The sequence below is a fragment of the Phoca vitulina genome, unplaced genomic scaffold (genome assembly GCF_004348235.1).
Source record: "Phoca vitulina isolate PV1807 unplaced genomic scaffold, GSC_HSeal_1.0 scaffold33, whole genome shotgun sequence".
In the NCBI taxonomy this organism is placed as follows: Eukaryota; Metazoa; Chordata; class Mammalia; order Carnivora; family Phocidae; genus Phoca; species Phoca vitulina.
This window is the reverse complement of record NW_022589736.1, coordinates 14,727,224-14,797,896: the sequence shown is the minus strand read 5'-3', so window position 1 is coordinate 14,797,896 and position 70,673 is coordinate 14,727,224. Positions and strand designations below refer to the sequence as shown.

Below are 70,673 nucleotides of genomic sequence, written 5' to 3'. Positions count from 1 at the left end.
TCCCTACCCTGACAAAAGAGTGAAATCATCTGGGGATGTAAAAATACCGGTGCCTAGACCTGACCCCCAGGAAGCCTGACTGCGGCGGTCTGGGGTGGGCCTGGCCCGCAGGAATGCCAGCAGGGCCTCAGTGGGCTTCTGGGGGTACAGCCAGAGGCGAGGGCCACAGAGCCCTGCCCACCCGCCAGCGCTCTGGGAGGGCCTGCGGTTGTCCGGTAGGCCTCCCATGGCCTCTGTACAGGACCCTTCAATTTCCTGTCCTTAAAACAACAACAACAAACCACAATCCAGTTTCTAGTAAGGAAGTTCCAAGCAGGCACCGGAACTGTTGGTCCTTCATCGGCCTGGAATGGCGCCCACCGGCTGGTGGGCCTGGAGTCAGCAGAGACTACCGTCAAATTCTGTTTCCTTTACTCACAAATGAGAAGTTTTTACTTTTTGTTAAAAGTATAGATACATATTTTTTTCTTGACTGTGTTATTTCCACTTAGGAATACATAAAATTTTCTGTCCTAGCTACCGACATCGTGAGGGAGGCTCTCGTAACATACTTTATGCTTTCTCTGTTTTGAAGATGACAGAGCCAGTGACAGGACCACAGTACTTTGAGGCATACACCTCTTCATGATCTTAACTTTTAAGTTAAAAAAAAAAAATACAGAAAGTCTTTTTTACAAAAGGAGGAATCCACGTAGAAAATCAAGTCAAAAAAAGAAAAGTTCTCTTTTGGTTTGAAATACTTCTCTCAGTGTGGGAAGAAGAAAGTAGCTATGACGTATGTTCCTGCGCCCTCAAAACCTCCCTCCTGCAGTGATTCACACGAGGTCATTTTCACAGTTGAAGCTTCACTGTGTGTGTCCCTTTAATATAGTGGTTCACCAAGAAGCCGCACGTTGCTGTAGCGTGTCCTCTGCGGGAAGTCAGTTGACTGGAAAGGGCAGCTCACTTAGAAACGGGTTGGTGGCCAGAGGGCCGTCTGGGCGAACGTGCCCTGGGAAGCCCGGGGCCGAGAAATTGCCGGCCCGGCATCCTAACGGACGATGATCCTTTCTCTCTCTTTTTCTCTTTGCCAGGAGGCCTCCTAATCTGTTTACCGCGAGAGCAAGCTGCCCGGTTCTGTGCAGAGATCAAGTCTCCCAAATACGGGGAAGGCCACCAAGCATGGATTATTGGGATCGTGGAGAAGGGCAATCGCACGGCCAGAATCATAGACAAGCCCCGGATCATCGAAGTCGCACCGCAGGTGGCCACTCAGAACGTGAACCCCACCCCGGGGGCCACCTCTTAATCTCGACCCAAGTAGCTCTTTGGTTTTGTTTTTAAATAGATCTATTTCCTTTTTCATCATTTCAATTAAAGACTATAAACGACCACAAAAATCTCATTGTGTCTACACATCTGGTGACCTTAGGTCGATTTGTGAGTGGATGCAATTAATAAAATAAAATCCATTGCCTTTTTTTCCTGTTACATTAACTGAAGATGCACCTAATCTTGAGGCAGCTTCTGAGTTGAGAATTATATTGTTATCCAATACTGTTGATTCATTTTGAATCTTTAGACACTTATCTCTTGCCGCATAGGCTCTTTTTAAAGGTGCTTTCCCGTAGCACAGACATACCCGTCGTGGTGTCAGATAGCACTTGGTGTCTGTTCAGTTTGTGCGTATTTATCATTATCGGTCTGGTCTTTTGTAAGTGTCTTGGATGGTATTCTGGAAAGGTGGAATTGGTCAGTGACACAGTGGTATCCCAAGAGCAAGAGGGTTGCATGGTTCCTTCCAGTCCTTGCTTTGTAAAGCCCAGCGTTCTCATTCAAGAGTGTCTCTTTTGACCCAGGACATTTTCCCCGTAGTGTATTCAGTTCAACAAGGCAAGTGCTTAACTCTGCATGGAAAGCACTTTGGGGACAAAAAAAGAAATTAACTTTTTTTGTAGCCTTCCTAATATTTACAGTAATACCATTAACTGTTTTCTTTACGGACAGCAAGCAAGGATCCTTTTTGCAATGTAATTAGATGTTCTCTAGTGCAACAAGGAATTGGCCTTCCGGAAGGGCATTCATGTATAATACTCATTTACAACTCAATCTATAATTAACTACACAAATAATTTTGAAATATAATCAATAATAAAGACTGTTCTCTGGATGGTAGTGGTTACTACATTTTATATTTTGTATAGTGATTTCAGGCTTTTTGTTTTCCTAAACTCAGCAGTTCTTTAGCTGAATTCTTAGCATTATTTTGTCCTTGGCGCCAGTACTTTTTTGTGCACGCTTTTTGTGATTTGTGTTAAAAAATCTGCATTGCCAACGTCGCAGCTCGAACTGAAACTTGTTATTCAAATAAATATTTAATTTTTTTTTATTGCTCTTGTATAATCAGATGCCCCCTTTAGTATCATTTTAGAAGCGTTGGGAGGGTTTTGGCTAAAAGTACAATTTATTGGGGAAAACTAGATTTTAGTTTTATAAACTTTTAAGTCTTTCATGGGGCCTATATTTTCTTGAATTAAATTTTGTAGTGCTAGAACAAATAGGCGATCTAAAAAGGTGTTTATCTGTGTTACTTAAAAACAGAGGCTTCCTTCTATTTTAACCCACTAAACCATAAGGACGGATCGCGGTCACTAAGCACCAGCGCGCTGACTCTTCGAGTGTCCACCTGAGAGAGAAAGCAGCCGGCCCTGCGAGTCTCTGATGCTTAAGGGCACGGCACCAAAGCCCTGGCGACAGATCCTCTTCTTGCCAAAGGAAGCCACCCCCGCGCCCCGGAAAGGACGGCCCTGAAGAGGCTTTCCTTTGGATGTGCCCGCCCTCCACCAGAAGCCAGAGGGCAGCCTTTTCCCAAGTGTAGCTGGAACTCAAGCCATAAGTACGGTGTGCGGGACCTGAAAGGCTGCTTCGGAACTGACATTTGTTGGACGTTTTCTAGGGATTTATACAGATGTTGGTCCTCAAAAGCTACAGACCAGTGGTCTACAAAATAAAATGTGTTGGAAACCTCTGAGTAAGGTGAATGTACTGTTGGGCTTATTTTTTTTTTTTTTGGATTCACTAGTGATGACTAACTCCGAATTCTTTTTAATGTTGATCATGCCTTGAATGCTGGTGATTTCCTCGGTGGCAGGCATGCTGAGAGGAAGCGAGCTAAGCGGATTATGCACCCGAGGAAACCATCTTCGGGAAGATTCGTATTAATAAAATGGTGGGTACCTAGAGGTCTGGGTAATGCATGTGATCCCGAGGGGAAAGGACGGGTCTTTAAAGCATGGTTTCCCAGAGAGCATTCCAGATCACCTGCAGTAGGATCACCTGGGGGGTGCTTGTCACAGGCACATTCTCGGGTCCTGCCACAGACCCACGGAGTCCAAGGTCGGGTGGTCTAGGGAATCTGTCTTTGACGAGCACCCCACGTGGCCAAGTGCACTGAAGTTGGGACCGCAGATGTAAGGACGGAGCAGAGGGTTAGGAGAGGCGAAAGACAGAAGGACAGTGGAGTTTGGCTTCTTAGCAAGATCTGTTTAGGGTATCATAACATTTGGTGGGTAGTTCATTATTTGGCTTCCTGGTATAGTGATTTATTTTCTTCAAGTCCTGTGACGTAGTTGCATCCAAAAATACAGCTTGTTAAAATGCACAGGATTTTTACATACAGCCTTTCTGAAAAGGCTGGGCCCTGGTAAGCTCAATTATCCTTCGGGCCACACAAGTGACTCGCCAAGGAATATCAAGCTTAGCTTATTTGCACAGGCTGTGGAAACATTGACTGTAACTCTGTCCAGGAAGAGAAACAAATAGGATATAAGCAATATGTACTTTTGGGCTAAATACTTTTTAAATAACTTAGTACACTGTAGTAGTCTCCCAAGTTCTGCATGCGTTATGATGAATAAATGCAAGTGTTTAAGTTGTTCTGATTTGAGATGTATGAGCCAGCAGTTTCGGTCTGAATTTAACGTTGCCTTTAAAAGAGTTAAATCTGAATTCTAAGTTTTACAATCTTACTGTGTAAAGAGAGACCAGAATAGCTATACTATACTACTGTTACTATACTTTATTTTCAGAAGGAATAAAGCAAGCCTAGATAATGATGCCTCAGATACTGAACTGTCTTGTGTGTGCATGTGTGTGTGTACAAAGAGATCTAGATTTCTCTCTACCTACCTTCCCATGCTCAGAGCACCCTTTTTCTCTAGATGAGGTATTGGTGGCATAGACAATATAATTTACTTTCGACAGCAATTTGTACTTTTTCTCATTAAAAGTCTGCATATTAACAGTGCCGTTTTTGAACATGCCAGGGTGCACAAGGGAAACCAACAGATTCAAAAACCAGTTCTTAAAGTAGAGCATGGGAATAGCATTTTGCCTCTGGTTGAGTCTCCGTGTCTTGAACCTAAACATGGCTCAACCAGGTGAACCATGGTCTCACCAAAGTCCTGGAACCAAAGCCCAAGTGAACCATGGTCTCACCAAAGAGGCTGGAACGAGACACTGCTGGGCGGAGAGTCCCGCATGCATCCGGCTCCCTGCTCAGCAGGGAGTCTGCTTCTCCCCCCCTCTGCTGCTCCCCCTGCTTGTGGGTGCTCTCTCCCTCTCCCTCTCTCTCTCTCTGAGAAAATGAATAATAAATGAAAATAAAAGTAGCTATTTACACAGCCCTCCAGAGCCCTCTGCCAGTGTTCATTTCTGTTCGAGGAAACAAGTGGTGGCTCAAACAGTGTACGCTGTAAATAAATCTATTCACAAGAATTGCTTCCGGGCCCTGCAGGGGCCAGCAGGGAGGAAGATCTCACAAGCCCCCGCTGCCAAGCCCCGTCCCCCGGGCCTGCGGGCAGACTGTGGCATGATTTGCTTTCCTGTAGTACCGGCAAAGCTAGCAGTTTGGGGCCAGGAGTTCAGAGAAACATCCAATCCCCAAATATTTGAATCGTCAAACAGCAGGGCCGTTCTCGACATGACACGTCCTCTGGGGTATCTTTCCCTCCCCGGGCTTGATAGCACTTCTGTCTGGCCCCCCGGCTTCCAGAGTCACGGTCTTACCCTCCACTGCACTCCTGGTTCTCAGAGGTTGGAGCTTGCCCCAGTCTCTAGAGTTATCAGCGGCCACCATGACGGTCGCTTGGCTCTCACTGGTGTCCTCAAGGGGCATAGGGTTCAGGGGGCAGCATCACAAAGTGATATGGGGACCCCTGAATCGCTGCACTGAGGACAGTTGCTGACTCCCATTAACTGTGACATGACCGAGAAGGAAACGGGATTTTGTTGCGCCAAGATTTCGGGGTTTACTTGTTACTGCAGTAGAGCTTCATCTACCCCAATACAGAAATCTACAGGCGATTCACAACATTACACATACCAATGTATTTATAAAAGCTTGTCAGTCCCCCCCAGGCAGCCAAATTAAGACAACAATATGAAATTATTGTTTTTTTTTAACTTCCATAGTTGGCAGGGATTTTAAAATGGATAAAGTCTAGAGTTTTCTTAACAATGCTCACGAGTACTGCCAAATGGTTGAAACACACACACACACCCCCACCCACACACACAATTTAAAAATTATCTGTAATGACTCCAGAGAGTAGAATGGTGGTTGCCAGGGGCTAGAAGTAAAGGAAGTGGGCAGATGTTGGTGAAAGGGTACGGACCTCTATTTGGAAGATAAATAGGTTCTGGGGATTTAACATACAACATAGTGACTGCATTAATAATAATGTAGACTTGAAGATTTTATTTATGTATTTGAGAGAGAGAGCGAGCAGTGGGAGGGGCAGAGGGAGAAGCAGACTCCCCGCTGAGCAGGGAGACTGAGGACGACGACGCGGGGCTCCATCCCAGGACCCTGGGATCACACCCTGAGCCAAAGGCAGATGCTTAACCGACTGACCCAGCCTGGCGCCCATAAATATATATATATGTATATTTATAATGATAAATGCCAAGCTAGACTATACAGAAAGGGGCCATGGAAGGCTGAAATGTTCCAGCAGGACTCACAGGTCCCTTTCTTCATTCTTGGGCAATTTGGCAGCACGCCCAAAACCCCGCTTTCCCCCCAGCAGTGTCTCGTTCCAGCCTCTCTCCCTCCCCTCTGGAGAAATTCCTCTAGCAGCTTGTCCGCCCTTGCTAGGTAGGTTCTTGCTCTTTCTCCCCAACTAGGTTGTGAACGCTTTGCTCACAGGAAGGGTTGCTGTCCCCCGTTTTCCTCCCTACTTTGCAGACAGCCCTGCACAAGTGAAGTGCTCAAGAAGTGTGGAAAGGTTTATTGGTTGATTTTTCCACATTTCATGCTAGATAATTTACCCCAGTCCTCTTGACATTTCTCAACCCAAACAATTCCGTAAGTGATAATTTTATCCTTTCATCTTCTGCTGGATTTATACATCTGTATCTTTGAGTTTCGAGTTCGTGCTGAAAGATTACAAATCTCAGCACCGCACACCGTGTCAGTTCTTCAAACTAGTTTTAATTATGGCTTCTATCAGAAACAGGCTTGGAGAAAATACGCTTGCATCTCTTTGTGTGGACACGATTTATAGAAAGCTTGTCTTAGAATACAGCACCTAGGGGCGCCTGGGTGGCTCAGTCATTAAGCGTCTGCCTTCGGCTCAGGTCATGATCCCAGGGTCCTGGGATCGAGCCCCACATCGGGTTCCCTGCTCGGCGGGGAGCCTGCTTCTCCCTCTCCCACTCCCCCTGCTTGTGTTCCTGCTCTCGCTGTGTCTCTGTCAAATAAATAAAATCATTTAAAAGAAGAAGAATACAGCACATAGCTTAATTATATTTGTGCTCTTAGAAATATCTTTATCCTGTCTTCCTTAAATTATTTGCATGTGAGAAGACCATGACCTTTATGGGACAGATTCTGAAATTGTAATTCAGGTCTAAAGGAATAGAAATGAGTGGAGTGAGGGGTGTGTGTGTGTGTGTGTGTACACGTGTGTGTGTGTGTGTGTGATTTTTTTGTTTCCTTCCTCCCTATCCCACCTTCGTCACAAAATACCAGAGATCAGTGGTGCTCAACAGGATGGGAGTGGGGTAGTGAGATGTCAGTCACTCAGAGAGATTTTTCCTTGGGTTTTAGGGCTCACCCAAATAATCCAGGATGAACTCAGCTTCAGATCCTTAATCATATCTGCAAAGACCCTTTATCCAAACAAGGTCACTTTCACCCTTTCCGGGGGTTAGGACATAGACATACATTTTTTTGGTGGGGGGCATGATTTTTGAGGGGAGAAGGGGAGGAATTCTGTTTTGAGATGTCTGTTACAAATCCTAGTGATGATGTGGAAGCAGGCATTTGGATACACAGAGTCTGGAATTCGCTGGAGAGTTGAGGCCAGAGATATAAATTTGGGGGTCGTCAGTTTACAGAAGGAACTTAAAGTCATGAGACGGAGATTACTGGGGAAACCCGTGTGTATAGAAAAGAGATGTGAAAGGATCCTGGGGGATGAGGGACACCCCAGAAAAGGAGACGGAGAAGGAGCAGGGACGCAAGTTGCGTCCGTGTTTCCCTGGGTCCTGTGATGTTTGGGGTCTAATAAGCTTCAAAATGAGAATCAACCGTTGGACGCCCCACATGGTGATCGCTGGTCAACTTTGACCACCACTTTTGGTGGAATGGGGAGGGTAAAAGGTTGATCGGCTTCCAAAGAAAATTGGAGAAAAACTGGAGACAGGAAATTTACACAATATTTTCAAGTTTTGCCGCAGAAGGAGCGGAGAAATGCGTGAGTGGGAGCTGGAGGAAGAGGTTATCACTAGTGGGGCGCTGGCGGCAGGCTTCTATGCTGATGACGGGGGAGATTCCACAGGGTGGGGAAGAGGAGGGGACTCGCTTGAACGAGGTTCTGGAATAGTCAAGACCGGAGATAGGGGTTACTGCACAAGGGGACGGCTGGCTTTTGCTGGGAGCGTGGACCTGCCCCACAGTAGCTGAGAAAGCCCAGGATGGGCAGAGCTGCAGGTGGATGGCCAACATGCTGGCTTCTGTTTGGTGCATGAATGAATCTGACCAACTTTAAAACTTGCTACTAGGGACAGCTGGGTGGCTCAGTCGGTTAAGCGTCTGCTTTTGGCTCAGGTCATGATCCCAGGGTCCTGGGATCGAGTCCCACATCGGGCTCCCTGCTCAGCGGGAAGCCTGCTTCCCCCTCTCCCTCTCCCACTGCCCCTGCTTGTGCGCTCTCTTTCTCTCTCTGACAAATAAATAAATAAAAAATCTTAAAAAGAAAAAGAACTCTATTAAGAAAAAATAATAAAACTTGCTACTAAATTACCTGGCTACGATCATCTCTTCTTCTCAGGGAGGAATGGCATTTGTGAATCAGGGATTGATTGCAATTTCTCCTTCATATAATGAAATAGTTTTGGGGCACCTGGCTGGCTCAGTTGGTGGAGCATTCAACACTTGGTCTCAGGGCTGTGAGTTTGAGCCCCAAGCTGGCTGTAGAGATTACTTAAAAATAGAATCTTATAAAAATTGTCTCAAGTGTGCACAACTCTTGAACAATTTAGTTCAAGTTTCTTCGGTCATACTGTTTTGAGGAGAACTATTTCTCAGATGGTTTTGAAAATCGGTATGTTTCAACATTTGTCTTCAAGGTTACTTTCAATATTTGGGGAAACCAAGCACATTACTTGAAAAGGAGGGGAAAAGACAATTATGAAGTAATCTTCCAAAATTCCAACTTTAATAAGAAATGAATAAATACCAAATCCTGAAGGAGAAAGAAACGATCGTTCTAGTGATAACTGTTATGTTCCTTTAGTGTTCCATTTCAGTCGTTCTCAAATATTTTTATTTTAATAACACAGTTATTAAAGATGCGTACTTGGGGAATTTCCAAATAATCCAAATCACTGTTTTTAAAAACTAGTGACATTCATCAAATTACCGACGGAGAAATTATTGTTTTAATTCCCCATGGGATCTTCAGTGAGACATTTTAAACCCAGCATCCTCTAATTTTAAAAAGGCAGACAATAACTGGAAACATTCAAAGATTTCCTTCATCTCTTTCAACAACCCTCCACTTAAACCAGCTCACGGCAGAGCGCGCAGGGATTTTCACACACTTGTAAAACAAGGTATTCGGGGGGAACAGTAAACCTACAGGTGTACGGAGTTTCATCTCACTGTCTTTCCCATTGGTCAGGAAAGCCAATAACTTTCAGGGCCTGTGTGGGTAAAGGTCTTGTCTTTAAATCATCTGGGTTGGCCTGAACTTAATTTACATTGGCCTCTTCCTAGCAGTGCCCGCTTTCCACCAGGAGAAGGCAGTAAGGATTCAGCTATTCACCCGAGCCCGGTCCAGGAGCCGATTTTCTCAGAAGCAGAAACATGCAGATTCTCTTTCCTGTGCCTGCCAAAGGCCAGATGCTTCATTTTTAACTAGGATAAACATAAGTGCCTCTCCTGAAAACCCCTGGCAGTCCAGTCAACGGGACCAGGATCAGGTTGCAGCCATGTGATGATCAATTTGTGGGCAATGAGGTTAAGAGCTCATGAGGGAAGGCCCAGGACATTTCTGTCAACCTAAAAAAACCTGAGAGTCTGGGTAAGGAGGAATCATGGAAAAAGGAGAGAGAACCCAAAGATGAAGGCCAAAGGGCAAGCCTTGCTCTGGATGCTGACAAATCTCCACCCTCCCTCAGAGGAAATAGGCAGCAGCTAATAAACTGAATTCTGAGTCCTGGCCTGCTTTTCTCCGTGAGTATGGCAGTTTCACCACATTACATAAAGACATCCCTTAGAAATGATAACATGTTTAGGGGTGCCCAGGTGGCTCAGTGGGTGAAGCGTCTGACTCTTGATTTCAGCTCAGGTCGTGATCTTAGGGTCTCGAGATGGAGCCCCTCCTTGGGCTCAGCACTCAGCCCAGAGTCTGCTTGTCCTTCTCCCTCTGCCCCTCCCCCTGCTCTCTCTCTCAAATAAATAAATAAAATCTTTAAAAAAAAAAGAAAGAAATGATAACATGTTTATAAGGTGAGACTTTCTGGAAGTAACTCTTTAAGACAAACAATGAGAAAAATGAGGGAGAGAAAAGAAACAGCGAGATGCCAGGTCAATCATCTGCAGAGACTGCATGGGAAAGGTAATCCAGAAAGAATTTCTGGTTCTTATAACCATTATGGAAAACAGTATGGAAGGACTTCAAAAAATTAAAAATAGAACTACCACATGATCTGGCAATCCCACTTCTGGGTATATATCCAAAGGAATTGAAATGAGATCTCAGAGAGATATCGGCACTCCCTCGTTCACTGCAACACTTTTCACAAGAGCCAAGATATGGCAACAACCCAAGTGTCTGTCACCAAGTGAAAGGATAAAGAAGATAGGGTAGACACACAATGGAATATGATTCAACCCTAATAAGGAAGGAGATCCTGCCATTTGTGACAACATGGATGGACCGTGAGGGCATTATGCTAAGTGAAATAAGCCAGTGACAGGACTAATACTACCTGCTACCACTTATAGAAGGAATTTAAGAGTCAAACTCATGGAAGCAGAGAGAATGGGGCTTCCCAGGGGTTAAGGGAGGGGAGACTGGAGAGGGGATGGTTTAAGGCTACAAAGTGTCAGTTATGCTAGGTAAATAGTTTGGAGATCTACACACAGCATAGTGTCTATAGCTAGCAATGCCCATTATCTACTTAAAATTTGCTAAGAGAGTAGATCTTGTGTTCTTACCACATACACACAAAATAATGAGGAAAAGAGTGTAGGAGGGAAGTTTGAGAAGTAATGGATGTTTATGACCTTGACGATGGTGGCCAAATCCTGTATACTTGTCCCCGAAGTAACTGAAATGTGAAAGAAAGAAAAAAGAAAGAAAGAAAGAAAGAAAGAAAGAAAGAAAGAAAGAAAGAAAGAAAGAAAGAAAAAGAAAGAAAGGAGGGAGAGAGGGAGGGAGGGAGAGAGGAAGAAAGGAAGGAAGGAAGGAAAGGGTGCTTGGCTGGCTTGGTTGGTGGAATGTGTGACTCTTGATGTTGGGGTTGTGAATTCCACCCCCACGTTTGGGTGTAGAGATTACTTAAACTAAAAAAAGAAAGAAAAAGAATTTCTAATTCTTTAGGAAATTTAAAATAATACTAGACTGTGTGGATCAGAGTGCTTCAGGGAGTCATTTATTTCATGTACCTTTTTTCTTTTTTAAGGAAGAGCCAATGTGTTTCTAATATTTCAGACTGGATTCCCAAGAAATGAAACTGCATCTTTTGAACAGCACATGTGACTTCTAGGGCTGAACATCTGAATTGTTACTTCAGCAGCTGAGCAAGAGGTACAGTCACGAGGAATAAACTAGACTGAAAATAGGCCCTTGGCAATATGAGTCATGTTTGGGCTCATTTCTCATTGGGCGACCTTAACCTGGTTACTAAGCCCTTTAAAAAGTTTCCCTGCTGTGTGCGGCTGGGAGGATCTCTGTGATCACTGAGGAGCTGGGTGTGTGGGCAGAAGGCCTCACTGCACGGTGTGCCAGCGCGGGGGCCCCGGAGGCTCAGTGCACCTCCGCACTTGGCGGAATCCCAGGCGTTCTGCGCGCTCGGCCGGGGCTCCTTGTGCTCGTCGCCCCGCCCGCCGCCCGGAGACAGGACTGAGGCCTGGTCGACTCGACTCCTCGCGGGAGCCATGAACCAGTCCCGTGCTAGCGCCCGCCTGCGCACCGTGCTGGGACACCTCGGCCAGCGTTCGGCCGGGGCCGGCGTATCCTTTGGGCTGCGCGGGGCTCGGGCTGCAAGTGCGGTGGCCTCCAGGGTTCCTGGCACAGCCGCCCAGCGGGCTCTTCCCCTTCCTCCGCGCCCGCGTCCCCGTGATGGTGTCAGGTGTTCCGGGCGCCCGGGGCGGAGCGGGGCTTGGGGGCCAAGGGAGCGGGGGCCGGGGCTGGGGCCGGGGTGGGGGGGTGGGGGGGCGTCCCGGCGCGGGTGGCCCCAAGCTCCCAGCGGGGGCGTGACAGGGCCGACCTCAGGGGCTGATGTGGCGCCGCCCCAGCCCTCCGGGCCCTCCTAGGGCCTGTTTCCCTGCCTTGCGAGGGGAGAGTGGAAGTCCTTACTGAGGGGCCTGCGCTCAGCTCCGTTGGCATGTTCTGCACTTGGCCGCGCGTGAGCCGACCGCCCAGAGCCTGGCACAGGCGAGCACAGTGGCACCGTAACCAGGAGCGGGAGAGCTGTGTGTGCCAGGGTGTCCTTGAACCCCGCAGCAGTGGATAGGGTCTCTCCTGATTGGGCCTTCAGGAGCAATGCGTGCGCCACCCACCCGTGTGGATCCAGGAAGATACCACTACAGGACACGTACATCAGATTGCTTTATGGAATTGTTTCTCCGGCTCCGATTAGTGTTCTCTTTCAGGGGGTACTTTTGGGAGCGGAAAACACTGCGTGGGATTTTCCCTTAAGCCACGTGATGAGGCTCTGTTCTGCTGTGTGCAGGATCCTAAACTCTTTCCTTAAAATGATTCTACTAGCTGTTTCTTTTTCCTTTTACCTTACTTTCACTTTTCCCAGCCAGGATGTAGGCGAACCACTGTCAACTTAAAATCCTCTCCATACACTGACCAAGGTGATTATGTAACCTCATTTTACCAGTGACAAAACAGAAACCGAGGCAGGGAGAGATTAAAACTCTTGACCAAAGCCTTTTCACTAAAGGCAGTAGTTGTGCAAGTGTGTTCCCAGGACCAGCAACATCAACATCTGCTGGAAACCTGTTAGACATGCAGATTCCCAGGCTCATCTCAGACCCATGAATTCCACATACCTGGGAGTGGGGCCCAGCCGTCTGTTTTCACTTGTTTCTGATACATGCCCAAAGGTGAGAACCACCAACCTACGGGCACTGGGGAAACTGGAACCAGAATGAAGGTTTCCAGGTCCAGTCTGGGACTACTATGAAAATGAGCCTGGGTGGCTCAGTCCGTGAAACACCTGCCTCCTGATTCTAGCTCAGCTCTTGATCTCAGGGTTGTACTTCAAGCCCCGAATTGGGCTCCAAGTTGGGCAGTGAGCCTACTTAATAAAAAAAAAAAAAAAAATTTAGATCCTGCTGGTTCTTGCTCCAATAGTGTTGAGGTTAGAGCTTATTTTTTTCATCTTTGTTTCCTAGAAGAGCACTATCCTATCAACTTTCTGCCATGGTGGAGATGTTCTACACCAGCACTGTCCAGGTCCGTGGCTACCAGCCCCACGTGGCCACTGAGCAGTTGAAATATGGCGAGGGGCAGTTTTCATTTTCGTTCTCCTCAATTTAATAGACAATTTAATAGACAGACGTGGCCAGGGGCTCTGGTATTGGACGGCTCTGCCGAGATGGTCCGTGAATGTGTGTGTGGTTGGGGCTTAAACAGAATCCTGGAAATCGTGTGGCAGTTTCTTCCCAGCCTTAACTGGTTCTAAAGAGATGTGGGTTCTGGCATAAGGTGGGGTTTCTTTTTTTTTTTTTTTTTTTTACAGATTTTATTTATTTATTTGACAGCGAGAGACACAGCGAGAGAGGGAACACAAGCAGGGGGAGTGGGAGAGGGAGAAGCAGGCTTCCCGCAGAGCAAGGAGCCTGATGCGGGGCTCGATCCCAGGACCCTGGGATCATGACCTGAGCCGAAGGCAGATGCTTAACAACTGAGCCACCCAGGCGCCCCAAGGTGGGGTTTCTAAAGCATATAACACAATGCATTTTTTAAATGCAGAGATGCATCGAGAAGAAAACAAATATGACCTATAATTCCACCACTCATGGATCATTATCAGTCAGCTTTTTGGTGTGTTTCTTTTCTAGGCATTTACATGATTATGGCCATCCTGTATGTACAACTTTTTGCAGCCATTTTTTCATGTTTACTAACATTATATAGTAAGCACAGGAAATATTTCCACATCATTAAAAAAATTTTCTGAGGAAAGCAACCACCACCACCAGAACCCACAATGTTAGGGAGAAGAATTTTGGACTGAAATATTGCATTCTGTCCAACACATCTTGCTCGTAGCTGACAAAGGTCATTAACCTCTCTGCCTCAGGGAGAACAGAGGATTATACGGCCCCCAGTTACATAAAGACATGACAAGGGGCGCCTGGGTGGCTCAGTCGTTAAGCGTCTGCCTTCGGCTCAGGTCATGATCCCAGGGTCCTGGGATCGAGCCCCGCATCGGGCTCCCTGCTCCACGGGAAGCCTGCTTCTCCCTCTCCCACTCCCCCTGTTTGTGTTCCCTCTCTCGCTGTGTCTCTCTCTGTCAAATAAATAAATAAAATCTTAAAAAAAAAAAGACATGACAAAAATAACATGTTTATGACTAGTGACATTCAGACCGTCACTCCTTAAGCTAAAGAAACAATGAAAAAAAAATTAAGAAGACAAGAAGAAGGAGAGGCTAAGTAAATGATCTGTGGTTTCCTGGATAGAAAACTAGAAAGAATTTCTGTAATTTCTAGCTCTTTAAGATATTTAAAATTATACTGAACTATGTGGATCATACTTTTCCTAGAGCCACTGTTTATTTAATAGACTTTTTTAAAATTTTATTTTATTATGTTATGTTAATCATCATAGGTTACATCATTAGTTTTTGATGTAGTGTTCCATGATTCATTGTTTGCGTATAACTCCCAGTGCTTTTTTTTTTTTTTAAGAATAACAAGCCAAATGTTCCTTGTATTTTCTACTGGACTCCCACTACATTCAGTACCCATCTTTGGAAGAGCGCATTTCTCCTTACTTCTAGATTTGAACCTTACACTTTGTATTTGTTCATCAGTTTAGTGGAAGAAACAGTCATGTGGAATAAACTAGTGGACGCTATGAAGTAAAGAGTATGGATCAAATCTGGGCTGAGGCATCTTTCTACTGGGTAACCTTGGACCCGGTTACTGAGCCCTACGGGTCTAGGTGTCCTGCACTGGGCTGCAGGCATGGTGATAAAGGTCTTGGGTCTTCCAGTCCCTCGTCTGGACTTCCTGAAATGAAATGATGTAAGCAACCGTGCGTACCTGTCAGCGGCTATGTGTGCAACCCAGTCTTCCCTGATGCCAGTGAATCCAGGGCAGACTGTTGTTTCTAGTAAAGGTCGATTCCTAAATTTCATTTTATTTGCCTTAATTCACATCCTAGGTAGCTCACCCCACTTCAGGGGCTGTTTCTCCTAACAGTGTCCATCCTCCACAATTCCAGTAAGTAGATCGAATTGTCATTTTTAACCATACAATGTATATAAAGCTTTTTCTAGTGGTAACTAAGATATAAAATACATCTCATGTTGTCTGGTGAAAATTCATTACACAGGGGCGCCTGGGTGGCTCATTCGGTTAGCGCCCGACTCTTGATTTTGGCTCGGGTCATGATCTCATGGGTCATGGGAAAGAGTCCCCGGGTCAGGGTCTGTGCATAGCAAGGAGTCTGCTTCTCCTTCTCCCTCTGCTCCTGCCCCTGCCTGTGCTCTCTCTCTTTCCCTACAGTGAATAAATAAATTCTTTAAAAAATTCATTCTACACATTGGCTGTTGCCAGGACTTGTTCTAATTAGAACTAGGGGAAAATTTGAAGACCTTCACTTTAATTTTTATATGTATTTTAAAAATCAGAAAGGGGAAAAATATCAGAAGTGTATAATCTGATTTTTTCAAATTTAGGCATGTTATACCTCATTTAAGTTAGCCTATAGTTTGTGGTCCTATTGCTAGTATCTTTGGCTTATCTTAAATTACCTTTGTAGGGGAAGACATTGATCGCCATGGAATATTCTCACAGAGCCACAGTTCCAATCTAGAAGAATGGACTGGGTGATGTGAGTTTGTGCATTTGCCATGCACTTACTTGGATTTTGTGACTTTGATTTCTTCTGAGAATGTATGATCTAGACAATTTAAAATATAAAGTCTACTGAATTTGTTTCCCCGCCTGAAAAACCATGCATATTCATTACAGAACAAATATGAAAATCAGAGAAATAAAAGGAATTTAAAAATGTCATCCAAAATTCCATGATGTAAAGATAATCACTTAAAAAATGTTTTTTTGTATTTCTTTGCATTTTTTTTCAAGTAGTGTCTTGGTTATACACAAATCTAAATATATTTTATTATAGTAAGCACTGTCCATACTATTATATGCTCTTCATTGTTTTTAAAAGATTTCTTTATTTAAGAGAGAAAGTGCACACATTGCAAGTGGGGGGAGGGGCTGAGGGAGAGAATCTCAAGCAGACTCCCCACTGAGCCCATAGACCATTTTGGGGCTTGATCTCAGGACCCATGAGATCATGACCTGAGCCGTAACAACCAGTCCGCACTTAACTGACTGAGCCACCCAGGGGCCCCATGCTCTTCATTTTTAATGCCTGAGTCCTTTCCCATTGAGTGGATATAATTAATTAATTATTCTTCTGTTTTTTGGTGATAGCAGTAGTTAACGTTTTGGATCTAAACGTTTTAAAAAATGTTCAGATTGGGGGCGCCTTGCTGGCTCAGTCGGAAGAGCATGTGACTCTTGATCTCTGGTTCGTGAGGTCGAGGTCCATGTTGGGGATAGAGATTACTAAAACAAAAATCAATAAACTTAAATCCCAAAGACTTGTTTTAAAAAACTGTTCAGAGTATTTTCTTAGAGTAAATACAAAATAGAAATGCTGGGTGGAAGAGTATGAACATTTGTCAGGCTCTCGATACATATTGTTGGATTGTGATTTTTCAGTTGGACTTACTTGAAATTTTTTTTTCTCCTTTAGGTATACTCGGGATAATAATGTTCTAAGCCTAGAACAGAGACAATTTTATGAAGAAAATGGGTTCCTTGTCATTAAAAATTTGGTATCTGATGCTGATATTAAACGCTTTAGGTACAGTAACCCTTCGTTGTTTTACAGAAATGTTGTATGTTTGCAGTAAGAATGTGAGTAAGATTAGCATGTGTGTGTTCAGATATTTTTCAGTGAGTGGCTCATTGGGAAGTGGTTAGGAACATGAGCTCTGGAGCCAGACCAGCTGGCTTTAATCTTAGCCCCACTACTTCCTGTTGCGTGTCTTGGGGCAACCTACTTTCCATGCCTATGTTTTCCCACCTGTAAAATGGGGATAATAATAGTACTTACGCCCTAGCGTTGTTGTGAGGACTGAATAAGGTGAAGTACGCAAGAGTCCTTCGAACGAGGCCTGGCCCATGGTAAGTATGAGAGAAGTATTTGCCCTTATTACTCAGGTGCAACCAAATCGCAGACATTTCCCCACTGTTCTGTTAGGCTAAGGAAAATGTGAGTTCCCGCAGTGAATTCCAGCCTCACAGTGAGGAGAAGGGGCTTCTGAGCTGGCCATTTTCTCTTCCCCGTCCTCAGAACTCCTGAGCCTGGCCTGGAGGTCAGCCTGGTGCAGAGACACCACCCCCTCAATCTTCGAGAATCTTTCCACAGAACTGGCTGGACAGGTGTCTGGAGCCTGCAGTAATGACATCATCTGCCAATTTAATTTTCTAGGAGCGAGTTTGAAAGGATCTGCCGGGGGGAGGTGAAACCAGAGCAACTGATGATAATGAGAGATGTGGCCATTGCAAAATCAGAACATGTGCCAAGTGAAAAGACAGTTTCAAAGGTCCAAGATTTCCAAGAAGACGAGGAACTCTTCAGATACTGCGCTCTCCCTGAGGTTCGAGAGCCTTCCTGCATTTCCTTTTCCTTTAATTGAATAGCCCACCTGCATGCTTGCCTCTGGAACTGCTGCTTACACTTTCTCTGGCCCCCTTGTCTTGTGGCTGGTGAGCAGTGGTTTTCAACTGGAGACGGACATTTGGCGGTGCTTGGAGCCATGTTGGGTTGTCACATGGTGGGGACCGTGTACTACTGGCTCCTCTCGGGGTAGAGGCCGGACATGCTGCTAATGGAGCCCAGGGAGCCTACAGTGCACAGAATAGCCCCCTCCCCCAGATAATGAATTATCCAGCCCCCAATGTCAGTAGTGGCCAGATGGAGAAACCCTGCTCTGGAGTTTGGTCATTATCCTTGGTTGAGAAGGTTAGGAATTCTGCCTTAGAGAGAGACAGAGCCTCTCTCACTCTGGATATGGGCATATCAACAGGAGGGACATTGCAGCTCCTCATCACTGGACATCCATTTACTGTTTCTTTTAGTTTCATGAATCTGGTCAGTAGAGGTTTAAGTTTGTCTTCAGATTTAAACTCGTTTTTAAAATATTATTATTATTTAAGAGTAATTCATATTTACGAAGATATCCACATAGCACAGAAGGGCATAAAATGAGAAAGGAAGTCTCCCACCCGCCAGCCCATTCACTGCCGAGCTTTTTGGTGCATTCAACTAGAATTCTTTCATGGCTATGCAGGTGCATCTGTCTACCCTCACCTTTTGTGTTCCGTGGGAACATACTGGTTGTCCCCATGTTTTCTCCACTTATAATAGATCTTAGACGTCTTTCCATATCACTTATATATTACTCTATATCATACTTTTATTATTTTTTTTTTTAAGATTTTATTTATTTGACAGAGAGAGACACAGCAAGAGAGGGAACACAAGCAGGGGGAGTGGGAGAGGGAGAAGCAGGCTTCCCGCCGAGCAGGGAGCCCAATATGGGGCTCGATCCCAGGACCCTGGGATCTCGACCTGAGCCGAAGGCAGACGCTTAACGACTGAGCCACCCAGGCGCCCCAACTCTATATCATACTTTTAAATTACTGCATAGCATCCCACTGCATAAATGTATCACAGTTTATGTACCATTTACGTAGAATGGTTTAAAGGACATATTGCATACAGTACATGTTAGAAATTATAACCCCAAGTGCTATTAGAAAATTTGCCTCACATGGGTACCTGGCTGGCTCAGTTGGTAGAGCATGCAACTTTTTTTAAAAATTTAAGATTTATGTATTTATCTTAGAGAGAGAGTGCGGGCGCAAGCCGGGGGAGGGGCAGAGGGAGAGGAAGAGAGAAAATCTCAAGCAGACTCCCCAATGAGCACAGAGCCTGACATGGGGCTGGATCTCTGGATCCTGAAATCATGGCCTGAGCCGAGATGAAGACTCGGCTGCTTAACCGACTGGGCCCCCCAATGTCCCGAGCATGTGGCTCTTGATCTCTGGCTTGTGAGTTCAAACCCCAGGTTGGGTGTGGATGTTACTTAAAACTAGAAAAAAAAAAAAAGTTAAAAAGTGGGACACCTGGGGTGCCTGGGTGGCTCAGTCATTAGGCATCTGCCTTCGGCTCAGGTGTGGTCCCAGAGTCCTAGGATCGAACCCCGCATCGGGCTCCCTACTCAGCAGGAAGTCTGCTTCTCCCTCTCCTACTCCCCCTGCTTGTGTTCCCTCTCTCTCTGTCCTCTCTCTGTCCAATAAGTAACTAAAATCTTAAAAAAAAAAAAAAAAAAAGGGACACCTGGGTGGCTCAGTTGGTTAAGCGTCAGCCTTCGGGTCAGATCATGATCCCAGGGTCCTGTGATCGAGTCCCCCATCGGGCTCCTTCCTCAGTGGGGAGGGATCCTGCTTCTCCCTCTGCCTACTGCTCTCTCTCTCTCGGTCTTTCTCTGACAAATAAATAAGATCTTTAAAAAAAACGTTAAAAAATAATTTAATAAGAGAAAATTTGCCTCATGAAAAAGACTGTACAGGTAAGCCAACTCTGATGTTCAGCCCCTCGGGTTGGGGACAAGAGGGGACGTGGCCCCTCTGAACTATCCATTCTTCCCAAACTCAAGTCCTGCTATGGAAATGGAACTTGTGAGCATTGATCAAGGAGGAAAAGCTTGAAGTTAGAGGCAACATGTGGTAGAGTAAGCACGACCAGGACGTCCAGGTTTCCCACCTCTCTAAAGTGTGAATCATGCATGCATCTGCTGGTTCATGAAATGATTTTTAGGAGGAGGGCATGATTTTAGTAGTTGGGTATTTATTTTGATGTGTATTGGAAAAAATAACCAGCACATCCATCCTATGACCTCAGGAATAAGTCAGAAAAGACGTGAGTCAGTTTAGGGAAATTATTGGCTAACTATATTGGGCAGCTCTGTAAAGTATCATAGAAATGGTAAAATGGCTCTTGAGTATCACTGAGGTTTAGAAAACACTGGTCGGAGGCGCCTGGCTGGTTTAGTTGTGGGAGCATGAGACTCTTGATCTCGAGGTTGTGAATTCGAGCCCCACAGTGGGATTAGAGATTAGTTAAAAAAAAAAAAAAAAAGAAAGAAAGAAAGAAAGAAAGAAAGAAAATACTGGCCTAAGGGAATCCCAAAAGTTGACACGCCTTATAAAAAAAAGAAGTATGAGTCCTGACTCCTAGGATTTTGGTACCATTTCAAGCGTTTCATTCTCAAGTTGCCAATATTCCTTATACAGGGGATCAAATAGTGAGAAAGCAGTAGAATATGCTTCAGTTTGTGGAGTCAGACAGAATTGGAGATTGAATACCATCTTTTTCATTTAATTGGTTCTTCCAACTTGGGCAATTTATTAGCTTCAGCCTTATTTGTGTGGGGTGTTCTCTTTAAAGGATTATTAATGCATGGAGGCATTACTTTTCAGGGACCGCTGTGAGGTTTAGGTGGGCTGAGGCATACAGCCCCTGGCAGGTAGTAGGCATACAATGCCGAGTCTTTTCTGCATGTACCCCTCCCTCGGTGGGTTAGATGCAAGAAGGTAGCACCCCAGCTGCCAGAGCCCGCGTCCCGTGCTCTCATTGCAACTTGGTCTCAAGCCCCCGTGCCCATGTCATTATTGAACACCCTTCTTCCACCAGAATATCGACTCCATGGGGGCAGGGACCTGCTCATCTCATTCCCCAACGTGCCCCCATTTCCTGTCACTCTGTCTGCTTTGGAGGGCCTCAGTGAAGAGCTGGGGAATGGGAGGTGCTCTGATTGTGAAGTGGCCCCAGAGACTCTTCTGTTTTCTTCTGGGCTATGCGTGGCCGCTGCATGAGTGTTGGGGCCTCTCATGGTCCCTCCTTTTCTTCTTAAGTAGGCTCTACGCCCAACGTGGGGCTTGAACTCGCGACCTGAGATCAAGAGTTCCATGCTCTACCGACTGAGTCCGCCAGGTGCCCCTCATGGTCCCTTCTTATGAGGAGTCTCGGTGGGGGAAAGAGGAAGCTGCCTTCTCACCGGGCAGCTGTGGACAGTTACAGTTGAGAGAAGGGTATTTCTGTCCTTCCCAGGTGATACCTCAGAGAAACACTTGTCTCTCTTGTAGAAAAAGTGGTTAGGGTTCCAACTGGCTCGGAAAAGCCTGTTTAATTCAGAGTGTTGCGGATTTCCTGTTTCAACTTTTTCATTCTTTGTTTGCAATGTTGTGAAATACCAAGTGGTTTCTTAAAAATATATATTTATTTATTTATTTGGAGGGGAGGGGCAGAGGCAGAGAATCTCAGGTAGACTCCCCACTGAGCACGGAGCCCAACACAGGGCTCGATCCTATGACTCTGAGATCATGACCTGAGCTGGAATCAAGAGTTAGAAGCTTCACTGACTGAGCCACCCAGGCGCTCCTACCAGGTGTTTAATTCTTGGCATCTTGGCTCTTGTACAGATAATTGTACTTTGTGCCACTTCTGTGCATTGCATTTCTCATGAAACGTTTTTTCCTCTTTTCTCTTAGATTCTGAAATATGTGGAGTGCTTCACTGGACCCAATATTATGGCCGTGCATACAATGCTGATAAACAAACCTCCAGATCCTGGTAAAGGGCTCTTATTTGTTATGGAGAATCCAAACAAAAAAAAAAAAAAAAAAGAAAGAAAAGAAAAAAGAAAAGAGAAAAAGGAAAAATATTTTAAGGTGTTCTAACTATACCTGTGTGTATAATTGTTAAACTTTGATAAATAAATATATAGGTCTTCTTATTTAAGTCTTAAAATAGCATACATCATAACAATAGTTAAGTACAATAGTGATTTCAGATGTTAACTGTAGGGTTATTGTTGGATTTTCAGACGACTGGCTTGCTACTCAAAAGTTTGGTTTAATAAACATGACTGTTCACATACCATAGGCTCCTATGATTACAATCATCACCTCTAAGCTTTGTTAACCATTCTCACCTATGATAGTGTGAATTTGGCCTTCCTGATTGAAGACATTATTATTACTAACAAAATTAAAACTATTCTTATAAATCCCATACTACAGTTGCTCTTAAAATGTCTTGTGCTTGCTAAAATGTAGCTCCTAAGATCTCACTCCCAGAGAAACTGGTTTGGAAGCTAGAACCCAGGAATCTCTATTTAAAAAAAATTTTTTTTTAAAGTAGGCTACATGCCCAGCATGGAGCCCAAAGCGGGGCTTGACCTCATGAAACTGAGCTCAAGACCTGAGCTGAAATCAAGAGTCAGATGCTTAACTGACTGAGCCACCCAGGCGCCCCCAGGAATCTCCATTTTTTTTAAAGATTTTATTTATTTATTTGACAGCGAGAGACACAGCGAGAGAGGGAACACAAGTAGGGAGAGTGGGAGAGGGAGAAGCAGGCCTCCTGCGGAGCAGGGAGCCCGATGCGGGGCTCGATCTCAGGACCCTGGGATCATGACCTGAGCTGAAGGCAGACGCTCAACGACTGAGCCACCCAGGCGCCCCAGGAATCTGCATTTTTTAAGCTAGCCCCAGCTCTTGGGCCATGCTGAGAAATTCTATTCTACCAGGAGTAATAAATTGGTCCTTCAAGATTCTTTATCCTTTTCACTTTCTCTGGAGAAAAAGAGACCAGGAGAGCTTTATGTGACTGGCCTATAGTGTAGCCCCACGAAATCTCTCCCACCCTGGATGTCTTGCTTAGAGAGGTCGGGATTGGGAGTTGGGGAACACCAAGTTCAGAGAGCAAAACAGGGAACCACGTAAATGTGGTTCTGTGACCTCTGATTCTACACAATGACTGTGCACCAAGTGCTTCTAGTTCCACAAGGAACTTCTTGGCAGCCTTTTACTAATTTAGTTAATTGATAGTGTTTGTATCAGCCACTTAGAAGGCTAACAGGGAACCTCAAATTTGTTTACTCTCTTCAATTAATCAAACTTTGTTTTGAATACTACGCTCTGTGCTCAAACCAGAGTTACAAAGGAATAAAGCATAATAGAGATCATGACATGTTATCAGTTGCTAGAGAATGGTGTGAGTCCTCGGCTACCAGAAACCCAGAAAAAAAGTGCAGGATCTGGAGTCACCCTGTGGATTTGATATTCCAGTGTGTTGCTTCTCTCTGCATGCTGATTTTCTATAGTGTTGTTTCCGTCGTCTGGGTTTTGTAGGGATAGTCATTGTTCTGGTTTTGCAGGCAAAGGAGACAAATTCTGAGGTTCAGGTGTGTTTAACAGCAGGTTCTGTTTCAGGCAAGAAGACATCCCGCCATCCCTTGCACCAGGATCTGCACTATTTCCCCTTCAGGCCCAGCAATAACATAGTTTGTGCTTGGACAGCCATGGAGCACATCGACGAGAACAATGGCTGCCTGTGTGTGCTCCCAGGCACACACAAAGGCCACCTGAAGCCACACGATTATCCTAAGTGGGAGGTATGTCTGCATACAGGATAAATCCTTCTTTCTTTCTTTCTTTCTCTTTCTTTAAGATTTTATTTATTTATTTATTTATTTGAGTCAGAGACACAGAGAGAGAGAGAGGGAGATAAAGGGAGAGAGCTCGCGATATTTGCACATGCAAGAGGTGGCGGGGGCAGAGAGAGGCAGAGGGGGAGGAGGAGGGACATGCAGACTCTGCTGAGCACTAGCCCCATATGCAGCTTGATCTTATGACCCCGAGATCATATCCAGAGTCGGACACCCGACTCCCTGAGCCACCCAGGAGCCCCTAGAGGATATATCTCAACCAGAAGATGTATTGTTTTGATTTCCTATCAGTATCCATAAAGAACTTTAACAATGAGATGGCATTTCCTTTCTTAGCAAAACATTGTTTTAGGTTTTGGAATTAGGATCAGAGAAAATTCAAGGATGTCAGGTAAGATAATCATTTTTCTTTCAACAAGTTTTGGAAAGCTGACCAGTGTGGGAAACTCTGGCAGGGGCTGTACAGGATCTGAGATCATCGAGCCTCATGGCAGAGGTCAGACATAAACACTCGCAACACCAGATGCATGTGTCAAATGCCAAGTAATTTTTATGCACTGATCGCTGGCTCTTAGGATAAAGAAGAGGGAGGAATCATCTCTTTCCTGCTAGAGAGACCAACGAAGGCTCTGGGGAAGGATGAGTAGTATTCCATTGCATGCCCATTGAATGGTTTATTGACTGAACTATTGGTGTTAGAAAACTATTAAATGCTTTTGAGCCCATGGATGGTGAGCTCAATTGGCTCTTCAGGAATGATAGTCTTGAGGTCTAGAGCAGGATGTCCTGGAGGTGAGGAGTCCAGAGGCAGAGAAACCAGAGAGGAGATTATGAGTGTTTTAGGTATCAGACAATAAGGTCTGCAAGCCCCATAATGATGGTCAGAATGAGAAGAGCACGTGTTGTTAAGGCAGGAAGAATGAATGTGGTTTTGTAGGAAGTAAAGAATATGGCTTTCAGGACTTCTGCCTCAGTTAGTTAGAATTCTTGCACTGAGGATTAGTGCCAAGTGAAAATCTTTGAGTCTGGATTCGGATATAAAATCTGAAACGGTAAGATTCGTAAACTGAGTTGAGGTCTAGGGAAAAGTTTGGTGCAGGCAACAGAAGCGGGCTGTGGCTGACGTAAGCCAAAGGGAGTGTCTTGGAGGGACGCAGGCACGTGCTGAGTCCATGGAAAGACTGGCTGGCTCTGGGGAGAGGGAGAGTGGAGTCACCATTCAGTGGGAACAGTCAGGTTGGGACACCTGGTGGGGACAGTTGAATCTTGACCATGACCAGGGTCTTTGATCAATGCTCCGTTTAGATTCAGAGTGAGGACAACAGTGGGAGATCTGATTGACTAAGCTTAGGTCACAAATCCACCGTGGCCAGGAGAGAAGGGTACTGGATCAAAGTCCCAACACAGTCCAGCACGAAAGCAGTCCTTCCCCCAGAAGAATGTGGGAGAGCCTTAGGAAGGAGAATGGGATACCGTGCTCCCCCGTCCATAACCATTACTGAAGCAATAACTAACTTTGGAAGTAGTTATAAAAAAACACAATGTTTTACTATTCTTCTTTCTTTACTCTGGATGTGACATGAGTGCTTTCTGAGCTGAGGAAACTTGAGCATTTTCTCTCTGTTGGCTTGGAAGAACAGTTTGCTTCTCAGAGGAACTCCTGAGTAAAAGAAGAATTATTTAGGCAAAGTTCCAGGTGAAGAGAATATCATGCTGGGAAAGAGTGGTTACAGATTCAGGCTGGAAAGGGGATCTCCCGTGTTAACCACAAAATGCAAAGATGGTCTAGATCTTCATTGGTAACTCAGTAATGAAGGCTAAGTGGAAATGTCAGATTCTTCATTTGGTCCCCCAAATCCATGATTTTTACAACCAGATAGCTGAGAAGTTTTTGTATATACTACAGCTTAAGAACCTATTTATCTCTTTCTCTTGGCAGAACTTAGGAAACCTTTGCTTTTCCTAACGAGTCATTGATAAAATTCTGAATCATTGGGTTCCTCAAATACAGACTTTGGTTTTCTTATGTGTTCTAGGGGGGAGTTAACCTAATGTTCTATGGGATCCAGGACTATGATGAAAACAGCCCCCGAGTGCACCTTGTGATGGAGAAGGGAGACACTGTTTTCTTTCATCCTTTGCTCATCCATGGATCTGGTTGGAACAAAACTCAAGGATACCGGAAGGTATGCACTCACATCACTGTACCTTCCAAAGATGAATAAATTAGAAACAAAATTGTCAAGATATGTGAAACTTTATGAGATTTGGACATTGAACTAAACTGGCCTTTACTGTGGTTTCTATTTACCAGGAAATCTATTTGCTACCTCATGCTTTTTTGCTCTTATCAGTAAGAAGCCAGGTGACCTCAGGATCCCAATCCTACTGATACTGATTTAGGAACATTCATAGAATTGCTTCAGAGAAAGAACATACTTGGGAGCCCACAGCCTGTGCTTTTGGAGGCAGAAACAATGGCTGACATACTAAAATCATAAAATTTGGAATGTACATAGCTCATAGTAACCACATAAGAGGAAAGTTTGTAATAGCTTTGTTATTGGGAAAACCATTATCGATTCTAAACAAAGGTTCTGAATTGGCTGCCCAGACCTCCGATTTCACAGGCAGCCATATTTTTCACCTCTTAGTCCCAGAATTTGTTTTTAGCCCTAGAATGTTTTAAAAACCTAATGATTTCATTGTTTACATTAAAAAAATTGACATTTCTCATAGTCCCAGATTTTTTGCTTCTCAAAAATTCAGCAGATCTGACAGTACTGTGGACTCACATTTCCCCATATAACATGGCTCTTGATACTAAATATTGGGGGCTTCTTTGGGGCTGAGTGAAGCCTTCCAGTTTGTCACACCAACCCCCGTTGTCTCCCTGAAGTCAAGAGTTAGCTACCAGGTTTCACCTTCTATTCATTCATATTTCCATCAGGTTGACAGGGCCGGGATGAGAGAGAGGCAAGAGGCACTCTCTTCTGGGGCAAAACTTAACAAGGGTGGGGGGAAGGTGCCAAAAAAACCCCCTCAGCAATCAAGTTAAATGATATTTTAGGGCGGTATTTAGAAAATCAAAATTAATGCAAAAAATATCCATGATGAACACAATGCCAACATTTTAAATAAAGACTAGATCAGACTCTCGACCATCATGACCCTCGGAACTGTTCAAGCAGAGGGTACAGCCCCAGTGACACAAATAATATGAGTGTTCCTGAGTTTCACCAATTTGGGCTGTTAATCATGGATCCTTAGCCCCAAAATTCAACTTGAAATGAAAAATGGAAATGTATGTGTATGTGTGTGTATAAAAACAGGAAGCTGAGACCAAAGATCTGAAAGTTGTATGAGTCAGAAAATTATATTACTTGCTATATGATCAGGATCATAAACTGAGATAGGATCACTACATATTGAAAGAGTCCATGTTAAAAAGTTGAGAAAGAGTATAAAATGATTACTATATGAAAATAAAAGTTACAGAATAAAAAACCTAAGTAATCTGAGATTTAACATACCGACTTTGCAATTTTTCAATAGTTTTTCAACTACTTTAATGTTTGCGAAAATATGAACCCTTAAAAAAATACATAAACCCGTTTATATGGGTGTGCACTTTCCCCCTTTGGCCTCAGGTGTCACTCCTCCTTGGCGTGGTGTGGGGGCTTCTGTGGGAAATGGAGTTTGTGACTCTACCGCCTAGAAATTTGATGTTCTGGGCAACGCAGGCAGTCCTTCCAGTAGACATGGTCACCTCAAGAGAACTAACTTGCAACTAGGAAAGTGGGGTTTAAGTTTAGATCAGCTTATAACTTTTTCAAGAATGGGGAGAAACAAGTAACCTCCATCTTACCTTCAGAAGGAAACAAGATGGGGATTGTATGTGAATGCTATTGGACTTCACATGTCTGTTTGATTTGAGAGGGGTGGGTGTGTATATTATTTTCTTTTGCAAGGTATTTTTGTGGGGTTTTTTTTTTCTCATGATCTGTAGCCATTGAAATAACAACCCACCACAAACTCAACTGAGTAACTAACTTCTCTACGAAGATGATGAAGAACGCTGGAACACATTCCTGTTTAGGACTTGAGGACATCCACACACTAGACAAATCACATGTTAAAAAGTTAAAGTCCTCTTACTCATGTCATTATGTTCCCTGCCCATTTTGAAAACAAGTATCACGGGGAGCTAAAAACCTCTTGTAATTTCTCAGTCAGCCTTTAACTGTCCCTGGGGGGTGGGGGTGGGGGTTACTGAACCCTGAAGAGACTTATACGGGACACCATGGAACATTCTAGAAATCAAACGCTGAGTGAAATAGCTGACTTTCTAAAAGAAGTCTCCCTGTTTGGTTGCTGGTGTTAATGGAATGGTTTTTTTCCTAATATTAATCCTGTCACACTGCACAGGCAATTTCCTGCCATTTCGCCAGTTCGGACTGCCACTACATCGATGTCAAAGGCACCAGTCAAGAAGCCTTTGAGAGGGAGGTTATGGAGGTCGCAAACAGATTACATGGAATTCCAAAAGACGCCACGCTGAGGGTACGTTTCTCTGAGATGATAGGTTAAGACTTTTTTTTTCTTCTTTCCTTCAGCTGCTTAACTCTCATACCTGATGTACTTTGGAAGTATAACATGCTTTGTTTAGAGCGCCTTGCAGAAGCTTTGCTGAGACCCACTAAGAATGACAGTGGGATTTCAGCTTGTACTTGCTTCCCAGGCGGGGGCACCTGAGCACCCCAGGCTTCTTTATGTCTTGGCCGCCCTGTGGTATGCAGGCTATCCTGTGCAAGGACAGACAGGTGGAAACAGAAAACAGGTCTGGAGGGGAGCAAGTAAAGCACAAAGGCTACCTTCTGAATGCACAGAAGGGAAGGTAATGGTTTGGGCTCTCACCCACAGGCCTCCTTTATGTGTACAGAGCGGAGTATTTACATCTATGCAAATCCAATAAGACTCCCAGAAAGCAGTTCTTAAGCAGGTTTTTGCTTGGGTCAGTTCACATCTGGAGTGTCATGGAGCAGACTTCAGAAACCACTGATGCTTATCAATAGGGGGCATGAGACATTATTTCATATCCCCTTCTACTTAATACACATCACTTGTAAATTCTTTATAACTAGTGGACATTCAACGCTGATGATGATTAGCAGCCAAACTACAGTCAAGGCAAATAAACATATTTACTTTGTAAATGAAGTCCGTTTTAGCCTCTGAACCGAGAAGCTGATCCTATGTTTTAATTTATTATAGTTATTATAATTAATTTAATTAATCAAAAATGCATGCGTTTCCTATGGGGGTGACAGGACCCCCAAGGAGACCGAGTGTCATGATAACTCTGGGCCTTCCGGTCCTGGGAAGAGTACCATACACCAACATTAAGCTACTGTGCCATTGGGAGTCATCTTCTGAAACTCCTTCCCAGCTTAAGAACCTCACTTCTCCCTTGGCCCCTTCTCCCTTTCGAACCTATGAATCTATCCCATGTCTGAAAAGGCTCTCATTTCACATTTGCAGATGGCAGAAAGTCTTGTCCTTCTTCCTTGGTCCAGTACTTAAAATGCTTTATGAAGGCACCGTATTTTGTCAAGTGGGGCTTCCGTGCAACAGTCTGATCTTTAAAGCATGCATACATTATGTTTGAGGTTTGTCAGGTTGTGATAAATGAATTGCCTCCTGTATTTATTTCATTTTATTTTTAAAAAGATTTTAAATCTTTTAAAAGTGTCAGACTTTGGCTCAGGTCATGATCCCGGGGTCCTGGGATGGAGCCTGGCATCCGGCTCGAATGGGAAGTGGGAAGCCTGCTTCTCCCTCTCCCACTCCCCCTGCTTGTGTTCCTTCTCTTGCTATGTGTCTCTCTCTCTCTCTAGATAAATAAAAGATTTTATTTATCTAGAGAGAGAGAGAGCACACGGGGGTGGGGAGGAGGAGGGGCAGCAGAGGGAGAGGGACAAGCAGACTTCCTGCTGAATGGGGAGCCTGACAGGGGGCTCAATCCTAGGACCCTGAGATCATGACCTGAGCCAAAGTCCGATACTTAACGGACTGAGCCACCCAGGTGCCCCTCCTGTATTTATTTTAAAATGTTAGTCTCGCAGATATAGTTTCTCAGCTTTACTTAGAATAATGATATTAACTTCTGCAATAAAGTTCTTTGTGAGGTACAAGAGCACTTTCATAGCCCTATTCTTACTTTCTTCACCAAAACCCAGTGGAACAATCATTCTCACTGTTTTTTGTTGTTGTTGTTGTTGTTGTTTTTTAAGATCTATTTATTTATTTGAGAGAGAGAGAGAGTGCACACAAGCCAGGGGAGAGGAGAGAGTGAGGGAGGGAATCTCCAGCAGACTCCCGACTAAGCGAGGGGCCAGACATGGGGCTGGATCCCACCACCCTAAGATCATGACCTGAGTCGGACACTTATCTCACTGAGCCACCCAGGTTTCCGTCACTCCACGCTGTTAAGGAGAAAGTGAAAAGTCCAAAGGTTGGCCAAAGTGACGTAAGTGACAGAGCTACATTTTGGAATGAGGTCGAATTTTGAAACCTGTGTTTTTCACCTGACCTTGCTGTCTGCTCAAAAATAAACAAGAAACAAAAAAGTCTGCATTGTTTTGTTAAGAACAAAGGAAAAAAACACAAATGAACCCATAACTCATGACATCATTTTCACTTAGGAGCAGATCACTCAAAATGGGGCAGCGTCTACAGGAAAGCAGGACAAGGGGGGAGTGTGGGCTGTTGTGACCAAACTCCGTGCTCAGCCGGTTGAAGATACCTGTGGTCAACAGCAGTGCCAAATAACACAGGCTGACCTCCTGGGGACTTGCTCTCTGAGTTTGTTCGACACTATTCTAGATGTGGGCAAGTACATTATTTGGAGTCCTGGAATATGGTTTATTTACTAATTGACAGGACTCCTGTGCAGAGTTTTTCCATTTAACTGTTGGTAGATGCTAGAAATCTACTTTGTCTTATGCTGAACATCAGATTCCCAGTGTTCCATCAACTCACTGTGTTTGGCTTTATTTCCAGGATTTGTATATATTTCGAGGGCGGCTGGTGAAAGGAAAGAGGATCAACCTGTGAGGTAGCCCTCTGCTGGAGCTCTTTGAGAGAAAACCACAAGGAATCAAGGTGCCTAAGGAAAATGTTTTCTTAACAAGCTGCCCTAATCTTTTCTATCACTTGTTATCCAAATCACTGCGCGCAAAGACCAGGTACTTCTTGGCATGTGGTTAGTTCTGCGTGCAGAGCTGTTGCTTTCATGGATGAATACATGTAACAGTGGCCGATTACTGTTTTCAGGAGAACTAACTCAGGGTTGCACCTAATAAAAGTGATTGATGTCTCATTTAAGTGTGTTCAATCAGTTTCTTTCATTCAGTTAGCTCTTTGCCCAAGCAGAAAGGAATCCTTTGTTGTTTTTTTTTTTTTTAAAGATTTTATTTATTTGAGAGAAAGAGAGAGCACGAGAGAGAGAAAGAGAGAGAGAGAGAGAGACAGAGCACGAGCAGGGGGGAAGAGTAGAGGGAGAAGCAGATATCACACTGAGCAGGGAGCCCAATGTGGGACTGGATTCTAGGACCCTGGGATCATGACCTGAGCTGAAGGCAGACGCTTAACCGCCTGAGCCACCCAGGATTCAAAGGAATCCTTTGAAACTCAGGGTACGGGGACTTTTGCATCCCTCTTCCGGAAAACCCACCACCCACTGACTTCATGGCATGACAGACTTCTCAGATCTAGAACACTAACACAGGCATGTGTAATGAAGGGCATTGTGGAGTAAAAGTAAGGGCGGATGCTCATGCTCTGACACAGGATTCCTTGCATTACTTCTCCAACCCAAGCAGCCACCTTAAAAAAATAGACCGGATCTTTCCAAGTCATTTTTCTCTGTTCCTGAAGAAGGAAGACAAAGGTGGCTTCATCTGCTATTTTTTATTGAGTAAGGCAGCTGAAAACCCTCCGCATTTAGGAATGAAACCTAAACTCTTTCAAACTAAAGGGAATTTTTTAGATAGTTTGGATTTCTAATGGGCACAAACTGGCGGAATTTATTTTATTTTAAAGATTTTGTTTACTTATTTGAGAGAGACATAGACACACACAGACACACACACACACACACACACCCCCATATGCATGAGCAGCGGGGAGGGGCAGAGGGAGAGGCAGATAGCTCTCTGAGCAGGGAGCCCTACAAGGGGCTCAATCCCGGGACACTGTGATCCTGACCTGAGCCTAAGGCAGAGGCTTAATCCACTGAGCCACCCAGGTGCCCCATGGGGGAATTTATTTTATTGAGTGCTGTATTTCTACACCAGCTGGGGGCAGGAAAGAGACATAGTCCTGATTTTTAAAAAATATAATTTGGTAAGAAATTAACATAGAGTCCCTTTCTTGTCAATCTGCTAAGCACAAGTTTTCCTAAATCGAGATTCACTGTTTTTGTCGGTTTCTTTGTGAAGACACCCTATTTAAGGTCAGGTCCAGCTGGAAACTGGAGAAGGCAAGACTATCCCTGACAGGGTTTAAGGAAACTGGATTACAGAATAACTGGGCATAAAATGTACATAAGGAATGCCTGTGTAAACAGCATGTATGGAACACTGTTCCACCAAAAAACCTTTGGAAACTAATTTCAAATGTAAAAGAAATTTGAAAAATAAGTCAAGCAGAGGAAGACAATAATCATATGGTTTCACTCATGTGGAACATAAGGAATAGCGTGGAGGACCACAGGGGAAGGGAGGGAAAACTGAATGGGAAGAAATCAGAGAGGACACAAACCATGAGGGACTCTGGACTCCGGGAACCAAACTGAGGGTTACAGAAGGGCGGGGGTTGGGGGACGGGGTAACCAGGTAATGGGTATTAAGGATGGCATGTGTTGTGATGAGCACTGGGTGTTATCTGCAGTTAACGAATCACTGAACACTACATCAAAAATTAATGATGTACTATACGTTGCCTAACTGAACATAATAAAAAAAACAGAAAAAAAAAAAAAAACTCCAATAGGAAAACCAGGCGGCACAATTCGTTATTTCCCTTATGCAGTTTTGAGTGCAGGCCAACTAGTCAATCAGGAAACAATTCATTTCCCATTTTATCTGTGTCCCTTTTGTCCATTCATTCATTTTACAAATATCAAAGCAGCCATTCCCTGCAATAGGACTAGATGTGGAAGAGAGACAACACCGGGATGAGTTAGGATGGCTCGTTTTGTCCGTGTGGACCCATCTGGGAAAGCTGGCAGTGAAGGTCAGCTGCAAAATGAAGAGCTGGCATGGGACTACATGGCATCTTGGCAGAATGAGGAACAGCCTGGTTCCACAGTGGGTGTAAAGGGGATTTACCCTGGGAGAGTGTTTATTTGCCCAGAGACTAACCTCTAAGGACTATAGGAGGTACTCAAAGTGCAGACCAAAGCGAATAGAAAGGATCCCCTTCTATGGTGATGGGCGCTGACAGCTTAGGATAAATAGACCTTTGCTCCTGGTATCTGCTGGGAGGTCCCCCTTTGTAAGCCACAGACTGAGCCACGTTGCAAAACTTCTAATTGAATCAGCTTCTGATTGAATGAACAATTACTGTCAACAACACGGTCACGTTTCCCAAGGCCATTTCTAGTAATAACGCTCCATGGCTCACACCAACTCCACCTGGGCACAGTCTTTCCTTATTAACCCAAGGAAGCCCTGCAACTCAGCTCCCGTACACCCCCCCACCCCCCGCCAGCCCCCGGAGGTTCGGCAGGGACCGACTCTTGGCACTTGATACTTTTCCTGAAAGCACGATTTTGTCCATGTTAATACTCTGCCTTCCCAAACAGCAATGGTAGGTCCCTTGACAACCCTGTCTCTTCCTCCTCCCACCTCCCCGCCGCCCCTGCCACTCACACTATGCCCACGCACGAGACACTTGCTACTTATGGCTTGTTCGATGTGAACACCAAACTTCTCACTTTTGTAGCTGTCCCTCCTACATAAGAGAGCATCCTCCTGGACACTGAGACACTTAACCCGCAAGCCTCGGCACCTATTTCGGGTCCCAGTATGTTTTTTTCTGAGTGTTCCAACCACCTCTAATTCCACTGCTCTCTTTATGAAACCTCTTCCGTATAGGCTGGGGGGCTGGAAAAGCTGGTGACTGTGACTGAGAAGTTGGCTCACAACTCAGAAGCTCTAGAAAATGTTTGTGCTGAGTTCAACGTTTTTTTATTGTTAGTTTGATATTCCTTATTTTTTTAAGATTTATTTTTTTTAAAGTAATCCTATACCCAATGTGGGGCTCGAACTCACGACCCTGAGATCAAGAGTCTGATGCTCTACGGACTGAGACAGCCAGGCACCCCTAGTTGTTTTTCTTTTTTTGAGGGGGGGGAGAGAGAGAGAGAGGGGAGGGCCGCCCACCTCCCTCTTCGCAAAAGCAGGGGAGGGGAGCAGAGGGAGACAGAAGCAGACTCCCTGCTGAGCAGGGAGCCAGATGGGGGGGTTGGACCCCAGGACCCCAAAATCATGACCTGAGCTGAGGGCAGACCCTCAACTGACGGAGCCACCCAGGCAACCCTGGAGACCTTGCTTTCAATTCTTTGGGGTATATACCCAGAAATGGGGTTGCCGGATCGTATGGTATTTCTAGTTTTAATTTTTTGAGGAACCTCCATACTGTTTTCAGGAGCGGCTGTACCAGTTTGCGTTCTCACCAACAGTGTACGAAGGTTCTAATTTCTCTACATCCTCACCAACGTTTGTTATTTTGTTTTTGTGGTTGGTTTGTTTTTGGCAGTACCTATCCTCATGGGTGTGAGGTGGTGTGTGTTCGATATTTTTAACCAAAGTAAAATTCTTAGCTCATACTTCAAAGGACAACTGAATGTCAACCATGACTTCACAAGGACTCAGTGACAAACCCATTTTGAGGACAGCGAGATTGAAGCTAGAGGGTGAGACAAGTAAATCAACACCTTAAGAAGGAGGTGATGATATGTTACAAAGCTGTTTTCTGGGTTTAGTGCTCATAAGGCCCCATGCTAATAAAGCGGGCAGGAATTCTGGTTGACTCTAAGGAGGAATGCTTTGCAAATGAAACACTGGTGTGAGGATTCTGCTGTCACCCGCCTGAACACTGATGGTCCTCTTGGATGCTTTGGGGGAGGGGGTTTCACAGGAAGGTGGAGGGCTTCGGGATTCTGGCTCTGCCACTTCATAATTAAACGGTTTATCCAACAACAAGATCTAACAATTGTAAATATCTATGCCCCTAACATGGGAGCAGCCAATTATATAAGCCAATCAATAACAAAATCAAAGAAACACATCAACAACAATATAATAATAGTAGGGGACTTTAACACCCTCCCCCCTCACTGCACTGGACAGATCATCTAAGCAGATCTACAAGGATATAAGGGCTTTGAATGACACACTGGACCAGATGGACTTCACAGATATATACAGAACATTCCATCCTAAAGCAACAGAATACATATTCTTCTTTTTTTCTCCTAAGATTTCATTTATTTATTTGACAGAAAGAGACACAGCGAGAGAAGGAACACAAGCAGAGGGGAGTGAGAGAGGGAGAAGCAAGTTTCCTGCATAGGAAGGAGCCCGACGTCGGGCTCAGTCCCAGGACCCTGGGATCATGACCTGAGCCGAATGCAGCCGCTTAACCTACTGAGCCACCCAGGCGACCCTGGATTTCTCACTCTTGACTGTGGTCACAAAGTATGGAGCCCATGGGCCTTGTTCATGACACACACACTGTATTAGTGTGCTTGGGCTGCCATCACGAATACCCCAGCTGAGCAGCTTAGTAACAGCCTTCTAGTTCTGGAGATCGAGGCGCAGGTAGGGCTGTTTCTTCCGAGGCCTCTCTCCTTGGCTTCTAGCTGGCCGTCTTCCCTCTGACCTCACATGGTCTTCCTTCCGTGCGTCTGTGTCCTGACCTCTTCTTACAAAGACACTAGTCACACTGGATTAGGGCCCATCCCAATAACCTTATTTAACCCTAATTGCCTCTTTAATGGCCCTATCTCCAAATACAGTCACATTCTGAGCTACTGGGGGTTAGGAATTTTGGGCAACAACTTAGCACATAACACGCACCTTGAAGCTTTCAAGCAGCCAATGACGCTTCAGGAGCTTCAACCTTGCTTCTGTTCTCTTTGGTAACCCACTTCCAAACACGATTATAGTTTTAATATATGCCTTTATTTTTCCAGCATCCAGATTCCTTTATTTCTTGGTAGCATTGGTATTTCTTGGTATAATTTACACCTCTTATAGCTTAGACAGAGCCAATCTTCGTTAGTGGCCTGAGACAATTTTAAAACTTATGGCAAGGATGGTCTGGAGATACTTGTTAGCAAAATGAAGGACTAGGGACTGACCAATAGGATAGAAATAACTTTTGTCTCCCTATGTTACTGATTTTTGTGTCTTATTTCCAGAGCAAAATGATTCAACGTGGCCTTTATGAGAATAAATGTGGTTAGCAGTGTCTTCAACTCCCAGAGTACATTTTTTTTTTTTAAAGACTTTATTTATTTGACAGAGACACAGCGAAAGAGGGAACACAAGCAGAGGGACTGGGAGAGGGAGAAGCAATCTTCCCGCAGAGCAGGGAGCCCGATGTGGGGCTCGATCCCAGGACCCTGGGATCATGACCTGAGCTGAAGGCAGACGCTTAACGACTGAGCCACCCAGGCGCCCCTCCCAGAGTACATTTTACTATGCATTTATTAGTATGTTATTATTATGGAGTTTAGCATCTTTTTATATGCATTTTGTTCCTTGGACAAGCAGAACAGCAGTGCAAAGATGATGAGCTTGGAGGTCAGACAAACCTGCCTTTAGTTCCTGGCTCTGATGCTAAGGAGCTGTGTGACCTTGGGTGAATTACTTAACCTCTCTGGGTCTTACAGTGTTCATTTGAAAACCGGGAGTGATAAGGCCTGTCTTCTGAAGTAAAGGCATCCAGCTTGTGGGTGGGATATCAAAACAGATCATATAGTACAGCAGGAACTAAATAAGTGCTAAATAAGTAACGCATATTATTAGTGTGAAGTAGGGAGGAAGAATATATGTTGCTCCATTTTATGGTAATACGCTCTCTGAAAAGGAATTTAGTTGTTTTGGGCAAAAGATGACATTGGCAAATCCAGGAGTTCTGATCCCCAGTCCAGGCATTTTCTATCACATCATACTCAGAATACCTGCTGAGGCTTTTTTTTTTTTTTTTAAGATTTTATTTATTTATTTGTCAGGAAGACAGAGCGAGCACAAGCAGGGGGAGTGGCAGGCAGAGGGAAAGCAGGCTCCCTGCTGAGCAAGAAGCCCGATGCAGGACTCGATCCCAAGACCCTGGGATCATGACCTGAGCCAAAGGCAGACGCTTAACCGACTCAGCCACGCAGGCGCCCCTTTGCGGATGCTCTTTACTCACAATTCCAAAGAAAACCGTGAGCTCTGTTTTATTTTCCTTGGTGAAGCTTGGAGGATATGCAATGGGAAATGTCTACCTTAGCCCCAATCCTTAAACATCGGGGCTGGAGGCAGAAGCGGATGTCCCAACTCTTAAGTGGGGAATGCAGTCCCAGGAGACCAGAAAGAGCGACAGGGACGTGAGGCAGGAAAGGGGAGGGAGTGCACAGCAAGTGGCCTGTGTGTCACAACAAACAGCCTGCTCCTTAGTCCTAGGGCATTTACACAGGGGCTGGCTGGAGTCACTGCTGTAGGAGGAAGAGTGAGTGAGCCGCTGAGCAGTTCAACTGCTGAGTCTTTCTCTTCTCCCAGGGCATGGGCGCCCTGCCCTTTTGGGTTGTGTTTCTGGCCCTCCAGGCATTTGCTAGGGAAGTTAGCCCCTGAGGTTCCTGTGTAGTCAGTTGGCACCATGTATGGGGTGCCTTGGCAGTTGATTATGTTTGAATAATATCAATTTCTCCTTTAACAAAGCAGCAGCTAACACCTGTATTATGCCTTACTGGGCACTCAGCACTGCTGTAAGCCCTGAACTTGTATTGGTGCTTAAAAAAAAAAAAACAAGATTTATTTATTTATTTATGAGAGAGAGAGAGCACGGAGGGAGGGGCAGAGGGACAGAGAGAAAGAGAATCTTTTAAACAGGGTCCATGCCCAGTGCAGAGCCTGACGCTGGGCTTGATCTCACGACCTTGAGATCATGACCTGAGCTGAAATCAAGAGTTGGGCACTTAGCTGACTGAGCCACCCAAGTTTCCTATACTGATGCTTTTAATTCTTGCAACAACTCTACAGTCTAAACATAATCACTATCCCCATTTTACAAATGAGACAACTCAGGCACAGAAAGGTTAAGTAACATTCCTAAGGTCACACAGCTAGCAAGTGGTGGGGCCAGGATTTGAACCCCAGCAATTGGACTGCAAAGTCTTTGCCACTTTGTCATTGGAATAACGCATTAAAAGATCATTTATAAGTTTTTAGCGAATGATTTTATCTCATATCATATTAAGAACTTTAAATTTTTCCAAAATTTCAGTTATACTACAATTCAACTTATATTTCTTGAAATGTAACAGTGGCAGACAGTAAGAGTAATCTTTAATATAGATACTGATCATGCTTACGGTAGTCAGTATTGTTAAGGGATTCTATTGTATGCACAGAAATGGTGTCCAGTAATCCACTGATAAATAGTGGGCAAATGAATAGTTTATAGAATCAGAATATACAGGCCATAATAGAGAGGGTCTTAAGGATCATGTAGTCCAATCCCCTGATTTCTTTCTTTCTTTCTTTTTCTTTCTTATTCATTCATTCATTCATTCATTCAATTATCAACAGTGTGCGCAGGCATACACTGTGTGTGAATCGCATAAAGATGATTAGGACGTGCTTTCTGACTTCAAAGAACTCACCTCTGGTCTATGAGAGCCCTGAGCTCAAAGGGTGGGGGTGGGCGATGGGTTGTCTCTGGGCTGATACATGTGTCTGCAATTTACTGATTGTTAACCAAGGAAGGAGAATTAAAAACCCCTAACAGTACTTTACCTTAAAACATCTATAATTGTTTAATTTCTATAAAGAGAATGTATTCATATATTACAGTAATTAAAAATTAATTTTTAAAAGTTCATGCAAATGACTCTTGGTATGGAAAACCACAATGTATTTCACCAGGCTGATAAGCAAAGAGGTTTGAGGTTGTGTTTTTTTTGTTTTGTTTTTTTTTGTCCTACAGAAAATAGCAGATACTATTACAGAGCAAGTCATTAAGTCCAAAGTCTGTTTAAGTTGGGCATGTGTGTTTATTTATTTATTTTTTAAAAGATTTTTTTATTTATTTTACAGAGAGAAACACAGCGAGAGAGGGAACATAACCGGGGGGGTGGGTGGGAGAGGGAGAAGCAGGCTTCCCGCGGAGCAGGAAGCCCGATGCGGGGCTTGATCCCAGGACCTTGGGATCATGACCTGAGCTGAAGGCAGTCACTTAACGACTGAGGCACCCAGGCGCCCCGGGCGTGTGTGTTTAGTTGAGTAAACCTTGGTTGCAGGAACCAATTTGAGCACAAGGGGAACCTTTATGATGGGGATCCTGGGTCACTCCATGACATTTAGAGAGTTGGACCGCAGGCCTCCTGGCCAGGGACATAGTCCTTCAGGGAATCCAAGACTCCCCTTCTCTAGCAGCTGCTTCGTCCTCTCTCCCTACAAACTAGCTTCTCCTGAGTCCCAGCTGATGTTAGAAATGGGCTTTACCATAGTGCTGAGTTCATGTCTCTCCTGTCCAAACCCTCAGGTTTGCCTGGACGCTGTTGCTGTTTCTCTGGCTTTCTTCCAAGTTTTCCACATGAGTCCTCTGCAACAAATATGTATCAGGTGACCATGCCGACCTGGGCACTGTCGTGACCCCTGGGAGCAACAGAACTGAGGAAGAGGGGGTCTTTGCTCTCAGGGAACTCCGAGTCTACTGGAGAAGGGGGAGGGAAACCGTGTAAAAATCTAAATGCTTGGGGTGAGGCTGGTCCTAAAACTGAGGTATGGACAAGGAAAAGGGATGGCAAAGGGCAGAGAGGGGGAAGTGGGGCCACAAGGAAGAGAAAGTGTCTTTAACCTGGAAAGGTCAGGAAAGCCAGGTGTTGAAGAGAAGGGGGTGCTTGAGAATAATCTTGAAAAATTAAAAAGTTTGCCAGGTGGGGAAGGAGGAGAGGTTGCTCACCAGAGAGGCTGTGAAGAAAGGGAGACTCCGCATGGCATGGCCAAGGTGTGATATGCCAGAGCACCGTGGGAAAGACGGGGTTGGGGGGGTGGTCGGGACCGGGAGGTAAAACAGGGCAGATGATGAAAATACTTTTTTGCTGTGCAAAGGAATTTGGAATTTATTCAATATTCAGTGGTGAGTCACTCAAGGTGCTTTTGCTGGCAAGTAACAGAAAAAGTTGATTCTGGAGGCAACCAGTAACAATTTAGTCCATTTGGATTAACTCATATAACTGGAAACCCAGAGTAAGGGCACGATATACTCAGTGTCATCAAAGACCCAGGTTATTCTCACCTGTTTGCTATTCTGTCCTCATCATGTTGCTCATGATCACAAAATGGCTGCAGTGGCCTCCTTTTCATCCTTTCTTTGTGTCTTTTTTTTTTTTTAAGGCTTTTTGTTTTGTTTTGTTTTGTTTTTTTACTTAAGTATTCTCTACACCGTATAATGTAGGGCTCAAACTCACGACCCCAAGATCAAGAGTCGCATGCTCTTCTGACTGAGCCAGCCAGGCGCCCCTCTTTGTGTCTCTTTTTAAAAAACTAAGAATCCTGTTCCAGAACCTCCTCCATTCCTGTGAGCTTCCTTTCACCCCTCAAGTTCCTATGTCCTCTCCCAAATCAATGATTAGCAAGAGGATTTACTCAATTGGCCTGGCCAATCAAGACCTGTCCCCTGGGTCTGGAGATGGAGTCTAGGGGTCCAGGAAGCCCATGACTGACAGAGAACTGGACAGAATCTTGGCTCTGTTGGCAGAGGGAGTGGTAGTCCCCTGGAGGGGTGAGCGTGGTGGTGTGACGCAATCAAATTTGCAACGCAGAACAGTGACTCCCACAACAGTTTGCAGGATAAGAGAGAGAAAGAAAAGAGAGTAGAGGCAGGAAAACCAGTGTTGGTGTGAAATGACAGCCTTTATCAGGGCAAATGCATTCAGGGAAAAAGGGACTACAGTGGATGGTGTTTAAGACATGGAAGAGACAGAAGTCTGATAGACGGTGAGGGAGAAGGAGCAGCCCAGGGCACTCACACTTTCCTGTGCCAAATTCACCTAAGAGACCTCAGCACAGCCATTTTGGGACTCTCCAAAAGAAGCGCTTTCCAAACTCTTAGAAATCCCTCTGAGAATGAGTGCCGATGTTGACCAGACGCATGTGGTTCCTTCTGCCAAGAACTCACCTTCCTCTTTTGAATCTTTTAACCCACTGGCTGTTCCTTCTCAGCCTCCCCTGCTGGTTCCTCTTCCTGTCCCTCATCTCTAAATCTGCACCTGCCTTAGGCTTCTTAGGCCAGACAACTTCAGACGGGGGTGCCTGGGATCTTGCCTGGTGTATGGGCCACAGACCATTTTGAGAAGATCAAGACCTAGGTCCTCAATTTCCGTACATTCTCTTCCCAAAGCTGTTCTGCCCAGAATGTGCTTGGATGGAGGTGTGGGTTCTCCTTTCCACATCTAACAAAAGGCCTTCCAAAATCTTTCTGAATCTTAATGAGATTCATTGCTCCAGGGAGTAAAACCCTTCAGAACTGTCTGCTTCTGAGGAACTTCTGGTGAGAATAAAACCAAGAGAATATCAGAGAGAAAAGCCATAGGCCAGGAGGATTGATCTCATCACAGAGGCAAACTCAAGGTGAGTTTATTTACCTTAGAAGCAGAATTCAGAAGATGGTATTCCCAGGAAGTGTATTAGCAGATTTATTTAATCTGAAAAGTAAAAGTCAGACTTCTGATGACAGCAAGTCTGCGGGGGCTGGTTTGACTTTATAATGTTCTTTGCAGTCTGGTTAGGTGGCATGTCCCCTGAAGCAATGAACAAAATATGCAGCTCCCAGTGTTTGATTAAAGTTAACAGAAGGTATGCTTGTGATAAAATTTTTGTTGAAATATTTTATTAGCAAATAATAATTTAATAATAAATAATTTTAGAAGTCTTGATAAAATCCTTATTCTGTTTTCCAGAAGCTGGGAGAGCAAATGACTTTAATGACAGGTAACAAATCCTTTTCCAACTCTAGTGGTTTCCAGTTCTTTATTTTCATCAAAATTGAAAGGTCTAATAGACCTGTCAGCTGATAGGTCTTTATAAATAATATTTGATGATAGATCACTATGCGATTTTTGGCTTATAACTCAGAAGACTTTAAAAGAATTGGGTGACAGCTACCATACTAAAAATCCTTGCCTCATCTATGTATTTACAAGAAAAAGTTTCATCAGTTCTTCTATCAATAAAAATGAAAAAAATAGGAAAAATACTGTTGCTGAATCTTGTCCCAATCTAGCAAGAATAGTTACGCACACATATATAATTTGCATACGATGACACTCATTTCACAAAGAAGTGTTTAATGACTAACATCTACCAAGTCATCATCCATTGTTTCTAATTTAATAAGTAGTAATTATGTTGTTTGATCAGTTATGTACTAATATTAACTATAATGACAACTCAATCCAGAAGAAAAAATTCTAACACCAGGGATTATGGTTTCAGAAAAAAAAAAAACCCACAAAGCACTGACAGAGAAGTATGATAGGGTGATAAATGAATGACTTACAAGCTTAAAGATACATTGCATTTGGAAAATATTTTGTGAAGAAGTGGAATGAAAAGGCTCTAGGGTCTTGCCACTTGCCATTTCAGCCCAATAGATTGCAAATAAGGGTTCAAGGAGGAAGGGGAAAGTATGTCAAATTTCCAACTGTTAAAGAAGAGCCTGTTCATGCATTTTTTTAAAGAAAATGAGTGATGGTGACTATGAAATCACTACGTATTTGGATTCTCTTCAATACATTTAAAAGTGCAATATGGTAACTCTACTTAAAAATGTGAATGCTTGGGGCGCCTGGGTGGCTCAGTCGTTAAGCGTCTGCCTTCAGCTCAGGTCATGATCCCAGGGTCCTGGGATCGAGCCCCACATCGAGCCCCACATCGGGCTCCCTGCTCAGTGGGAAGCCTGCTTCTCCCTCTCCCACTCCCCCTGCTTGTGTTCCCTCTCTCGCTGTGTCTCTGTCAAATAAATAAAATCTTAAAAAAAAAAAAAATGTGAATGCTTATAATATGCCTAAAGTCACTTGTAATTATTTAAACTTATAAGCAAACTGCACCTACCACCTTAAAAGGTGTGAGGAGAATCCCAGTTTTTAAAAAACAAATTTTTTTTAAGTAGGCTCAATGTCCAACATAGAGCTCCAACTCACAACCCTGAGATCAAGAGTCACGCATAACTGACCGAGCCAGCCAGGCATTCCTCAAAAGTTTTTTTTAGACCTTGATGTTGAAAAAACATGACAGTCAACAATTGCAGAAATCAAAGTGAATCCAAATTTTTATTGACACACACCAAATACTGGCCATAAAACAAGTCTCCATAAATTTCAAAGGACTGAAATAATGCAAAATAGATTCTGTGACCATACAATCTATTGGAAGAGTTATCTGGAAAATCCCCAACTACTTGGAAATTAAACAACATACTTCTTTTTTTTTTTTTTTTAAGATTTTATTTATTTGACAGGGAGAGACACAGCGAGAGAGGAAACACAAGCAGGGGGAGCGGGAGAGAGAGAAGCAGGGGGAGCGGCAGAGAGAGAAGCAGGCTTCCCGCGGAGCAAGGAGCCCGATGCGGGGCTCGATCCCAGGACGCTGGGATCATGACCTGCGCCGAAGGCAGACGCTTAACGACTGAGCCACCCAGGTGCCCCTAAACAACATACTTCTAAATAACGCACGGGTCAAAGGAGTCACAGGGGAGCTCAGAAAACATTTAGAAACCAATAACACAACATATCAAATTTGTGATACGTGACTAGAGTGGTGCTGACAGAGGAATCTATGACTTTAAATGTTTATATTAGAAAAGAATAAAGAAGAAAATAAATAAGCTTATTAGATTTAAACTTCCCTCTTAAGCTAGGAAAAAATAAGACAAATAAGAGAAAAGAAATAATAAAGAGTGTAAGTCAATTAAATAGAAAATGGACAAGCAATGGGGGGGAATCAATGAAAACAAAAGTTGGTTCTTTGAAAAGATTAATAAAATCAATAAACACCAAGCAAGACTGATAAAGAGAAAAAGAGAAAATGTGAGTTTCCGGTATTAGGAATGAAAGAGGGGACATGGGGGCGCCTGGGTGGCTCAGTCGCTAGGCGTCTGCCTTCGGCTCAGGTCATGATCCCAGGGTCCTGGGGTCAAGCCCTGCATCGGGCTCCCTGCTCGGCGGAGAGCCTGCTTCTCCCTCTCCCACTCCCCCTGCTTGTGTTCCCTCTCCCGCTGTGTCTCTCTCTGTCAAATAAATAAATAAAATCTTTAAAAAAAAAAAAAGAAAGAGGGGACATGAATACACAGTACAGAAACAGGAATAGGTTAAGAACAGGATATTACGTACAGCTTTCTGCCAATAAATTTGGCAGCTTGCGTCAAATAAAAGATCTGAATAGCCATGTATCTATATATCTATTACCTATCTGTTAAAGAAACTGGAGCTGTAATTTAAAACTTCCCACAAAACTCCAGGCTCAGAGAAAACTCTAAGTTCCGATGGCTTCACTAGTGAATTTTATCAAACATTTAAAGAAGAGATAATATGAATCTTATACACAATCTTTGAGAAAGGAGAGGAGGAGAGAATACTCCCTAACTCATTCTAGGAGGCCAGCATTACCTTGACACCGAAACCAGTAAAAGATATTACAAAGTAACTATAGACAAGTCGCCTGAACACAGACCCAAGAACTCTAAATAAAATAGGAGCCGTAGAATTCAGCAGTAAATAATAAGGATAATCCAGTATCATCAAGTAGGGTTTGCCCCAGGAATACAAAGTGTGGGTTTCGCATTTGAAAGTCAATCAAGGTAATCCAGCACATTAACAGAATAAAAGAAAAATTGTAGGATTATCTCAGTAGAGGCAGTAAAAGCATTTGACAAAATCCAGTAACAATGACAAGCCCGTGAGCACGTTAGAAGTAGAAGGAAATGATCTCCTTCTAATAAAGGACACCTGCAGAAAACCAACTGCTGACACCACACTTAGCCAGGAGAGACTATACTTTCTCCCTAAGACGGTGATCTTCCACTTCTAAGCAACCTCTCATCATAGACTTCAACTGCTGTGCTAAGGGAACATAAAGCATACAGATTAGAAAGAGAGAAGGAAAACTCTCATTCACAAACAACATGACTGTGTACACAGAAAATCCTTAAGGATCTACAAAAGTCTACTATAAAAAGGGAATTGAGCAAGATTGCAGGATAAAAGGTCAATACACAAAAGTATATAGCGTTTGTATATATTAGCAGTAAATAGAAAACAAAAAATTTAAATTCTATCTAAAAAAAAAAACCCATAAAATTCTTAGGGATAAATTCAACAAAAGCTGTGCAGGGCCTCTCTACAGAACAGTATAAAACATTGCTGTGAGGCATTAAAGAAGATCAAGATAAATGGAAAGAAACATTAGACCCCTTGGTTGGAAGACCCAATATTGTTAAGATTGCAATTCTCCCCAAATTAATCTCCCTAAAGTGCTTCTAAAATGTATATGGAAGTAGAAAACCATGCAGAATAGCAAAAGAAGGAACACAGTTGGAGGTCTTACGCCACGTGCTTTTAAGACGTAAAAAGCTATAGAAATCAAGACAATTGGTATTGACATAAGGGGAGACAAACGGATCAATGGAACAGAATAATCACACAGATACAGCTGAATTTTGACAGATGTAGCAAAGCAATTCTATGGAGAAAGGAAAAAATTTTCATCAAATGATGCTGGAACAACTGGATATCCATAAGGAGAAGAAACGAATGTTGACTCCTATCTCATACGATACACAAAAATCAGTTCCAGGTGGATTATATAACACTTGTTTAAGAAAATACAGAAGATCTTTGAAACCTTGGACAAAGTATTTAAAAATATATTAAAAAATTTATATCTGACAAAATATTGTATCAAGAACATAAACATCTATAATAAAAAGACCAATAAAAAAATGAGAAGACTTGAACAGAAACTCTACAAAGGAATACATACAAATAAATGGCCAATAAGAACACGAGAAAGTGCTCAACATCTGGGAAATGCAAACAGAAACCATAATGTGATATGGTTTTGTTAACACTCACTCAACTGGTTAAATTAAAAATAGTAACATCACCAGATGTTGGTGAAGATGTGGAGCAACTGGAACTTGTATACATTGCTGGCTCCTCACACTCTAGATTTTGAGCCATAAAGGTGACATTTTAACCTTCACCTACTGCTCTGTCTTGTTCTTTAATTTGTCTAGGACCTCAGTGAGAAAAAGGGGGCCCTCAGGGATCTTATCTCTGAAACGGTGATAATCCCCCCACCATGGGGTTGAGGGTTGTCCTGAGAATCAAATGTGGTAATTCTGGCCTTGGGACAACACAGATACCCTACACGATCATACATACACTTGCTCTCATCTTTTCCTTGAACAGCTATTCCTATGCTTGGAACACTCTGTCCCCACCCTCTTTGTGCCACATTGACAGCCAGTCTCTGCCTTTCTCACTCCCCAGTTATTTCTATAAGGATGACAGCCTCAAGAATCAGCCTCCTTCCTGCCCATGCTTTTAGCAGCCACGTCTCTACCTGTCCATCTCTAGCTGCCCTCCCTGGAATCAGCTGTGCCAAAAAGTGCAAGTGGCAAAGATTTGGGGCCGGGGGACTTTGTTTTCTTTTTTTAATTTTAACAATTTTGCCAGCATTGACAATTCATGCTGTTAAGACACTGTAAGATCTTAGAGTAGCCACTTCCCTTGCTTTACTTCAGTGAAAACAAAAAACAAATCAAAACAAAATAAAAGCCAAGCTCCTGAGCTAGGTAGTCAGCAGGGTAGCCAGCCTTCCTTGGGGGCTGTCCGGCAGCAGAGAGCTAGGGCAGGAGCTTGCCCTGGCAATAATGGCCATGGCTTGTCACTTGCCCTGAGTTCCCAGAGATGTCAGAAGAACTGATGACATGAAGGATAGTGTACATGTAATGAGATGTCAAGAGCTGCTGTTTCTAGGACAGATTTATTATATGCTTAAGGCTCTGTTTATATGCAAATGATTTTTGAGCTTCCATGCCCTAAGTTGGGCTGTTTTTCAAAAGGGTGCTAATCAGAGTCTAACTAGATCATAGGACGAGATGCCATTTTTCCTGATATTCTCACTGGTCAGAACAGATGACCCTGAATTCACAATCTTTCCAATCTGGTCCAAAGTTGGACATATGAGGGATATGATTTTCCTTCTTTCGTGTGTCCATATCTGTATTTATCCTTCCTGTGTTGGATTTTTTGCGCTATCAAAAGGTAAGACCAATAACCCCAGTTTAGAATGCTTCCCCTGGTTCCCCCTCCTGAGGCATACTGTGTTCATTCTTCAGAAACTTGCATCTTCCTCTACACCAGTGCTGTTAAAAGCTTTCCTGCTTACACTGACCACTCTTTTCCTAGACAATTCTGTCAATGACTTTGGTGCTCACAGCTTATTATGTTGTCATTAAAAAAACGCAACTGTTTCCACTTAATAATCTGTCAATTGGCCAGTATATTATTTGAGGTTAGTGGTCCAAATATGTAATACGTATTAAATTATGATTTTTTTCTTCTTTTTTAAGATTTTATTTTTAAGTGAACTCTACACCCAACATGAGGCTTGAACTCACAATCCTGAGATCGAGAGTCACATGCTCTACTGACTGAGCCAGCCAGGCGCCCCAATTTATGCTTTTTCTTAGAAATGGAATTGAATTATTGACAAATACCATTCTAGCTATGGACTCTCTTGCCATAAAGTAACCAATTCAGATCCTCCCAAAACAGGCCTTGGCTATTAACAGATGCTCCATGAATAAAGATGGTACTGTCAATTAAATGTGGAGGGATGCTAGGATTTTCCAGCTGCAGGACTTGTCAGAGTCTTTAATACACTTCTGCATTGTGAATCTGGAAGAGAGGAGGGGAATAGTCTAGTAGTTCCCAAATTTATTTGACTCTGGAACCCTTTCATCTTCGAGCATTTTGTAGTGCTAGTGTGTCCAAACTTTAGGGAAGCTACATCCTAATATATTCCCCAGTGCTGGGGTACAACTGGGAAGTCACATAGGATGATGCTTTTCTCTTCCAAGTAAGATGTATTTTGACATCTACTAGGAGGAAGAAGCCCAGGGGTCTTACCTCCATTTTCCAGTCTCTTTGGTTTCCCAGGCCTGCCATGCAGGACTTAGCCTAGCAAGAGCCCCCGCAGAGGCTTGCCTTCAAAGCCAACCCCATGAGGATGGCAAGACAGGGGCCTCTGTGTCTGTTTTCCTTTGCCACAGGTCACCCCTGCCCAGGCTTCCTGATGTGGCTCAGTTCCCCTCCTCCCTGGGTCTGCCTTAAGATGTGGCGAGCCGCCAGAACTGTGGAGAGCTATACATTCACCAGATTCCTGGACAGACAGGGACCCTAGCCAGCTTGGCGCATACCTCTTGTCCCACAGACCTCACTTGTATGTTCTTCCATAGACCTTGCCAATGCATCCTTTCCCTTCCGTTCTCCTAGATAGCCCATCTGGAGACCAGAAAGCTTCATCTCCAGAGACAGAGAGAGCGTCTTTGTTCAGGGAACTGAGTGACTCCCAGCGCCAGCTCAGGCCCAGGTTATCAATAATACCTCTGTCCCTGCAAAGACGCACCAGACCCTGCCCTCCGGGCACTCCGTGGCTACGGGGAGGCACGATACCAGCATGGAACAGACAGCAAGCATCTGTAGTCTCCGTGAAGTGCTGGGTGCACTGTAGTGGTCAGAGGCTGGGAGGAATTCAGAGGAGGGAAGTCAGATGGATGTTGAAGTGGCTCATACAGAGAGCTGAGCTGGATCTAGAAAGATCAGTAAAGTTATTTTAAAAATAGCACTTTGCCTTCTTTCCTTGGGATTATAAATGATTGCATGACCACTGTACAAAACTTGAAAAAAAGAACCCCAAAAAAACTAAAGGAAGAAAATCAAGACCACTCCCATTACAAGTTTTTTCTAACACACACACATATATATTTTTTTAAAATAAAAAATTCGAGGAGCACTTGGATGGCTCAGCTGAGCATCTGACTTCAGCTCAGATCATGATCTCGGGGTCCTGGGATGGAGCCCCCCATCAGGCTCCCCGCTCAGCAGGGAGTCTGTGTTTCTTCTCCCTGCTTGTGCTCTCTCTCTCTCAAATAAAAATAATAAAATCTTTTTTTTTTTTAAGATTTATTTATTTTAAAAGAGAGAAAGAAAGAGCACAAGTAGGCAGAGCTGCAGGCAGAGGGAGAGGGAGAAGCAGGCTCCCCCCTGAGCAGGGAGCCCAATGCATGACCCTGGGATCATGACCTGAGCCGAAGGCAGACGGCCAATCTGCTGAGCCACCCAGGCGCCCCTAAATAAATAAAATCTTAAAAAAAATTGGATGAGTCTCTGAATGTGTATGTGTGTGTGTATAAGCATGTGCATCTGTACACATGTATAACCAATATATATATATACTTGTACTAGTGGTTCTCAACCTTAGCTATTCATTATAACCACCTCAAATGTTTGTAAAAGATATCGATGCTCAGACCTCACATAAACTGAACAAGAACCTTAGAGGTTGGGGTGATGGATATGTTAATTAGCTTGATTATAAGGATTATTCCACAATGTGTACATCAAAACATCAGTTGTACAGTTTAAATACATACAACTTCCATTTGTCAATTATACCTAAATAAAGCTGGCAAAAAATAGATTCAGGTATTCAGCACTTACTGATTACACACGCATGCACACACGCACATGCACACATGCACGCACAGGCTGGCACCCAGGCACTGTTTATTTTTACAGCACCAGGGAGATCTGAATGTGCAGTCAAGTGTGAGGTCCACATCTTTAGACCCTTCAGAGCAAAGTGAATGCACCTCCATCCATCCCAAGAGTGAGAACATTTGAGATCCCCCCCATCTGATGACAATGGCAGAGTCCAGAAATTCAGTCTCTCCCCCGCTGTACACTGGAGATCTGCCTTGGCTGCATCTTGGGAGTTTGGTCTTGGGACGGTGGCCTGGTGAGACTGCAGTTTGTGCTGGAACCTGGCCTTGGTGAGATGTACCCAAGTCTTGCTAGCTGGGTCGTCTTCAGTACCTAAAGTAGCTGTACTTGCTAAGGTGTTATCACATCCTAGAGCAATAAATCCTTAGCGGTAGACTTCTTCCCCTCAAGGGTCATTTTTAGGAGAGGGGCTTCGAGCCACTCTGACTAGGATGCTCTTTAAATTCCTGACAGGTCAACTTCTGAGCAGTGAAGATTTGGGCTGTGATACACCAATGACCCCGGACACCAAAGTGTCACTCCCAAAGCATGGGCAGCGCAGGAAATGGGCAGTGGTTCAGTCTCTTAGGTCAGGAGGCAAGAGGCTGCTGATGAAGGTGGGAGCAAGTGGGTCTCAGCCAGAAGGCTCAGGCTCCTGGAGATGGGGGCACAGGCTGCCATGATGGAGGCTAGATGGGGGTGGCTGGGTAGCCTGCTCTAGTTGCTGTCACAGGTAGTAGAACAAAGGTCCTTTACTTCCTATCTCTGGGGGAGAGATGAGCCCCAGGAGACTCAGTCTAGGGCCTTAAGCCCAAGGTGTAATGAATTTCAGCAATCTTAGTGATCAGCTCTTTCTGGATCCATGAACAAGAAGCCCAAGGAACGCAGTCAGGACCTGCCCAAGGTTCCCCTTCACTGACCCAAACCACCTCTCCACCCTGTCTTCTTCCTTTCTTTCCCCTCCCACAAAGGGTAAGGCCAGTTTTTGTCATTCAGAGCACTAAAGATCTTTTTACACACTTTCCTGAGACCAGCCAAGTGATTAATTTTCAGAACAGTTATGATCTATCCATTCAAGTTCATCTTCCAGAAAAATAGGGTCAATTCACCCTTCCCTTATACCAATAACTGACTCTATCCTACCCTATTCAAGAAGAATCAGCAAACCAGGAGAACCTATTGTAGTGTAACACCTCTGGTAGGGCATCTGGATGCCTACACTGTTATGGCTTCCTCTTGTCAACAACCATTATGACACCACATTGCCAAGTGTTTGAAAACATTTCCAATTGATATGTACCCTTCTTTCACACATATACCCTAACATGTGCCCTGCTTTGTAGTAGGTATGGGATTTTTTAAAAAAGATTTTATTTATTTGAGAGAGAGAAAGAATGAGCAGGGGGAGGGGCAGGGGGAGAGGGAGAAGCAGACTCCCCATTGAGCACAGAGCTGGACGCGGGGCTTGATCCCAGGACCCTGACATCATGACTTGAGCTGAAGGCAGGCACTTAACTGACCGAGCCACCCAGGCGCCCCTGGTATGGAATTTCTGACAGTGGTTGGGGGCAGTACTTCATATGGAAAACAGAACAGAGGGGACAAAGAGAAGAGGTAGACAAAATACAAGGCAAGTTCAGAGGAATAGTGAGTAATCAGAAAGCCCTGAGTTCAGAGTGATAGGAAATATGTTTAGCTGGCACAGGACAGGCACGGATCAAATCAGAATCGAGGCTAGCTGTGGGAGCAGAGCAGGGTTCTGCAGGCTCCCTGCTGGGCCAAACATCACCCCTTTCGAGAAGGGATTGTGGAAAGCATGGGTTCTGGGGGAGAGCCTGGAGCACTGGGGGCAGTAGAGGGCTTTGGGAAGATGGCTCAGGAAAGTGGCTATTTATCCATTAATAGGAAAGTATTTTAATATTTTAGTAATACTGTAACCATCACAGTGCTTGCCTGCTGAGTATCAACACAGATATGGGTGATCTCTCAGCAGTACTCCATGCAGCTGTAGAATGTTCTGTGCCTTTTTCTGAATGGGGGCATCGCCCCTCAGACTTAATTCCCCAGGGAGACCTCTAGAAACCATTTTCATAGGGACTAATAATATTCTGTAGTATGTGAGGGGAAAAGCTATAAAGAAGCTCCATGACACTCTGGCTAGGCACTTAGAGAAATGAATGTCTTTTACAGGAAAATAAGAAACGAGAAAGGTTTCAGACATGTTGTCCTGACTCACCAAGCTCTCATTTTTCACACCCAACTGTGTCAACACAGTCAGCTCCAGGGGCACATCAAATAAGCTGAAACATTTTTCACAAACTGTCACCCTCTTGCTCAACAAACATGCCCTCACATTCACATCGAAGATGTTTTATTCTCTCTGCTCCTGAAACCTGAGAAGGTGGCAGGAAAAATGTTCATCTATATTCGCTATGGGGACTCCTGAGGAAGTTGAATTCTGGGGATCCCCTGGTTCGCAGGGTCATGAGTCCCTCTTTTGGTATAATCCTTAATTCACCCTATCAAATGGGCAGGGGAAACAGGCTCAGGAACATAATTAGTCCACTGAAAATGAAGTAACATGGAAGAACATAATATATTCTTTTTTTTTTAAAGACCCACTTATTTATTTTGAGAGAGAGAGAGTGCGCAAGCAGGGGGAGAGGCAGAGGGAGAGGGAGAAGAAAACTCCCCACTGACTGTGGAGCCTGACTCAGGGCTCGATCTCATGAATCTGAGATCATGACCTGAGCCTAAATCAAGAGTTGGAAGCCCAATCAACTGAGCCACCCAGGCGCCCCAGAGCATAATATATTCTTAATATTAGGTGCAGAAAATGGGCTTTTACATATTTGTTTTGGAAGAACACTTACCATGGGCCATAGCATCTAGGGATCTCATTTGCCTGGACACACTGTCCCAAAGGGCCATTTCCACTTACATGAGTCATGCCCGCAGGCCCAGGTGGATCAGGTGATATGTTGAATCCATGACCTTGTCAGAGTTAAAATTGTAAAAGACAAAATTAAATAGGCAAGGAAGACCTTATTTAGGACTATTGCAACAGAAGAGTGACACTAAACTCAAGTCCACTGAAGCAAGGACCTAGAGAGTTTTTAAGAGGTGGGGTGGGGGGAATCTCAGGCCACCTGCATTTGTTGACTGCCCTTCACAATTGGAGCAAGGTGCCCACCAAAGCCAAGTGTCTACCCTCCCATAGAGATTGGGAGATAGGGGTGCTCTCTCGTTTGGTATTTTCATTTCAAAAAGAAGGTCTCCAGGTCCCTGAGAAAGATATTCCTGGATTGTAAGACCAGCAAGAGACTGGGAGAAGATCTGCATAGATTTCAAAGGGGCAGAGAAAGAATTTACAGTTGCAAGTTTTCTAAAGTAAATGCTCTAAGAAAAGGGAGGTCAGGGGCCTATCATCAGGAAGAAAACTGTCTAAACTTTGGTCTAGCTGAGGAGAATGATAAAGCCAACTTGGCCATCCTCTAATGCAATCCATAAGTACACCACAAAATTTGTTCCTGCTGCTTGAGAACAATCCTGAACCCAGTGATACATTAAATTGGAAATTTTGGGTCCCCGTGTGGGTACCTTCCTATGAATAGCCCATTGAAATAAGCTTAGAAATGTTCCCTTCTAATGCCCTCACCCAAGAGTATTTTCATTGATTAATTCAATGAACATTTATGAAGTACTATTCTATGCTGGGCATCATTTTAGTAGAGCAAGATGGAAATGTCTCTTCAAAGAGACCTCACAGCACTTGAGAAGAAAGATGAGTATATGAAGATGTAAAATATAATGTGAGAGTTCCCAAAAGTTAAATATAAAGGTACCATGTGACCTAACAATTCCGCTCCTAGGTATTTACCCAACAGAAATAAAAACGTATGTCCACCCAAAACTGTGCAGAAGAATGTTTGTAACAGCCTTATTTATGATAGTCAAAAGGTAGAAACAACCCAAAGTCCATTAAGTGAATGGATAAATAAAATATGGCATATCTGTACAAAAGAATACTATTTCATAGCAGGGAGAAATGAAGTACCGATGTGTGCTACAACATAAACGAACCTTGAACACAGTATTTGCAGTGAAAGAAGCCAGTCACAATGGATCACACATTGTATGATTCCATTTAGATGGAACGCCCAGTACAGGGAAATCCAGAGACAGGAAGCAGTTTAGTGGTTGCCTAGGGCTTTGGGGATTGGAAAAAGTGGGGAGTGACTGCTAATGGGTTTGGGATTTCTTTTTGGGGTGCTGAAAGTGTCCTAAAGTTGATTGTGGTGATGGTTTAGTGTATTCACAAAATTACTGTTGTGGGAAAATGAGAAGAGCACTGGATTTGACATTAGAAGATCTGGTTTGAATCCCACAGTGTCAGATACTTGATTTGTCCAATGCATGTCCTTCGAACTTTCTCCTGTGTTCTCCACCTCATTGAATGGTCTTGCCATCCATCCACCCAGTTCCCCAAACCAGAAACAGGGGAGCCATCTGACTGCACACTTCCCAGCCTCTCACTACCCCTAGCTAATCAGTCGAGCCCTACTGATTCTTTCTTCAGTCTTTTGAAATGCTCTGTCTTCTCCATGCCTGCTCCTCCTGCCTTTTGATGACACCATCTCCCACCTGGATTACTGCAAAAGGCTTCTCTAAGTCCTAGCGCTTAGTCCCTCCCACCCTCCACATCACTGGGATGGTAGTGTTCCTAAAAAAAACCCCTCCTGTCACTTCTCTGCTCAAAATCATTCAATGGTTCATGACTGTGTCATGATAGCAAACACATATCCAATGCTCCATGCGTGCTAAGCACCATTCTGACTTTGGATGTGTTAACTCCAATCCTCACGTCAGTCTGTGTGGCAGAGGAAGGGATTAGGCATGGAGAGGTAAATAACTTGCCCAAGGCCATGCAGCTGGCCAAGGCTGGAGCTGGGGTTGAATCCAGGGTGCCTGGTCAGGGTCTGTGCTTATAGCCCACACACTAGGCTGCCTCACAAAGATGGAGACCAAACTCCTTCCTGTGACCTCGGCCCTGCCTACCTCCCGCCCTCCACATGCTCCTGGGCTCTGGTATTACCGAACTGTCTGTATTTCCTCAAAATGGCCTCACTTAGCTTTGTCATCCCAGGTATGGTCAAGAAGGTCACTGATGAGACAACTGGGGGACATGACTTCCATGGGGCCCTCCCTCTCCCCACACCTTCAGGTAGGTGTGGGCTGTGCTCTAGGTTTAGTGATGGTTGCCATTAAGAAAACTCTAAACAACGTCCAAAGTGCAACTCTTCAGCTAGTAATAATGAGTCGAGGATCATTCATAATAAATCACAATATCAGGAACGTATCTCCAAAGGGACTGCACTCTGATGGCCCCGAAGAGCTCTGATCCCATTAGTGTTCCCACTTCTAGGAACTCACTTACTCCCCTACATGGGGTGTGCCTTTGTCTCCTTCTAGAGACGCATGCTCAGCTGTGGGCTCTTCACACACTGTGTGCTGTTCTCCCTCTGCAGTGAAAGGCGGACTGCCTCTCTTCCTCAAAGTCTTGAAAGGGCGCTGGGACCCCAGCACAGGGGTCTGTGTTTTGCTCGACAGTGAACATCAGCTGGGGGATATGTCAAAGTGAGGGGTACTCTGGTTACTGTTTTAACAGCCTATGTGTCCATGCGAGGGTCACCTGAGGGGGTCTTCCAGGCTTTCTGGTCCCTCCTTGCCTGACATCTCAAAGTCTCCCACTGAGGCCCACTCCCTTCCCCTCCACAGGCTTCAGCCTCCAAGACTAGAGTCCCCCACCTCCCATGAAGCAGATTCCAGGATCTCTTTGAAAGTTTTTGGAATCCTGATTCTTGGGCTGGACATTCCAACAGCAACTCCTTGGGTGCAGAATCTTGGAAAGGCCGTTTCAAAACAGTCTCGGCCGGGACCCGACGACGACAGGCTCTGCTTCTGTGAAGGTCTGCAGGACGCCAAAAACATCTCCAGTGCTCCAGGAAGCAGCCAATGGAAGCCACTGCTGAGACCCCTCCCACGCCCCCCCCCCCAGGGGCATCCAGGTCTCCTGCCTCCCTCCCTCCTGGCATGCCTGGCACAGACGTGAGGACCTGGCGGCTGGCTTCAGGGTCTGCAGAACCCTCTCTGCCCTGTGGTTCCCAAACAGAGCCTCAGCCCCTCCAACAATGGCCTGGAGACAGCTGCTCATGGCCTCCTGTCTCTCAGCTGCTGTGCTCCTGACCAGTGAGTATGGGGAGGCTCCAGGATGGATTGGTGTTAGGTGAGGCTGCTCAGCTGGCCCAGGTAGGAAGGGGGGTGTTTACTGTTAAGACAGCTGTGCCTGGGGTGTGTGTGTTTGTGTGTGTGTTAGTGTGTGTATAACACAACACAGAACAGCTTACTTGGTGGTTTCCTGGGGAGACCGCTCTATGGCTGGGATCTGCAGGCCCCAGGGCCCCACACTGGGGCCTGGCAAGTCACAGTGTCTGGGAAGGGCTGTCCCAGCCCAGCTCTGGGTGAGGGCTCCCCTTGAGGTGCCGCAGCCCTCACCCTGTGTTCTCCCATAGTGCTGCAGGAGGGGACTGGTGCATCGGTGGGTACCCAGCAGGTGGCAGGACAAAAGGCCCAGGAAGGTGAGTGCGAGGGCCACCCAGGGGTGCAAGGTGGGTGGGATAGCTACTGCGGTAGCCCTGGCGAACCTGGGCTGGTTGTGACGGGCCTCTCTCGGGTTTCAGATGTGGAACAGAAGATTTTCATGCAAGAATTAGATGCCTCAAATTTCCTCAAGAAGCGCGGCAAGCGGTCCCCCAAATCCCGAGACGAGGCCAGTGGTAAGGATGCTGGAGGCCTGCCCCTCCCATTCCTTTCTCACAGTCAGCTGGGCTGTGGGGACTGCTGGGGGATCAAGGAAGGCTCCACCTAGGCCATTGGGTATCAAAGTGATGGTGGTTCTGAATTAGAAATTCCACATTTCCTCAATTGCAGGTCACATCTTTGACTACACCACCAGGGTAAGGAACAAAAAGGGGCAGGGCTACATCGAACGCACTTAACAGAGATGAGATGCATCCCAATTTCAGGAAGTTTAAAACGTTAAGGAGAAATATGTTTTAGTCAGGAGGGAACATAGGATCTGGGTGTGTGGTTTCTGGGGGTATCAGACAGTGCCTCACGTGCAAGAGCCATCACCAGCACTACAGGCAGGGAGAGGGCACACGGGACTGGGAGCTGGGGCTGTGGGCTTGGTGACAGCTGTGCTAAGTGGCCTTGGCCTCTTCCTCCCCGGGCTCCAAGTTTCCTTATTTATAAGCCCCTGAAATTGTGGTATTCAGCCAGCAGTGTTTTTTTGTGTGTTTGTTTTTTAAATTTTCATTTTCAATGCATTTGGAAGGCTTTTGAGCTTGGAAGCATGTCTCCTTCTTAGTCTGAAGTAGGCCCTGCTGTCCCCTGCCTGGCAGGCACCCTCATTTCCATGACCTGCCAACCCTTGAAGGCATCTAAGTTTTCTGCCCTTGAACTAGATTCTTCCAAGGACTCTGAGCTCTGTCTCTGAGTCTGTGGCTTGATTCATTACTTGCGCGTATGTCTGAATAAACTCTTTGTGTACCTCGGCACGCTCTGCAAGGCTAACTTGCTCAGTAAAAATAACAGGACTGTTTTCAAATGATGAAAATGCTTGGAGATGAAATTCCTTTCTCCCACCCCCAACCAACTGGATAAGTATGAACCACACTGGGAAAATCTCCAGGCCTCACCCAACTTGAGATTTAGAAGGTAGCAAACACCCAGAAACATGGGAAGGGCTGTGATGAAGGCCGGGCAGTTCTTGATGGAAATCAGATAAGCGGCCTCCTGCCAGACTTCCAGTGGGGAACAGGCGTGAATTTAGGAGAGGCGAATAGTTTCCATTCTTGTAAGCTGATTCAGAACCACGAGGAGCATGATGAAGCCAGAGGTCCCTCACCTCAAACAGAAGTCGTGAGGTCCCTCACCTCAAATAGGACAGCCTGGTGAAGACATAGGATGCACCTGAGTTCACCTGCTGTCATCTGGGTGACTCCCTTGTGTGGGCAGGAGAACAATGCCCAGTTAGGTCTCAGGCTGGGTAAAAGGCAAGTGACATTGATAGACTGGAATCTGGAACCAGGAAACAGGCACCTGACATCTCTAAGCTTCTGGGTAAAGATGCAGGAGGTTCCTTTAGTACGAGAGGAGGCACTAAGAATGAAATGCAGAACCTCAGAAGGGATGTACACGATGCACAGAATGCACAGTGCCAACGTGGCATTTTGTCCCAAGACTTAAATTGTTCTTAGCTGTTGCTGAGTCAAGGGTCCCATTTGTCGCATCTCCAGAAAGGCAATTTGGGAAGACTGCTTCTTTTTTGAAGTATATAGGAATGGAAATGCTTCTTTAGGAATTGGTGATGGCTCATTTAAGCACTTGCTTCCTACACTCCAAACCCCCTTCCCTCCTATCCCCAGTGGGTTTCTAGGACTTGGAGCAACACTTGGGCTCAGGGTGCATCATAAGGGGGATGGTGCCACGAAAGGTGTGTTCTGGGCCAAGTAGTGGAGTGTGAGCACCTGGGGCTCTGGCTCGTCCCAAGCTATGCCCTGACCAACTGTGTGACTTTGATTAGGTCACTGCACCTCTCTGAGCCTCAATTCCCTCTTAAGAAATGTGTGGATGTGGGGCAAGGGGGTAAGTGTGGGGGAAGGACTGGAGTACCAATTCCTTCTGCCTCCAGAGTCCCACAACTATGTGGGTAAAGGCTAAGTGTGGGAAAAGCATGGGATTTACCTAAGGAATCTGCACTGAGACCAGTTCACAGTAATTGGACTTTTACTCTCAGTTACATAAAGTAATGTAATATAAATAACAAGTATTTAATTAATTTACTTATTATTGTAGGCCACTTAACTTTCAAACATTTCAGATGGTTTATGGTACTATTATCACACAAAGAAATCCTTTGTTGTTTGTCCTAGCACCCCTGTAATGTGGGGTGAGGCAAGACCCAACGGCTTCCTCAGTTTCTCTTCTTCCATCATCACTGTCCCCCTGACTTCCTCCTGCACAGCCAAGCTGGTGGGGACAATGGCACCTGAGTCTCCCCTCTTTGATGTGATCATACCAGAGGAGTGTGAGGTGTCCTTGAGGGACCAGTTCCTCCTGCACCAGATATGGCCTTCCTGCTGTTGTGGATTTGTCCAGCTGAAGCCCAGTTAAAAGCAACTACCTTGATACTAAGAGAGCTTTCAATAATTTCTTTCAGACAACCAGAGCTCTGGTTAAGAAGAGGTCAAGATTTAAGGGTAGAAATGGGTGAACCGGAGAACTATTTTACACCAAAAGATCTCCAATCTAGAAAGATTTTTTTCAGGCTGAAATAAAGCAGGTGAGGAACAGCTCACCTGCTGGTGAAGGTGTGATGTGGTGTTTCAGGCGGGGATTCCCACTGGGGCTCAAGGCGCTGCTGGGGGGCTACGCTGTTCAACTGCCAAGGAATGGTTCCCATATTTGTATGTTCTTGGTGACAGTTTTCACTTATCACTGGGGGTATTTCTTCTGACCACAGAGGTGTACCCCCCAATGTTATCACGTGGAACTCAGATTTCTCATAAAAAAATTTACATCTGAGGAACCTGGGTGGCTCAGTTGGTGAAGCGTCCGACTCTTGGTTTCAGCTCCGGTCATGATCAGGGTTATGAGATCAAGCCCCACATCAGGCTCCACGCTCAGCGTAGACTCTGCTTGAGAGTCTCTATCCCTTCCCCTCTGCTCCTCTCCCTGTTCTCTCTCTCAAATAAATAAAATCTTAAAAAAAAAAAAAGTTTACAGCCAACTTTACTAGAATGCATTGTCTTACAAAATAAGGGATACCTGCAGTCAGTATCTTCAGGAAGTTTACCTGATCACCTCATATTCTGTACCCGTTATCTATTGCTGTGTACCAATGGACCCTGAATTTAGCAGCTTAAAACCACATTTACAGTCTCCTAGTTGCTCAGCAGTCCAGATATGCCTTAGCTGGGGGCCTCAGGCTCAGCACCTCTCCCAGGTTGCAGTCATCTCAAGGCCTGATGGCAAGATCTGCCTTCAAACAAGCCTCAGTGCCTTGCTGACTCTCTGTCAAAGCCGCCAGTTCCTTGCCATGAGTGGGCCTCTCTATAAGACCGCTTACAACACAGCAGCTGGCTTCCCTCAGAACAAGAGATGCCCAAGAAGGAAGCCACATTCCATCATGTTTTCCATCCTCTGCTCACTAGAAGAGTCAGTTAAGGCCAGCCCACACAAAGGGAGGGAACTGCCTAAGGGCACGGATATCAAGGATCCTCTCAGATCTCCCTACCTCATTTTATCATCCCTACCATCACTGTGCCCTGTATACATTCCTATTACAACAGCCATACTGCTGGGCATGACTTATTTTTGTATCTTTTTCCTTATCTGGACTACAGGCCTCTAAAATATAGGCACAGAATCTTTACTTGCCTTTTTAATCTGCGCCTGGCACACATTTTGGCTGTGACACGTGCTCAAAGACTAAAGACTTAGAGGTATTAATGTGAAATTAACTTTTTTTTTTTTTTAAAGATTTTATTAATTTGAGAGAGAGCCTGAGAGAGCTCCTGCTGAGCTCGAAGCCCAACATGGGACTTTGAAATTAACTTTAAGTTGATTATTCCCTCCTAGAATTCATTTCTAATCATTGGATTTCTAGTTTCTAACTGGCCCAGCATACTCAGATGCACCACTAATTTTATGAGTGAAGCTAAACTGCTTTTCTCATTTGTAAAATATGGTGCTTGGACAGGGTGAGTTCCTGGGTCCTTCAAGTTTTAAAGTCTGTGTCAGGAGTAAACCATCTTCGTGAAGCCCCCATCCGTCCCCCTCCCAAACAACCCTTCCCCGCCAGGTTCAAGTTTCTCAGGCAAAATGATCAGTGTTCCCCTGGATGCGTGCCGCTGTCCCCATTCTTGGAGGCAACTCTCACTTCTTGCCCTTTCCCAGTGGAGAACAGGCAGAAGCTGCGGGCTGATGAGCTGCAGAGAGAGTATTACGAGGAACAAAGGAACGAGTTTGAGAACTTCGTGGAGGAGCAAAATGACGGTAAGAGCTCTTCAGCCAGTATCTTCGGGGAAATGGGCCTTTGGGGGAAAATCAAAAGTTGCTTCCACTTCTCCCTAAATTTTAATTAGACGAGGGAGGGGTAAGAGAGGCTCTTTCCTCAGTTCACATCTATTGGAGTCCTGAAGGAAGAAAGTCACACAAATGGCTACAGAACTTGAGAAGGCACGGAAGAGAACACAACACCTATATTTCCACTGGCTTGGGGAAATTTTGGCTGATCGTATTTTCTCCTCCTGCTTGGGGATTACGGTGGTTGCCTGTGTTCCCTGTCTTAGCCCCTACGCTAGTGGCTTAGCTCTGGTTACAGGTGCGTTGGAAAGGTTTCAAACTCACTTTCAACTCCCCTGGATTCACATCAACAGAATGGCTCTAGGAACTACTCATTCTGGCCTTTGTTCGCCTATTCACTATAATCAGTATCTTTTTTTTTTTTTAAGATTTTATTTATTTATTTGACAGAGAGAGAGCACAAGCAGGGGCAGCAGCAGAGGGAGAGGGAGAAGCAAGCTCCCCACTAATCAGAGAGCCTGACGCAGGGCTCGATCCCAGGACCCCGGGATTATGACCTGAGCCGAAGGCAGACAACGACTGAGCCACCCAGGCGTCCCTATAATCAGTATCTTATCTGACCGGTGTAACCAAACCAGGAAACCTGACCTCAGAAAGCAACTCACCCATAGTGTTAGGCACGTGCTAAGTTTTATCCGCTTTGCTTGTGCCCTTATCCAACTGCTCTTATCTTTTCTAAGCCTTGGCTTTTGTGTCAGAGTCTCTTGACAGGCAAACGGCACACTTTGTTCCCTGCCTCAGGACTCCTGCCTCCCTTAGGCAATGCTGATTTCACCAAGGCCTCAGTGGTGGCAGCTGGGTGTGGGCATGGGCATGGGCAGAGGGAGGTGCTGTTTTCAAACCAGTCTCCCATGCCATGGGATGGGACTTATCATCTATTAAGTGTCCTCAAGTGTCACCCTGAGCAAAACCCTGTAGAAACACTGATCAGGGCTGAGGCTAGCAGGCCAGAGTGTGCATTTATGTTTATTTTTGTTTTGGTCTTTCCCCCACACTTCAAGATGGAAATGCTCCCAAGCAAGCTCCTGAATGTACATGAGCTTGGACAAAGGGCCCCAGTTTAGGTGACCTTTGCTAGAGAAAGTCCATGATTTTCGTTCTGAAGTCATGAGCCTCCTGGCTTGTATGTTCTGGTGGATTTGGGAGGTAACACTCTCTGAGGGCATCTCTTAGGAACAGGATACAATCACCAGGTACCCAAGGGCTACAGGCCATGCCCACTGCCTCACAGGTGGCACCTGAGCCCTGCAAACAGGTGTTGGGCTTGGATCCTACCAAATCAAGCTTTCTGGGAACATCCAGGGGTTGGGGGGGGGCAGGCCGTTGTAACTCAGAGGCAAAATATTTCTGTTGGACATTTGTTTACCTTGGTGAACAGCTTGGGGAGACATTTAAAAATGAGAATGTGGCCAGCAGAATTCCTTCAGGGTCTTTTTTTTTCTTTTTTTAAACTCACCGTATTAATAATAGGACTTTATTTTGGGCATTTGTAAATGTTTCTGGTCCCAATCCCTAGCATCTGGGTGGAGAACACTGTTTTCCCTTTCATAATGAATTAGGGTGAGGGGCCAGGCACTTGGGGGATGACCAGTCCTCTACTAAAGCCAGAGAGACAGTGATCGGGGGCCTGAGGCCTTACCCACAAAGATGAAGACTCTGCAGGCCAGGCCACAGGCCTACGGGGGTTGTAATGACAGAGCTGTTGTCACTGGTTGAGTACTTGCTCTGTCGGGCACTGCTCTGAACCACTCAACCCTTACACCCAGCCTCTCAGGTCTTACAATTTCTGTGTTTTTGTTGCAAAAACTCAGGCTTAGAAAGGGTGCCTGAGTTTCCAAGGTGCCATCACTAGTCAGGGATCCGAACCAAGGTATGTTTGCCAGCCAAGAAATGTTCTTATAGATGAAGGATGGTCAGGTGTGTGGAGGTCTTAGGGGACCTCTTTGATCCGGGAATTGCTCCCTGCAGTTGGATGGAGTGAGGAGTGAAGTAAGGAGAGCACACCCTCCCAACCCCCACCTTCAGTCTCCCCAGGGCTGGATAAAGGAAGGGAAGGCAAAGAGGTGGAGCAGATCCAGCCTGCCTGAGGGTAAATGCTGATGGGAAATGCATTTCAATTTTCCTCCTCTTCCCTCACTTCTGCCCCAGAGCACCGACTGCAGTGTACTGCGGTGTGGTAGCCACAGGGCTGGTGAACCTCTACCCCAGTGCGGAGCGCTCTCAGCCCTTCTCTGAGGCCCACACACACTCACCAGTCAGGACCCTGGTTTTTCGGTTGGCTATTTTGATCTGACCGTGTCACCTATTCTCAGAATAACTGGCAGCAGCTGCAGGTTTGTCCCCACCCCTTAAAAGCAAATGCTGAGGGATGACCATGGATAAACGAAAGGTCTAGGATTTCCAAAGGAGGAAGTTTAGGCAGGTGGTCTAGACCAGAGGGACCTTCCTGAGAGCCTGAGAACCCCATCTTGAAGGCCCATCAGCCCATCCAGGACACACTGGACCTGTTCTGGGAAGGCTGTGGCTCCTGGTTATTTCTCTACTCAAAACCCCTAGTTTGATGAGGAAAAGATGCCTTTATGCCTTTGAGTTCTGCCTCTGGAAGTGCCAGGATAAACAGTGTGTTGGCTCCTACCTCTGAGGTCTGTGTGGGAGCAAAACTCTGCTTCCACCTTCAAAGCCGGAAGCCTGGGTCGGCCCATCTGGGCTTGGCTAAACACGCTCAGCCACAGGTGGTCCCCTACACAAAAGCCACACTGTTCGGGCCTTTACCAGGGAGGTCTTCCCTTTGTCTAAGTGAAATGGTGTACGAAGAAATCGGCATGACCTGGAGAAAAATAATCAACTTCTATGTCAAAACCATGCTCTCAAGATTGGCAAAGAGTAGCTGATCTATCTGGCCTGAGAAAGGTCTGATGGGCTGAAGACCCAAAGCTCCAGCTGGGGCCTGACTCTAAGCTCTGGGCTGTCCTGGGGTACTAAGTCCCAAAGGCGATTTCCAGCGTCAAGGGTAGCACCGACTCCAAGCCCACAGAGGAAGGAAATATACCCAGCAGCCATGATGCCTGAATACCCAGCGGTAACAGGGGGTCCTTCTTGTCGAGGGCATCTGGCTCTCATGGGGGCTAAGGACCATGGGGACACCCATTTTCTCTGCATCCTGACGTCACCAGGCCGTCCTGTTTGCCCAATGCCCCAAAGAATGAGGTTCACTAGCACCAAAGTCAGGTTCACAGGCTTTTTGGTGGTGAAGCCCACATTTGGAAAAAAGGACGTCTTTGGGGGTTCTGAGTCCTTGATACTATCTTTATCTGTTAGAACTTCCTATCCTCCCAACATTTTCCACAACTACTTAAAAAACTGTGGTAAAATTTACATGAAATTTGCCATCGTCATCATTTTGAAGTGTACAAGTCAGTGGCATTTAGCCCGTTCACACGGTTGTGCAACCGGCACCACTATGGATTCCTAGAACCATTTCATCACCTCAGAGATGAACTCTGTCCCCAATATCCAAGAGTTAACTCCCTACTCCCCACAGTCTCTGCTCACCTCTAATACGTTTTGGTCTCTACCAATTTGTTCTAGGTATTTCTATAAGTGGAATCACACAGTACATGTCTTTTTGTGTCTGGCGTATTTCATTCCTTTTTATGACTGAATTAAACATACATTGTGTGTGTATGTGCATATATAACTCTTTTGTTTATCCATTCACTTGCCCTGATTTTCACTTCTCTTAGGTATATACCTAGGAGCCGAATTGTTGGGTTATGTGGTAATGCTGTCTAACTTTTTGAGGAGTCTTATGGTTGCCTTTTTACACATTGAGGGACTTGTTCAAACTGCTCGTGCTTTCATGGTCCCTAACGACAGGCAGTGTGGACTTAGCGTCAGGAGCCTAATTCTACAATTGAACGAAGTTGTTATTCAGAGACATGTCTGATTAAAGACAGCAACATCAAGACTTTCTTACTAAAAACTCCCTTCTGTTCTTTTTGGCCTTTTACCTTGAAAAATTTCAAACATATGGAAAAGTATATAGTTCACTGAACCTCCATATAACCATCACCCAGAATCAACCATTATCAAATTTCCCTCCACTTTGCTTTACCCACCCCCTTTTCTGGATAGTTCTTTTTTTTTTTTAAGATTTTATTTATTTGCTAGAGAGAGAGAGCATAGGCGAGAAAGAGTGAGCGAGAGCACAAGCAGGGGGAGCTGCAGGCAGAGGGAGAAGCAGGCTCCCCGCCGAGCAGGGAGCCCGATGCAGGACTCGATCCCAGGACCCTGGGATCATGACCTGAGCCGAAGGCAGCTGCTTAACGACTGAGCCACCCAGGCGTCCCTTCTGTATAGTTCTTAAAACATAATTTTATTTTTAAAGCCTGAGAAAAAATTACTCATAACGCCATCCCTTGAAGTTGACAGTTATTTCCTTCCATGATGTATTTTTTCAACCATAAAACCTGTTGTCTCTTTTCGTTCCTGTTCTGTTCTCTTCGTACTTCGTTTCCTAGTTGTCACCTCTTTGAGCCAGTTGTTACCTCTCCCCGCTTTGCTGGCTGTGCAGGGGAAAGAGCACAGGACTGAGACACAGATTTTGATCTTGGCTCTACTGGCTACCAGCTCCGTCTCCTGCCAGGGCTTGGCCCCCAAAGTGAGACCTTTCGACACACTGTTCTGTTAGGTCTTTCAACTCAGACATTCTGTTTGGCACAGTTTGTTCCTGTCGCCACAGGGTAGGCAGTTTGGGTTGATGGCTGTCAAGAGCTTGGTGGCTCTCCTGAGCTCAGAGTCCTCTCCATGCTAACACGACCATTTTACCTCTGCTCCCCAGAACAGGAAGAGAGAAGCCGGGAAGCTATTGAGCAGTGGCGCCAGTGGCATTATGACGGCCTGTACCCATCATATCTCCAAAACCGCCACCGCATCTGACCTCATCTTGACAGACCAAGACGATGGAGCCTGAAACTCACATACCCACCCCAGATGTTTGAATGCTTCCGCACAAACAGGCCCCTTCCAAGGGTCTCAACTCGGGGCCTGCTGTGGTAAACACACATGCCTTTTGCTCTGATGGATTAAGATGCCCTGGCTTTCACTTCTTTGCAGATGATTTTCTGAGGTGGGCAAACACCTGTGGGGCCTCCTAGCACCAAACCTACAGTGACTTCCCCTTACTTAGCCATTGTTCCCACAGTATGATTCCTGTCCTGTAGACAAAGAAAAGGATCACAATAAAGAGAAAAGATGACGTTTGCTTACAGCTTAGAAATAAAAGTGCTGAGTCGACACTGTGTATCCTCTTCTGAAATCTCAAACTGAGTCATGCCAACTTGTCTCCCTGAACCTGACTGACACATTACTCTCACTGACTTAGGCATTTGAAAGCCTGAACTCAAGGAGTATTGCTCATGATCTTCTCAGTCTGTCTCAGCAAGTCACACAAGTGAAAGAGAAATGTTAACACAATTGTTTAGGTTAAGACCATTCTCTGGGATGGTTACTGAGCCCAGATGCTTCCTCATGTCTGAAGAGTCTCAAGGTTCAACTGTGGTTTCTTAACTGCATCGAATCAGAAGCGAGCGTTACAGCAAGGCCAGCTGTAACCAAAACTATAAAGCAGAAATTTAGCTTTGGTGTTACCTCACTTCTCCTCCTAGTGCCTGTAGGCCTTAGCTTAAAGCTGCCATAGCATTGTGTAACAAACTGGGTGGCTTGACACAATAAAAATGGATTCTCTTACAGTTCTGGAGGCTGGAAGTCCAAATTCAAGGTGTCAGCAGAGCCTTGTGTGCTCCCTCTCTCTAGGGGAGGATCCTGCTTTGCCTGCTGCAGCTTCCGGTGGCTCCAGGACTCCCTGGCTGGTGGCAGCGTCCCTCCGATCTCCGTGTCTGTTGTCATAGGGCGTCTTCACATCGTCTTCCCTCTGTGTCTCTTCCCTGCTTGATAGCACTTTATTTTTTTTAACAGTTTTTTTTTTTTTTTTAAAGATTTTATTTATTTATTTGAGAGAGAGAATGAGATAGAGAGAGAGCATGAGAGGTGGGAGGGTCAGAGGGAGAAGCAGACTCCCTGCTGAGCAGGGAGCCCGATGCGGGACTCGATCCTGGGACTCCAGGATCATGACCTGAGCCGAAGGCAGTCGCTTAACCAACTGAGCCACCCAGGCGCCCGCACTTTATTTTTTTTTAAAGTCAACTCTACACCCAGTGTGGGGCTCGAACTCACAAACTCAAGATCAAGAGTCTCATGCTCTACCTTCTTAGAAGGACACCAGTCATACTGAATTAAGGCGGGGGGAACCCAACTCAGCTTCTAACAGTGCCCCTTTCTTCTCTCCCAACCACCCTGCCTCCTGCCCCAGACTCATCATCTATCCTACTTTATCGTTGCTCTACCCTCAGGAATTCCCCACTAAGAATGCAGAACAATCAAGAACAACTGCAGCAGGCACCTCTGTGGGGCCACAGTATATTAGAAGATACAGAGGACTCTAGATGAAGTACAAGCACCCCCTCTTAGCCATCACCCTGTCCCCACCCTGGGCCCTCTGCTTCCCCTGGGACCTGGGTCCCTGGCCGGCTAGTCCAGCCTGCTTCTGAGGTTGGGATCCCAGGGCAGCATAGGGGGACTTTGCTTTAAGGAAAAGCTGCTCAGCTGTGGTAAAATACTCTGCCAGAGGTGGGACGATTTATTAGAGCAGGCCATTTTGTAACGAATGCATGTATTTTTAAGTAATCTTTTAAAAGGCTGATAAAATCTAGTGATTAAGCAATCATGCATATTCCGAATCACCTCATCTACAGTCAGCACTGTATTTTCTCACACGAACTCCAAGCAGCTGAACCGGCCTTGGGAAGGTTAAGAGGCCACAGGGCAAACTCTATCATTAAACGCTATCACCTGGGCAGGTGGAAGAGCAGTGCCGTTCTCTTCTCAGGAGTCCTGGGATTCACACTTTGGAGATTCAGGTTTGGGGCCCAAGTCCCAGCACAACAAAAGCCAAAGAAGAGCCCAATTTTTGCGCGGCATGATGCGCTTGTGTTGAATGTGCCTTAAGCAGGGAGACTGGTCGTGGAGCCTCTGGAATACTCTGATTATGCTCCAAAGTGTATACTCTGCAGTCCTGCTACCGACCTACCCTCACTGTCTGTGGGTGTCTAAACTGATCAAACCAGAATGCTTCCAAAAGGAAACCAGGAGAGTAATGAAAACTTTCCTCAGAATTGGAAAAACATGCACAAAATATTTAATGGAAAACTGCTATTTCACCACTTAAAATGTTCTTTACACATTTACTCATCCTTACCCAATCTTTTTTTTTAACAAGACATTTCCACTATAAAATTATTTCATTTACAATATATGCTCAATGTAGCAAATTCAAGCAACATGGAAATCCATTACACACGAGGCGCCTGGCTGTGCCCGGCTGGCTCAGTCAGTAGAGTGTGTGACTCTTGATCTTGGGGTTGTGAGTTCAAGCCCCACGTCGGGTGTAGAGATTACTTAAAAATAAAATCTTAAAAAAAAAAAAAGAAAAAAAGGAAATCCATTACACATAAGGAGAGTTTTTCCTTTTTGCTTAATTCAATTCTACTCTGAGGTAAGCCCTGTCAGTGGTTTAGTATGTATCCTTCCATTTTTCCTGTCTATTCTCACACACATACTTCATTCTTTATAAAGGCAACATAACACATAATTATGCAAATCCAGATAGCCCCACAGCCAGTGCAGAAAGGAACTACTTAGCAGATCTGAGTTGGCCACATGGAACTGGCTGATACCAAAGCTGAGCTCTGAAAGCTCCCTCTTTCTAACAAGGTCTAACAAGAGTATTTGCCTCGACCAAGTAGCTCATTATTATATTGTCACAGGCATGTTCCTTGCTTCCTTCCATAAGCAAGGAGAGCATCATGGAATTGGGTCCTTTTACTGTAATCCTTTTCATGGTGGAGCTGGTGCAGCTCTCCCCAGCTTAAGCACACTTCTCTGTGAGGTAATGGGTGCTCAAGGAACGGTCTGCGCTCCCAAGTTTTCCCTCAATAAGCCCTATTTTGTATTTACATCACATGGCCCTACTGGGGGGGGTGGTTTGTGTGTGTCTTTGCTCCCTTTGCATGTCAGTGAATATGCTAGACTTTACTTACCCATTCCTCTATTAGTAAGACAGGTTTCTGGAAATGAAATGATGGGGTCATAACTTACATGTGAAACTGGATAAATCAGATTTCTCTTTGAAGAGGTTGTATGTGCTTTCTGTTACTGGACACCTTTGCCAATCCTTTCTTAAACCAAGCAAACAGAATATTGGCAGAAAGGTCGGGAAGGGGGAACTCTTTCAGGATATACTGTCCATGGTGTTTCCTCAGACAGAAAATGTCACCTTCAGCTCTAGTCTCCAAATCACACCGCGTCTGCAGGAGCCACACATTTCCACCAGCTACCACACAGCATTTGGGCCTGTTTTCAACAGAAAGGCTCTTTAGGAAATCTGCTCTTCTCCGCAGCCTTCACTGAAAGGACCAGCAGCTTTAAAGGAGAACGTGATCGCACTGGAAGAAACTACCATCAAGGAAAAACTTTACAGATGCCTCAAAATTTCATTACTATTTTTACTTTTTATGTGATGAGACAAATTATTTGAGAATGAGTATTTCAAAGTTTTAAAACATAAATCTCAACAGAAAGGAATGGAGTTCTGCTGTTTGCCTGCCATCTCCCATCTCTGATCTTAACTGGAGAAATCAGTCAGCTTGAGCACAACGAAGGTCAGAGGTGTTCCTCTCTGGATTACTGGGCAGGAGATGCATGCATGGGCCCCATCCGCTTCCTACTGCACCCCTGAAAGTGGCAGAACAGGGAGCCTTAGCGAACTGGCCAGACATACCCCTGCCTCAGTCTTGCTCTTGTGGGTGGGGCTCCTCACAGCACCTCATCCCACACCTAGATGAGGAATTCTCGCTGAGAGGTGCGTAGGAGCATTACATTCCTGTCCTTAGCTGGGTTATAAGTGAGAGAAGACATGGCGAGCCAACCAGCTGCGGTTTTTAGTTGGGCACAGCAGTGCAGGCTTGGCTGACTGCTAGCTCCGAACCTGAGGCAGGCTGCTGGCCCAGGAGGACAGGTGAGCTGGAGCTTTACCCACATGAAACTGCCCTCTTGGTTGGCCAGATCCAGTCCCTGAGCCTTTTGGTTAGTAACCCTAATTTACAAGAGGGAATGTGTGTGGTTACACATCCAGTTGTGCAATAGGAAAAACAGCAAAGCACTGCTCTCCACCTTAGGCCATAAAAATGGAGGAGCCACATTTTGGGTCATCTTGGTCATAACACACCCAAATGCCTTCTGGTAAGAGGGCCAGCAACCAGGTAGAGGGCAGCTGATGGATTCAAACCCACAGCCACCCACACCTGCAGGAAGGGACGCTGAGGCCAGACAGATGTCAAGAATCAAGAATGGTGTGACTGAGTAGCCAGTTTAAAACAATAAAACAGCCTGTCCTTGCCTCTTCAATGACTATGCACTTGGCATGCTGGCTCCAGATAAAGAGCTCTGGCAGAAAAAAAGAAATCTATTACCTCATTTTATCTCCATCCTTAACAAGGGTCCCATTATACCTCAGCATTTTCAAATTCGGCCCAGAATTCCTTCACTGAAAACCATTCACAGTCATTTTATCTGGGCAGGGAGAAACACGCCAAGGGTAACACGAGTGGGAATCTGGGCAGCCACATTTACTAGGAATGGAGCAATCTGTATTTTTAGAGATTGGCCTTGTCAAAAGTGT

The 70,673-nt window shown here is 45.0% G+C and overlaps 3 protein-coding genes across 10 annotated transcripts in view; all 3 read left to right on the top strand.

The window, feature by feature from the left end:
- Window positions 1-4,120, top strand: part of SEPHS1 (selenophosphate synthetase 1) — a 31,532-nt gene extending 27,412 nt beyond the window's left edge. For 4 of the 6 annotated variants that reach the window (XM_032425704.1, XM_032425706.1, XM_032425703.1 and 1 more), the window contains 2 exons: window positions 1,074-1,243; window positions 2,616-4,119. In XM_032425704.1, coding sequence (XP_032281595.1) covers window positions 1,074-1,243; window positions 2,616-2,669 — 224 coding nt within the window. In that variant the 3' untranslated portion in view covers window positions 2,670-4,119. Of the gene's footprint in view, window positions 1-1,073 lie in introns of all 6 variants that reach the window. The other 2 variants (XM_032425708.1, XM_032425707.1) reach the window with 2 other exon arrangements.
- Window positions 4,121-11,319: 7,199 nt separating this feature from the next.
- On the top strand, window positions 11,320-30,940 carry PHYH (phytanoyl-CoA 2-hydroxylase). The gene is made up of 9 exons (XM_032425913.1): window positions 11,320-11,725; window positions 15,120-15,178; window positions 16,731-16,841; window positions 17,472-17,640; window positions 21,599-21,680; window positions 23,324-23,505; window positions 25,596-25,745; window positions 27,988-28,122; window positions 30,622-30,940. Exons 1-9 carry the CDS (start codon window positions 11,651-11,653, stop codon window positions 30,673-30,675), a joined length of 1,017 nt encoding a protein of 338 aa, XP_032281804.1. The 5' UTR covers window positions 11,320-11,650; the 3' UTR covers window positions 30,676-30,940.
- A 24,878-nt stretch (window positions 30,941-55,818) lies between these two features.
- Window positions 55,819-66,196, top strand: UCMA (upper zone of growth plate and cartilage matrix associated). 3 transcript variants are annotated; one of them, XM_032426054.1, is made up of 5 exons: window positions 55,819-55,915; window positions 56,239-56,304; window positions 56,407-56,502; window positions 60,689-60,787; window positions 65,718-66,196. In XM_032426054.1, the coding sequence occupies exons 1-5, from the start codon at window positions 55,858-55,860 to the stop codon at window positions 65,813-65,815; spliced, it is 417 nt and encodes a 138-aa protein (XP_032281945.1). In that variant the 5' UTR covers window positions 55,819-55,857; the 3' UTR covers window positions 65,816-66,196. The 3 variants fall into 3 exon arrangements, with proteins under 3 accessions (XP_032281945.1, XP_032281946.1, XP_032281947.1); XM_032426055.1 differs by lacking the exon at window positions 56,407-56,502; XM_032426056.1 differs by lacking the exons at window positions 56,239-56,304; window positions 56,407-56,502.
- The last annotated feature ends 4,477 nt before the right edge of the window (window positions 66,197-70,673 follow it).

Excerpts from the sequence above, each read along its gene's own strand:
- PHYH (XM_032425913.1), top strand. The coding sequence starts at position 11,651 with ATGAACCAGTCCCGTGCTAGCGCCCGCCTGCGCACCGTGCTGGGACAC. Across the intron at positions 15,179-16,730 it reads GTCCATCCTCCACAATTCCA|GTATACTCGGGATAATAATG; the intron begins GTAAGTAGATCG and ends TTTCTCCTTTAG. Across the intron at positions 25,746-27,987 it reads AAACTCAAGGATACCGGAAG|GCAATTTCCTGCCATTTCGC; the intron begins GTATGCACTCAC and ends CACACTGCACAG.
- UCMA (XM_032426054.1), top strand. The coding sequence starts at position 55,858 with ATGGCCTGGAGACAGCTGCTCATGGCCTCCTGTCTCTCAGCTGCTGTG. Across the intron at positions 55,916-56,238 it reads AGCTGCTGTGCTCCTGACCA|TGCTGCAGGAGGGGACTGGT; the intron begins GTGAGTATGGGG and ends GTTCTCCCATAG. Across the intron at positions 60,788-65,717 it reads CGTGGAGGAGCAAAATGACG|AACAGGAAGAGAGAAGCCGG; the intron begins GTAAGAGCTCTT and ends TCTGCTCCCCAG.